The sequence below is a fragment of the Hemitrygon akajei genome, chromosome 27, assembly GCF_048418815.1.
Source record: "Hemitrygon akajei chromosome 27, sHemAka1.3, whole genome shotgun sequence".
NCBI lineage: Eukaryota > Metazoa > Chordata > Chondrichthyes > Myliobatiformes > Dasyatidae > Hemitrygon > Hemitrygon akajei.
This window is the reverse complement of record NC_133150.1, coordinates 21,486,975-21,559,063: the sequence shown is the minus strand read 5'-3', so window position 1 is coordinate 21,559,063 and position 72,089 is coordinate 21,486,975. Positions and strand designations below refer to the sequence as shown.

The 72,089-nt window shown below is 41.4% G+C and overlaps 1 long non-coding RNA gene across 1 annotated transcript; it reads right to left on the bottom strand.

Moving 5' to 3' along the window:
- Nucleotides 1-30,818: 30,818 nt before the first annotated feature.
- Nucleotides 30,819-63,286, bottom strand: LOC140717183 (uncharacterized). The gene is made up of 3 exons (XR_012096483.1): nucleotides 63,231-63,286; nucleotides 61,796-62,022; nucleotides 30,819-31,726 (listed from the first exon to the last, which is right to left on the bottom strand). It is a non-coding gene; the product is annotated as an uncharacterized lncRNA (long non-coding RNA).
- Nucleotides 63,287-72,089: the final 8,803 nt, after the last annotated feature.

Genomic DNA, 72,089 nt, shown 5'->3' with positions numbered 1-72,089 from the left:
TATTAAATACATTCCTCAGATTCATTCAGTTCTCACACATTTTTAATCATGTACTTCAGTGAATTTATTACGTTGTCTGACTTGTAAACACAGACGGAAATTATTGCTATAGTTTGGGAATATTTTAAAATGCATATTTTGATCTTTTTCATGTTAATGAAATAATATATTGCAGTTAATTTTGAAGTAAATAGGTTATGAATACCTTCATTAAATATTGTATGTCATATGCACAGTGCCTACAAAAGGTATTCATAGCCCTTGGAATTCTTCATGTTTTACTGATGAACAGAAAAAGACTTGCGTGTCAAACTGAAAACAGATCTCTGCAAAGTGATCTAAATTAATTACAAACACAAAACACAAGATAATTGATTACATCTGTATTCATCCCCTTCGAGTCAGATGCACCTTTTGCAGCAATTACAGCTTTGAGTCTGTGTGGATAGGTCTCTATCAGCTTTGCTATCTGGATACTGCAATTGTTCTCCATTCATCTTTACTAAACTGCTCAAGCTCTGTCAGATTGTATGGGGAGTGAAGAGCCCCTTTCAAGTCCAGCCAAAAATTCTCGATTGAATTGAGGTCTGGACTCTGAGTTGGCTACTCCAGGACTTTAACTTTGTTGTTCTTAAGCCATTCCTGTGTAGCTTTGGCTTTATGCTTGGGGTCATTGTCCTGCTGAAAAAGAAACCTTCTCTCAAGCCGCAGTTCTCTTGCAGACAGCATCAGGTTTTCCTTTAGGAACTCCCTGTATTTTGCTGCATTCATTTTACCCTCTACCTTCACAAGCCTCCCAGGGCCTGCTGCAGTGAAGCATCCCCACAGCACGATGCAGCCACCACCATGCTTCACGGTAGGGATGGTGTGTTTTTGATGATGTGTAGTTTTTGGTTTATGCTAAACATAGCATTTAGTCTGTTGGCCAAAAATCTCAATTTTGGTTTTACCAGACCAAAATTCAGAGTCACTCACATACCTCTGACAAACTAGCCGAGATTTCATGTGAGTTTTTTTTTCAACTGCGGCTTTCTCTTTGCCACTCTCCCATAAAGCTGCGACTGGTGAAGCAGCCAGGCAACAGTTCTATGCACAATCTCTCACATCTGAGCCACTGAAGCTTGTAACTCCTCCAGAGTTGTCATAGGTCTCTTGGTGGCCTCCCTCACTAGTTCACTTCTTGCACAGTCACTCAGGTTTTTGAGGATGGCCTGCTCTAGGCAGATATACAGCTGTGCCATATTCCTTTCATTTCTTGGTGATTGACTTCACTGTACTCCAAAAGATATTCAGTGACTTGGATATTTTCTTGAATCCATTTCCTAACTTGTGCTTTTCAATAACCTTTTTGCAGAGTTGCTTGCCATATTCTTTTGTCTTCATGGTGTAGTTTTTGCCAAGGTCCTGACTCATGAGCAGTTAGACCTTCCAGATACAAATGTTTTTTTTTACTACAATCAATTGAAACACCTTGATTGCACACAGGTCTCCAGAACAGATCTCCATTTAACTAATTATGTGACTTATAAAACCAATTGGCTGCGCCAGTGTTGATTTGGTGCGTCATATTAAAGGAAGGGGGGATAAATACTTATGCAATCAATTATTTTGTGTTTTATATTTTTAATTAATTTAGATCACTTTGTAGAGATCTGTTTTCACATGAAAGAGTCTCTTTCTGTTGATCAGTGTCAAAAAAAAAGCCAAATTAAATCCACCGTGATTTAATGTTGCAAAACAAAATATGAAAACTTCCAAGGTGGGTGAATACTTTTTTTAGGCATGTATGCACAATAATTGTCATTGCTTTTCTGTTTCAAAAGCATTTATGCAGTCAGTTACACATGAAAAAGCTCATTTATCCATTTTTGAGATGGTTAAATTCCTCATTATGTATAAGTAGAGAAAACAACAAACCTTAGGAAAGGCAGCTCAGACTTTACTGGTTGTCAATGTTCCCACTACTGAGAGAAGTGTGAATTCTACCAATAAACACCAAATCACTAAATTAGTTCGAAACCAGCTAATGCTATAGACAGAAGGAAACAAATAATGGAATAAAATCTATTTTTTTTCTTTTTAGTTTAATACATTTAGCCATCTTGACAAGAGTTAGCTACTGAACCATAGAAATGGTCCTCTGATGGTATGTATTGTACTGTAGCTTCCAGCCAAAGCCCACATGGTGTATGCGCCTTAGAGTTATAGGATTCTACAGCACAGAAACAGACCATTCGGACTATTCCATGCCAATCTGATCTTCTGCTTAGTCCCACCTGTCTAAAGCTGACCCATGTTCCTCCAAACACTTTCCATGCACGTCCCCCCCCCACCAGACTTCTCTTAAATATTACAAATGGACTCGCATTTACCACTTCCATTGGCAAATCATTCCATCCTTGCATCACCCGCTGGGTGAATAAGTTTCCCCTCAGATTCCCCTTAAACAAAGTTCCAACGATTCAACTTTTCTCTATAATTCAAGTCCCGACAATATCCTTGTAATTTTTTTTTCTGCTCTCTTTCAAGCTTATAGATATCTTTCATGTAGGTAAAACTGCACACAATACTCTAAACTCAGTCTATTGGATTACTTCAGCATTGCATCCCATCTCAAGTATTCAATGCCCTGATTTATGAGGTCAATATGTGCTAAAAGCTGTCTCTATGATCCTACCTACCTGTAATTCCAGATTCAAAGAACTATGCACAAAGTCCCTTTGTTCTACGCACATCTCAGAAACCTACCGTTCAATGAGTAATTCTTACATTGGTTTGGCCTCACAAAGTGCAACACCTCGCAACCGTCTGCATTGAGTTGTACCTGCCATTTTTCAGTCCATTTTCCCAGCTGGTCAAGGTCAACTGTCCACTATGCCCCCAATTTGATGCCATCCACAAATTTGCTGATGTAGTTTACCTCATTATCATCTTAGTCATTAGCATAGACGATAAACAAAAAAAAGGCCCAGCACCAATCCTTGCAGCACACTTCTAGCCACAATCCTCCAGTCAGAGAGTTAACCATTACTACCATTCTCTGTTTTTTCCTGCTAAGTCAATTTTGGCTACTTCATCCTGAATCTTAATTTAACCTTCTGAAACAGACTCTCATGTACGACTTTGTGAAAGGCCTTGCTAAAGTCCAAGCAGACAATGTCCACTGACTTTCCTTCAACATCTCGGTGATCAACATTTGGTTTCCTGATTTAACAGTTCTAGTCTGCCATCCCAAGGAAAGATCATTAACCTGAAATGTTCTTATTTGCCTGATCTGCTGAGAATCTGCAAATGTTCTACGTTATTCACTGATGTCAGTATCCTTTCATTCTTCTGCTTTTGTACCCCATTGTCTGAACCACTCTGAAGAAGTCCTGCAGTACTAGAAAGCGAGGGTCTCAATGAATTATGGATAAACAGATAGCCCTTAACATGTGCCATCATCATCAGAAGGATGAAATGAAGGAGAAAGGGAGAGGGGAAAAGGAGGCATCCATCTAGAACAAACACAAGGAAATCTGCAGATGCTGGAAATTCAAGCAACACACACACAAAATGCTGTTGGAACACAGCAGGCCAGGCAGCATCTATAGGGAGAAGCACTGTCGATGTATCGGGCCGAGACCCTTTATCCATCTAGAATACTGCTTCCTGGCAGCTGTACACAAAAAAAATTGAGTGAGATATCACTAACTTCAACCGCAATTCCCATTCAGGAACAGTCTCACACTCCATATCCTCCCTCTGATAGTGATGTTTGCGCCAATGCAAAGTTAAAAGAACACCACAAAATAAACACTCTGCAAGAAATTGGCCAATTAAAATTCAGAAGTGCATATTCATGAAAACTGCTTACTCTTGTTCTCACCTTCTATCTGCCTTTATCTGTTTAATGCCCGGTTCCACTGTTGAGTGAAGACCGAGTACCTTTAGTGAAGGGTGACCTCAAGCAGCTCTGGAAATGGAAGGCCAGTCTTCGGACTGTGTAATCTTGGCTTGAACAGCTGGCTGTGTGACAGGCAACAGCAAGGACATGGAAGGAGCGGTAACTGTGTGATTATGAATACAGCTATCCAAAGAGAGGACAGCAGGCTCCTGCTGCATGGAACTCAGCAACCTCAGCAATTTGTTAAAAGTCAGATTCTTAGACTGCTGTGGCACCCTGCCACATATTGTTGAGTAGTTGCTGTTGGTCTGCCGTGTGCAGCAATGTCTGAAGCTGATAGCACAATTGGTGGAATATACCATTCCAGCAACTACAACCTCATTGTCTTGAGTAATGACAATAAAGTTCTTTTCTATTCATTCGATGGCTTTGTGGGTTGGTGTTTTGTGTTCTATGTTTTTCGATCTTTTTTTGCCATTTGCATTACTTGCTGTTTTTGCACATTTTCGGGGGGGGGGGTTAATGTTTTTATTTGAACAGGTTCCATTGTTTTCTTTGTTTCGTGGCAGTCTGGGGGGGAAGACGAATCTCAGGATTGTGTACTGCGTTCATACTTTGATAATAAATGTACTGTGAATCATTAAATCTTTGAACATGTCACTAAAACTAGAAAGAGGCTATTGAATTTCTTGCAGCATAACATCCAAGTCTTTAGAGGAAGACTACTTATATCTAATCCATTTAATTCTCCTTCCATTGCTGAAAATGTTGCCAATTGGGCTTCTAGGCAACTCTAAGAGGGGATCTCCTCTCCTCTTTCTATCTCTACTAAAGCAGACCAATCACCATGTGTTATCATCATCTTTCATTGTGATTCACTCCCTGCATGAATCCCACCGCTCATTCCAACCACAATGTACGGTACAGCTCTCCAGTTACTTTTCATCAGCACTAGTTACTTCTGATGTTTTCTTATCAATGGCACGGACAATAAATGAATAAGCCTTTGCTCTTGATGCAGGCAACACTCAGCAGTTTGCTACTTGCATTTCTTTCAACAGGCCCATCACAACGTCCTTATCCATTTTCAGTGGCTGTCTAACTTAGCCTCTAAGAAATCAGTATAGCAATGATAAAACCATCATTGTGTTGCACTCAACAGAAGTTAATAGTTATCTTTTTAAATTGATAGTAGATTTTTAACCTTTCATTTCAGAATTGGTAAGTTAAAAGTTTTTGTCACATACTGTCAGAAATTACCAGAATCAGGTTTAATGTCATTGGTATATGTCATGAAATTTATTGTTTTGTGGCTGCAGTATATTGTAATACATAATAATAAAAACTATGAATTACAATAAATATATATGTACAGTACAGTACATACAACGTATATATAAAATAACTAAATAAGTAGGACAGAAAGAGAGAAAAACTAGTGAGATAATGTTCATTGGTTTCCTGTCCATTCTGAGATTTTATGGCTGAGAGGTAAAGCTGCTCCTGAAACTTTGAGAGTGCGTCTTCAGGCTCTAATACCTACTCCTTGATGGCAGTAGTAAGAAGAGGACATGTACTGCATGGTGGGGGTCCTTAATGATGCCACCTTTTAGGGGCATAACCTTTTAAATGTGTTTTTGAAGTTGGGGGAGGCTAGAGCCCGTGATGGAGCTGGTGGGAAGGACTGACCTTTCCTGTCGAAGGGTCTCCATAGATGCTGCCTGGCCTGTTGAGTTCCTCCAGCATTTTGTGTGTGTTGTTTACAACTTTCTGCAGTTTTTTTTCTGACCCTGTACAGTGGCCCCTCCATAACAGACTGCGATGTAACCAGTTAGAACGCCCTCCATTGTACATCTGTAGAAATATGCGAGTGTTCGGTGACATACCTTTGGAATTGTAGATAGCTTCGACTGCGGCAATTGACAAAGATTTTATTTCACTGGCACAATTAACAAAGATGAAGACTGAACAGTAAGAAAGATTGCATTTGTGATTATCCAAATCCATACAATTTTAAAAGGGTTCATGCAGTAGAATATATGATTGAATAATGTAAGGAAAGTTTTGCATAAACAGGTTTCTTGCTGCCCTATTTCATTAGGCCAGCCAGCAAATGTGAATTTAAAGCCATCATTTATCAGTTTTGTTTTGTTTTATGTTCATTATAAATGTAGCTGTTTTAGAATAATTTGAAATCTGCACCCCATTAAGCACTGTGGTGGTTTTCACGTGTCATACTGTCCTTCACATTTCAGTGCTCTGCTAAGAAGTCATTAATACATTCCCTCCATATGGTTTAATTGCTAATATTCCATTACAGCAGACTGTCACTGCTGAAGGAGAAACACAGCAGACTGTAAACTTCAGGGAAATTACATTACTGAATCTATTTCTTCAACATGAAGGTTGTGAAGATAGCAAATTATAATGAGTCAATTTATGTCAAACCATGTCAGTGTTGTAAAAGTCTAAAGACATGAAACTATTACAGGCTGTCTTCAGCCAGAATCATGCACTCAGAAAGTTACTTAAAGAAGAAAAACTCTGAAGCACTTCGGTTTAAATGAATGAATGTTAAAACACTGGCTTCATTTCATAGCAGTAAACATGTTAAAGAATATTATGAGAACATCTATAAAATCACAACTTCATTGAGATTTATTACAACAGTGAAGTATTTTTTCCAGGCTCTGTAATCTACTGTCTTTAATTTTGAATATTATACCAGTGTTCTAAAGGCTTTGTATGATTATTGTAATATATCATATTGAAAACTCTCTCTAAACAGGAAGTTACTACTTAGAAGTAATAGATACATAATCAGATTTACCGGTAGTTAATGTAAACTTAGGGAACTCTTTTTTATGTCTGAATCGTTCATTCGTTACGTGCCATGTTCTACCATAGAAAACATAGAAAATAGGTGCAGGAGTAGGCCATTTGGCCCTTCGAGCCTGCACCGTCATTCAGTATGATCATGGCTGATCATCCAACTCAGAACCTTGTACCTGCTTTCTCTCCCTACCCCCGATCCCTTTAGCCACAAGGGCCATATCTAACCTCCCCTTAAATATAGCCAGTGAACTGGCCTCAACTGTTTCCTGTGGCAGAGAATTCCACAGATTCACCACTCTCTGTGTGAAGAAGTTTTTCCTCATTTCGGTCCTAAAAGGCTTCGCCTTTATCCTTAAACTGTGACCCCTCGTTCTGGACTTCCCCAACATCGGAAACAATCTTCCTGCATCTAGCCTGTCCAATCCCTTTAGAATTTTATGCAATTCAATAAGATCCCCCCTCAATCTTCTAAATAGGCAATCTTCTACCACATAGGCAATCATGGTATTACCATGACCATGAGTGTTCCTGGCAAATTTTTCTGCAGTAGTGGTTTGCCATTGCCTTTACAAGATAGGCAATCCCAACTGTTAGCAATACTCTTCAGAGATTGTCTGCCTGGCATCAGTGGTCACACAACCAGAACTTGTGATATGCACCATCTGCACATATGACCGTCCACCACCTGTTCCCACGGCTTCACCTGACCCTGATCGAGAGAGGCTAAGCTGGTGCTACACCTTGTCCAAGGGTGACCTGCGGGCTAGTGGGGGGGAAGGAACCACCTGAAATGTCTGAATAATGAAAGCTGTTTTTTCCTTCACCGGTATTTGAAAAAGTACTGTCTAAACTGCAATGCATTTAAATCGCTCAGATTCCATAAATAATTCCATCTGGGCTATTAATCACAGACACAGGTGCAACCAGAAACAGATGACAGTCCCATATGAATGATCAAAGAGCAAAATAGTGAATAAGTGAAATTTAAATGGATGGAGATAATTAAAGTGCAAAGAGAAAATCTTCTTTGCTGGTGATTATGCAGTTAATACAAGCTCAGAAGCCGATATGCAGGAAAGTTTGGGCAAACATGTCAATGCCTCGTAATGTTAACCTCACATTAGCACAATTAAACAGAAGCCATGCATCACCCTTCTTCCCTTCCACCATCGGATTTCTGAACGACTCATAAACCCATGAACACTACCTCGCTATTCCTTTTCTTTTGCACTAAAGAGTTATTTTGTAGTTTACACTAACATTATGCTTTTGTATCGTGCAGGTGTTGCAAAGCAACAAATTTCAGTCAGTGATAATAAATGTGCTTCTGATTCTGAACCTGCGTCAAACATATCATGCACAGAACTCTACATTGGTGTGAATGATCAGAGGCTTTCAGAGATGGACAAGTTCACGTACCTTGCTCCAGATCAGCCAACACTGATAATGGTCAATAACAGGATGCTTTTGGGAGACTGAGAAATAAAGTGTGGGAACAAAGAGGAATCTAGCTAATGACCAAGTTAAAGATGTATCGTACCGTTGCCATACCCAATGGACAGTAGACATGCCAGACAGTTTAACCACTGGCTGCACAGAATATTTTGCATCAGCCAGGAAGTCAAGATTTCAAATGCACAGATTACATCCCTAACAAATTTGCCCAGCATTTATACATTGTTGAAACGTCATAGATCAGGTGGGCAGCTCATATCAGAAGAATAGCAGAATACCAAAACAGCTACTTTATGGAGAGATGACTAACAGCAAAAAAAAAACAGATGGTAGAAAAAGAAAGAGATTCAAAGATCCTCTTAGAATATCCCTGAAGAGTTTCAACAATGATGTACTCCCCTAGGTAAAACAAGCATTGGATCATCCTGTTTGCAAACCCACATGAATTAGTGGGAAGCTTTTAAAATCCAACAGAAGGCATTGAAAAAATCATGAGAGAAAAGACAAAACATGAAGGTAGCTAGCCACAAATGTTAGAGAGTATACCAAATGTTTTTTTTCTGATATGTTGTATAAACAGTAAAAGAGAGGGGAGCATAGATATAATAATGCTAGAAAATGACACTGGGAGAGGTAGTGATGGGGGACAAAGAAATGGCAGATAAACTTAATAAGCATTTAGGTCAGCCTTCACTGTGGAAGACACTAGCAGTATGCCAGAAATTTGAGAGCATCAGGGGGCAGATGTGACTGTAGTTGTGATTACTGAGGAGAAGGTGCTTGGGAAGCTGAAAGGTCTGAAGGTAGGTAAGTCACCTGAACCAGATGGACTACACACCAGGGTTATGAAAAAGGTAGCTGAAGAGATTGTGGAGGCATTAGTAATGATCTTTCAAGAATCATTAGATTCTGGCAGGACTGGTTCTGGAGGACTGGAAAATTGCAAGTATCACTTCACTCTTTAGGAAGACAGGAAGGCAGAAGAAAGGAAATTATAGGCCAGTTCGCCTGACCTCTGTGGTTAGGAAGAGTCCATTATTAAAGATGAGGTTTTGGAGCACTTAGAGGCACATGATAGAATATTCCTTAAAAAGAAATCTTGCCTGACAAATCTGCTGGAATTCTTTGAGGTAATAACAGGCAGGATAGACTAAAATGTCTCAGTGGATATTGTTAACTCGAATTTTCCAAATAGCCTTTGACAAGATGTTGCACATGAGGGGCTGTTTAACAAAACAAGAGCCCATGATATTACACGAAATATGTTAGCATAGATAGAAGACTGGCTGATTGGTTCATAGGCAGTAGACAGTGACTGGGAATAAAGGAGGCCTTTGATAGTTATCGCTGGTGACAAATGCTGTTTCGCCGGGGTCATTCATGTTGTATGTCAATTACTTAGATGAAGGAATTGATGGTATTGTGGCCAAGTTTACAGATGATACAAAGATACATGGAAGGGTAGGTAGTGTCTAGGAAACAGAGAGTCTGCAGAAGGACTTCAACAGATTAGGAGAATAGACAAAGGTATGACATCTGTTATGTAGCGTCGGGAAGTGAATGGTCATGCACTTTGGTAGAAAGAATAAAGACATAGACTATTTTCTAAGCGGGGAGAAAATTCAAGAATCATACTTGCAAAGAGACTTGGGAATGCACGTGCAGGCCTCCCTTAAGGATAACTTGCAGGTCGAGTCAGTGGCGAGGAGGGCAAGTGCAATATTAGCATTCACTTCAGAAGGACTACAATATAAGAGCTAAAATGTCAGTCCGAGACTTTATAAGGCACTGGTCAGGGCTCACTTGGAGTATTGTGAGCAGTTTTGGGTCTCTTATCTAAGAAAAGATATGTTGGCATTGAAGAGGATCCAGAGGAGGTTCACAAGAATTATTTCAGAAATGAGGAGTGTTTGATGGCCGTGGGCCTGTGCTTGCTGGAGTTTAGAAGAATGAGGGGGAATCTCATTGAAACCTATCGAATAATTGAAAGGTCTAAATAGAACGAACATAGAGAGATTGTTTCCTACCGAGGGTACAGCCTCTTAATAGAGGAACATCCATTTAGAATAGAGATAGGAGGAATTTATTTAGCCAGAGGGTGGTGAATTCTTGGAATTCATTACCACAGACTGCTATTGGAGGCCAAGTGAGTATGTTTAAAGCAGAGGTTGCTAGGTTACAGGAAGAAGGCAGGAGAATGGGGTTCAGAGAGATAATAAATCAGCCATGTTGGAATGGCGGAGCAAACTCAATGGGCCAAGTGGCCTAATTCTGCTCCTATGTCTTATGGTCTTATTGACTTTTCAAATGCAATACTCACTCATAGGGGAAACTAGAACATTGGAAGCAAAGAGGAAAAGAGCATCTCTAATGTCAATAATTGCAAATGTTGGAAATCTGAAAGAAAAGTTCAAGCATGCTGGAAACACTCAGAGGCTCGGGCAGCATCCGTGGAGAGGAAAACAACTAAGACTTCTGGTCTGGTATCCTTTGTCAGAAACAATTCCTGGATCGGAAATGAGAACTGTTTCTCTTACTGCAGAAGCTGCCTGACCTGCTGAGTGCTTCAAGCAAATTCTGGCTTGTCCATCTCTCTAAGCACAGTGAAGAACACTGTTAATGTCTCAGGCAGAAGGTATTATAGCATTGACCATCAATAAATCCTCCTCATGATTGATAATCAACCAAGCGCTGAGAGAATGGAAACACATTTTGTTGATAGAAATGTCCGGATTATTAATGAATGCCCTTGAGGGCACACAAGAGAATTAATAACTGCTTGCACTGATGGATAGCTAGCAGTGCTAGGACATGCCAATACCCATCAATGAAACTGAAGAGGGCCTGGGAGCAGAGATCCTCAGTGACCTCTCTAATGCACCAGTGAGCAGAAATTTAAGAGGAAAGTTACGGCCAGGAAACTGATAGTCACTGTCACTTTGATCTCTACTGCAAGAGCAGTGCAGGCCTGAGAGCCTGTCTAAATGAGTTCTTGCGGAATATCACATGGAGTACCTATGCCTGAAAGTACATTGCTTGATACTGAGCTCAGAATAGGATGATGTGATGTTTCCGAGTACTGTGTGAGTCGTATCTTCACTCCCAGGGTCCCTTTCTTTAATCACTCCTTTTCTTAAAGTTCTAGTATGGAAATGCTATTTCATTGTCCTGCAGCTGAACGCAAAGTAAAAACGTACTAGTATTCGTGCCATACCCTGCAGACGTCGGAAGTTGTCTGAGCATCTGCAGTCTTTTCTGACGCTACCTGGTCAGGTCCTCTGAGGTCAGTATAATTGTCTGATATTGAGAAGAAACTTAGAAAATTATCTCAATAGAGCTTCTAGGACTTCTTGTGATGGGCTCCAACCTCATAGTCTTCTACTGCTGTAGCCCACACATTACAAGTTTCAATGTGTTATGCACTCCAAGATGCTTCTCTGAACACCACTGTCAACTACGTCACCTTCCTGTCAGCTTGAACCAGTCTGTGCATTCTCCTCTGACCTCTCTCATTAACAAGGCACTTTTACCCACAAGACTGATGCTCACTAGATGTGTTTTTTTAATTGTTGTTTCACACTGTTCTCTATAAACGCTAGAGACCGATATGTTAGAAAGTCCCAGAAGATTAGCACTTTCTGAGATATTCAAACCATTCGGTCTGGCACAAACGATCACTCCACAGTCACTTCTTCTGCATTCAATGTCTGGTCTGAGAACAACAGAACATCTTGACCATGGCTGCATATTTTTGTGCATTTACTTGCTGCCACATGACTGGCTATTTGCATTAACAAGCAGGTGCACAGGTGTACCTAATAAAGTGACTACCGAGTATGTATTCTAAGGAACTCTTTCATGGGTTAGTTCACATTTGAATAGATGTAAACAAGAGAAAACATTGAAATAGATACTATATATAGAAGTTGGTAATGTTATTCTACAAAGTATTTTCAAAGTTCATGCTAAATATAAGTAATCATTGTAACCATGAATAAGATGTGGTTTGGGTGAAAATTCTCCAGCTTCCACCTCATTACTGTTCACTGGAAGACGAAGTCTAAGTTAGAAAGTGTCATTAGAACAGAAGCTGGTTTTACAATTGCAAGTTTCTGGCCTAGATACTAACTTTGTCATTATCTGCAAATCCCCAGGGACGAACAAACTCCAACTACATCTCCCAGGAGGCCAGAATTATTCAGTGAGCAAAAATAATATGGTCAATTCTGTTAAAGTGATGAATATGTAATTGGAATGCATTTCAGTGAAGCACATATCAACAAAGTAGTTCTAAATAAACCCTTTTAAACTCTACTGGTTTTTACACAAACCAATGTAACGTGTTGCACCTCAGTAGGACAGCGCACAGTTAAGGGCAAGACCCTTGCAGCAATGATGAGCAGAGAGATCATGGGGTCCAAGTTCATAGCTGCATGAAAGTGGCTACACAAGTTGATAGGGTGGTTAAGAAGGCATATCGTATTTATTAGCCTCAATGCCTTTATCAGTCAAGGCATTGAGTTCAAAAGTTAGGAAATTATGTTGCAGCCTTATAGAACTCTATTTAGGCTGCATCTGGAGTATTGCACATACAGTTCTGGTCACTCCATTATATGAAGGATGTTGAGGCTCCGGACTGGATGCAGAGACGGTTTACCGGGGTGTGCTGGATTAGAGGGCACGTGCTACAACGAGAGGTTCGACAAACCCGGGTCGAATTCCCTGGAGCGATAGAGGCTATCTGATGGAGGTTTAGTAGATTGTGAGTAGACAGATGGTATCTTTTTTCCCAGGCTTGAAACGTCTAATACCAGAGGGCAAGCATTTGAGGTAAGAGTGGGTATTTTTAACGGAGATGTGAGGGACAAGTTTTTACACAGAGTGCTGGGTGCCTGGAATATACATATATATACATATATACATATATAGTGGCAGATACATATTAAGGACTTTTAAGAGACAGGCACATGAATGTGAGGAAAGTGGAAGGATATGGACATTGTGTAAGCAGAAGAGATTAATTTAGTTGGTCATTGATTACTAATTTAATTAGTTTGACAAAGCATTGTTGACTGAAGGGGTCATGCTATACAGATTTATGTTCTATAAGGATCTGGAAAGTCTATTAAACAAATAAACATATAAAGAAGAATTCAAACCAGTACTTCAAGTGTTAGCTAAATATCAAAAGAAAACACAATACATTTCATCTATAAGAAAATACTCTGAAAATTACAAGGGGGAGATTCCTTAAAATATATTTATTTATTTATTCAGTTACAGCACAAAGTGGATCATTCCAGCCCTTTGTGCCACACTACCCAGCAGTCGTCCGGTTTAATCCTATCCTAATTACAGGGCAATTTACAATGACCAATGAATCTACCAATCAGGATGTCTTTGGACTGTGGGAGGAAACCAGTGTACCCGGAGAAAACCCATGCGGTCAGGGGGAAAATGTACAAACACTTTCCATGCAGTGGTGGGAAATAAACCTGAGTCGCCTGTAAGAGCACCTAAGTGTGGAGAGGTATTCCTTTTTCTCCCAGTGCTAAGCTAGAAATTGCTTTCCAAATCTCGATAACGTGTGCGTCTATTTCCAAATTATCAAATGACAGTTTAAGGTAACAAAGGAAAAAGAAACAATAAAATAAAAGCTGGAAAGTGGAAACAACTAACAAGAGTCTAAATTACAGTATTGAATGTGCTGGACATTTTATATCAGTAATTAGTTATTTTAAGAAATGTAAGTCTATATTGGTCAGAACTTTATGTTCAGCAGTAAAATGTTGGCACTCATATCTGACCTTGAAGAAAGTTGCCATCAATCTTCCAACACTCTCTGTGGCAGTGATTTCCACGTATAGTGGAATCAGCTGCACTTCATTTGAAAATATTTTTGCAATGGATTGTGCAGTGATAAAAGCTGAAGCTCTTGTCGACCCGGTGATTTTAAAAAGAGTTCCATCGGCGAGACATGCACAGGAGTAAAGAGTCACTCGGAACAGATTTTAGACATTAGTATACGTGCATGCACTGAAATTTGTAGCTACTCTCACTTTCACACTAATGATGCAGACACCGGCAGACTCACAATCATCAGGACTGAAAAACAAAACTGGACTATCATCTACAGATTCACTTTCAATTGCTAGGAAATTACAACCGCAAAGCTAATGTCACATTCCGATTAGCTATTTCTTGGAACAACATTGCAAGATGTAATTCCAGAATATAAATCTGCAGGAAAATTTTGTGAAGTAAATTGTGTTCCAGTTTTTGATAGGGTTTATTTGACTGAAATTAAATAATATACCAGATGAAACTGAATGACAAAATGTTTCTTCTTTGTACAAATTGGTTACGCAGACTGAAATACTAAATTCCAATTCAGGAAATTTTCCTGTTTTTTTTTTAAAACACGGAACAAAGAACAACATTAACCATGCCAGCTTTGTCATCAAATGTGGACAAAGTTGTTTTAATGGGAACAAAGTACAGGAAATGCTAGTTTAGGTATAATATATTATTATAAAGCTTGAAGCTGGCGTAAATTCAATGGGCCAAATTGCAGCTTTCTATCTTAGAAGGAAATATGAAAAGACACCTCATCATACAGTTATGGTCATACACTTTGGTAGAAGAAACAAAGCATAGAATATTTTCTAAATGGTGATAAAATTCAAAAATCTATGTGCAAATGAACTTGGGAGTCATGCAGGATTCCCTCAAGGTTAATTTGCAGGTTGAATCACCAGTGAGGAAGGCAAACGCGGTGTTTGCCTTTATTTTGAGAAGGCTAGAATATAAAAGCAAGGATGTAATATTGAGGCTTTATAAGACATTGGTGAGGCCTCACTTGGAGTATTGTGAGCAGTTTTGGGCTCCTTTTCAACAAACGGATGTATTGACATTGGAAAGGTTTCAAAGGAGGTTCATGTGGTGAACTATCTGGACATGCCCCTCAGCTGACTGCTCCTGCGGCTCCTCCTGCAGACCCCTGGATAAAGGCGATTGGAGGCACTGCTCCTCCCTCAGTCTCCAGGATGTCGTGGTCTCGTTTGCTGCTAATAAAAGCCTATCGTTCACCTCCCGTCTCCAAGAGTTATTGATGGTGCATCAATTTTATTAGCAGCAATTTTAAAACATGGAGAGCATTTTACGACCAAACAGATTGGATCTCGACCCCCAAACCCAGGGAGCCGGCGACGCCTTCGAACTCTGGCTAGCATGCTTCGAATCGTACCTGGAGGAGATTCATGTGACCGACCCTGCCACAAAGCGCAGGGTTCTCCTCTCCAGAGTCAGTGCAAGGGTCTACACCATGATCAGAGACCAAATGGACTACTAGGGTGCGATGGATGCCCTCAAAAGACAATACCGGCGGCCAGTGAACACCGTCTACACAAGACATCGCTTAGCGACATGGTGGCAGTGGGCCAGAGAGTCGAGCGCTGAGTTTGTCTGGGCGCTACAGACACTCGTGTGGGCCTGCGACTGCAGGGGGCTGACGGCGGAGCAGCATGCGGAGCTCCTGTTACGAGACGCCTTCATTACGGGGATCAGGTCAGTGTACGTGCGCCAGCAGCTGCTGGAAAATGCTGATCTTACCTTACATTCGGCGATCGAGCTGGCCGACACTCTGGGGGCTGCACTGCACAACGCTGACGCTTTCCAGGCGTGCAATCTCCCGCCGGCCCTGTGGATGCTGCAGACACAACAACCCACCGGCGAATCGACCTCGGCTGCTGCCAGTCATGAGTCTGTGAAGTCCCCGCAATTCGCCGGCGAGTCGACCATGGCTGCTGCCAGTTGCAAGTCTGCGCAGTGTTACTTCTGCGGACTCGAAAAGCCCTGCTCCAGCTATGGAAAGAAGGGCCACTTCGCCAAGGCCTGTAAGTCCAAACCACGAGCGGGGTCGAGCAGCGCCGCGTGCAAGGCATGGGGGTCACCATCTTGGTCGCCACCATCTTGCCTGCCCGCCTTGTGCGAGGCATGGGGGCGGCCATCTTGGTCGCCGCCATCTTGCCTGCCCGCTGCATGCGAGGCATGGGGGCGGCCATCTTTGTCGGCACCAACTCGCCCCGCCTCCTATCCACGGGTGCTTACCAGGCACCAAGACAGCAATTCAACTCTGGCCTCCGTGACCCTCGACCAAAGCACTCCACACCAGCTCGCAAGGCCAATGATGGACATCCTGGTGGAGGGGCACAGGACTAGCTGCCTGTTTGACACGGGCAGCACTGAGAGTTTTATTCACCTGGACACAGTGCAACGCTGCGGACTCGTGACACAGCCGGTAAGCCTGAAGGTCACCATGGCTTCTGGATCGCATTCCACAGACAGCCGGGGGGGTTGTGTAGCGACATTGGTGGTGCAGGGCACAGAATATCAGGACTTTGCGTTACTGGTCATGCCTCAACTGTGTGCCCCTGTGCTATTGGGGCTCGACTTCCAGAGCCACCTGAAAAGTGTGACAATGGAGTATGACGGGCCCTTCCCACCAATCACTGTCAGAAATCCTCAGTTTTGTGGGGTTTCGTCATATACCCCGCTACTGACCACACACACACACACTGACCCGCACATCCCACCCAGCACCATGCCGACAGCTGCGCTACTGACACCACTTGCAGCCTCTCCACCCTCAAGATCCCTCCCCCACCGCTATTCGCCAACCTGACCCCCGACTGTAAACCAGTGGCAACTAAAAGCAGGAGGTACAGCGTGGGGGACAGGGCCTTCATTAAGTCGGAGGTGCAGCGGCTGCTCAGGGAGGGGATCATTGAGCCAAGCACAAGTCCTTGGAGGCCCCAGGTGGTCATTGTTCAGACCGGGCAGAAAAATAGGATGGTTGTGGACTATAGCAAGACCATCAATAGGTTCACACAGCTTGACGCGTATCCCCTACCCCGCATCGCGGATATGGTCAATCAGATAGCTCAGTACGACGTGTACTCGACCATAGACCTGAAATCTGCTTACCATCAGCTCCCCATCCGCACCGAGGACCGCCCCTACACCGCCTTCGAGGCGGGCGGCAGAATCTATCACTTCCTGCATGTCCCCTTTGGTGTCACAAATGGTGTCTCTGTCTTTCAGAGGGAAATGGACCGCATGGTGGACCAGTGCCAACTGAAAGCCACGTTCCCATATTTGGATAACATCACCATCTGCAGTCACGACTGGCAGGATCACGACACCAACCTCCAACGATTTTTCCAAGCGGCCAAAGCTCTTAACCTTACCTATAACAGGGACAAGTGTGTGTTCGGAACCACCCGACTTGCTCTTCTTGGGTATGTCGTGGAGAACGGGGTCATTGGCCCTGACCCCGACCGTATGCGCCCCCTGTTGGAACTCCCTCTTCCCACCACCCTCAGAGTCCTCAAAAGGTGCCTGGGCTTCTTTTCCTATTACGCCCAATGGGTCCCTCACTACGCGGACAAGGCCCGCCCCCTGGTCAAGTGCACCGCATTTCCCCTCTCAGCTGAGGCCCGCGCAGCCTTCAGCCGCATTAAAGGGGACATTGCCAAAGCAACGATGCATGCGGTGGACGAGACCATTTCCTTCCAAGCAGAGAGTGACACCTCCGACTTCGTGCGGGCTGCTACCCTCAATCAGGCAGGAAGGCCAGTAGCATTCTTCTCTCGTACCCTTCAAGGCCCTGAAATTCGGCACTCCGTGGTGGAGAAAGAAGCCCAGGCTATAGTGGAAGCTATTAGGCACTGGAGGCACTATCTCGCCAGCAAAAGGTTCACCTTGCTGACTGACCAGCGCTCAGTTGCATTCATGTTCAGCAAACAACAGCGGGGCAAAATCAAAAATGATAAAATTTTGAGGTGGAGAATAGAACTCTCCACCTACAACTATGATATCCTGTACCGGCCTGGAAGGCTCAATGAGCCCCCTGATGCCCTATCCTGGGGAGCATGTGCCAGCACGCAGCTCGTCCGGCTATACCATGCAGACCTTTGCCACCTGGGGGTCATCCGATTTTACAATTTTGTGAAGGCCAGGAACCTGCCTTACTCCCTTGAGGACATCAGGACGATGACCAGGGACTGCCAAGTCTGCACTGAGTGCAAACCACACTTCTACCGTTCTGAAAAGGCGCAACTTATCAAGGCCACCCGCCCCTTTGAGCTACTGAATGTCGACTTTAAGGGCCCCCTTCCCTCCACTGACCGCAATGTCTACTTTCTCAACGTCATCGACGAGTACTCGCGGTTCCCCTTTGCCGTCCCCTGCCCCGATACCACTGCCACATCTGTCATAAAAGCCCTGCGCCAGCTCTTCACTCTGTTCGGATATCCCTGCTATATCCACAGTGATAGAGGGTCCTCATTTATGAGTGACGAGCTGCGCCAGTACCTGCTGGCTAGGGGCATTGCTACTAGTAGGACCACGAGCTATAATCCCCGGGGAAATGGACAGGTGAAGAGGGAGAATGCCACAGTGTGGAAGGCCACACTCTTAGCCCTTAGGTCAAAGGGATTGCCGGTCTCTCGCTGGCAGGAGGTCCTCCCCGAGGCACTCCACTCCATCCGCTCTCTGTTATGTACGTCCACCAATGCCACCCCTCATGAGCAACTCTTTTCTTTTCCCAGGAAGTCTGTCACTGGGACCACCCTAGCGGCTTGGCTGACGTCCCCAGGGCCAGTGCTGCTCCGGAAACATGCAAGGAGCAATAAATACTCCCCGATGATCGAGAGGGTTCACCTACTTCATGCAAACCCCCAGTATGCCTACGTGGTCTTACCTGATGGGCGGGAGGACACGGTCTCTGTCCGTGACCTGGCGCCCGCAGGAGCACCAGACCCCTACCCCGAACACTCCATGGTGACTATGAACCCCGTACCCACCAAGGTCCATACTCACGAGACACCGCGTACACCAAGCCCTACACAGACTCTTCACGACACTCCCATACCGGGCACCACGCACACGCATGAGAGATTACTGACGCCTAACGGGCTGACACCTCAAGTCAGGCCGAAACCAGCACAACCACCGGCACCTGTGCAATCACAGCCGGTGCTACGTAGATCGCAGCGACAGACTCGACCGCCTGATAGGCTTAACCTGTAAATATACTTGTAAGAAACTTCACCCCATGGGGACTCTCTTTTAAAACAAAGGGGGGGGGGGTGAATGTGGTGAACTACATATACCTGTCTGGACACGCCCCTCTGCTGACTGTTCCTGTGGCTCCTCCCACAGACCCCTGTATAAAGGCGATTGGAGGCACTGCTCCTCCCTCAGTCTCCAGGATGTCGTGGTCTCATTTGCTGCTAATAAAAGCCTATCGTTCACCTCCTGTCTCCGAGAGTTATTGATGGTGCATCAGTTCACAAAAATGTTTACGAGATTGAAAGGCTTATCTTATGGCTCTGGGCCCTTACTCACTGGAATTCAGAAGAAAGAGAGAGGGATCTCATTAAAACCTCTCAAATGTTGAAGGACCTCGATAGAGTGGATGTAGAGAGGATGTTTCTAAGCCCCGTGGGCGTAGCTTCAGAATAGAGGAACATCCATTTAGAATGGAGATGAGGAGGAATTTCTTCAGCCACAGCGTGGTAAATCTGTGGAATTCATTGCCACAGACAGCTTTGAAGACCAAGCCATTGGGTATATTGAAGGCAGAGGTTGATAGATTCTTGATTAGTCGGGACATGAAGGGATACAGGGAGCAGGCAGGAGAATGGCACTAAGAGGGAAATGAATGAAATGGCAGAGCAGACTCGATGGGCCAAATGGCCTAATTCTCCTCCTATATCTTACTGTCTTATGGACTTATGTAAGTGTGCTGCACAAACAAGGGATACTGTATGTGAAAAGATTACCTGCACCCAGGCTTCTCAGAGAATAAGAGATTTGCAACATAGAAAGAGGCCTTTCAGTCTATTGTGGCTATGCCATGTTGACTAGAAGAAGTCCGTCCAGAAGAATCAAGAAGAAGTCCATGCAAAACAAGTTTAAAGATTAAATAAAGCCAACCATTGATGTAAGGTTCCATATCAACCCAGAACAGGATGTAAAATTCAGGAGAGAATCAGACAAACAGAATGGAGAAAGACAGAAGTGGTGACAGAGAGAACACTTGGGACATTAAACTGATATCATGCCCATGAGTTAGTCAGCTGGCAAAGTTGTCAATGCACTATGAATATTCAACACCATTAATGCTAGAATAATTCATTAAAACATATTAACAATATGTAACGCTTCGGGCTATTGGCTTGTGTTTGTCTAGGGGAAAATCCATCCACCCGCCAAACCGAGTCTCCTGTTTACATAGATGTTGTGTAATGCACACTGGTACAAACTCGCACATACAATATCAGACAACACACAATGTACGTTTTACAGATTACACTTTATAAATCTTACTGGTGATTAATAGCGATACAATATAAAAAGAAAGAAAAGGGCTCCAAAACTTATCAGAGTTCAATCAGTTCATGCACAACCGTTGGAGCTCAATTATCGAAACCTTCTGTCTGCCATTCGATCTTCTCCGACCTCCTCGACCCACCGCCTGGGACCGACCTCAGTAGTCGACCAGAGCGTGTCCAGCACGTCCTTCCTCTTTGGTTCTCCTCCTGAAAAACCCGCGCACTCACTCCAGGTTCCCACACGTACAGGGAGAACAACATCGCTTCCATTGGTTAGTTCCTCCGTTATCCATAATTATAACCCAAACATATCAACTAAACAGAGCATTACCTCATCAGTTACTTACAAAGAAGCCATTTCATTATAACGCTACAGAGAAGCCATTTTATATATGCAGTTAACAGTTAACATTACAGTGAATAATCTGAGAACCCTGCAATGTCAAAATGGAACAAAGCTAAAATACATTAAAACACACAAAACACTGAAATAAATTAATGAACTTAAATATTCTGAAATTCCAACAACTTGTTGGCCGTGAAGTCAAGAGGAAAAAACTCAAGAGTATTGCATCGTAGAAATCACGGTAAGGCAAGGATAGCCTGGGGCAGTTGTAATCAAACAGGGCCTTTGAAGTGAGACTGCTGGAGGCACCTCTGCTGACTACAGATGAGATAATGTGTTCTCAAGCCAAATAAGTGAGGCCTCTTTAGTGAGACTTTTCCAGAATGGTTTTCCTAAAACATAGCTTCCCTTCACACAATAGGAGGTGCCAGAGACAGACGGGATAACACTAGGATGTGAAACACAGCCAACAATGAATGCTTTTACTAATTCTAAAATATCATCGCTGTCTGCTTGAAGTTTTGATTGACTTTAGTATCTCTTGTGAATGCCATTTGATCTTGTGAGTAAGGAATCAAAGCATATACAATTCATATTAATCTATATCCAATTATACAGATTAAACCAAATCTGTATAAAAATAGCAATTTTTTATTCAGGCTTTGGAACCGTGTGGGTGATATATGAGCCACGCACAAGTAAAATAAAAAGAATGCTTGAGCCTTAAGAATGTGTGTGTGTTTTGCACCCAGTTATTTTAATGATTTGATTTTATTTTATTATTGGCAATGACAGTTACTTGGACAGTACCTACACTGGAGCCTGTGAATGTAGTGAAGGGATGCTAGTGAATGGCTGGCTCCTAGCATGTACAGAAATCCCAAAACTGAAAAGAATTACAGAGAAAGAGCAGCATACACACAAGGAACAACTCTCATTTCCCTACTAACTACAGTGGATACAGAGAAGACTAATTGGGATGGAATATCTCAATTTTGATGAGCCACGTGGTGACTTGGAGCAGAGTGGCGGGGGGGGGAGCTTGATACACAAAATTATAAGCAAAATGGAGAGTGCTCCCAAAGCAGAGGTGTCTTTAACCAGAAGCAATAGGTTCATGGTGAGGAGTAAGAGGAACAGAGTGGAATCTCAGGAGGAATTCTCCAGGAGGTTGCTTGCAATCAGTAACACACTCCTGAAAAGATCATGGAGGAAGCGTGCTTGCACAATATTTAAGGAGAATGCAGTATGGATGAACACTTGAACTGCAAGGGCAGGCAAAGTGCTGATAAATAGGATTGGTATGAATAGGTCTTTGATGATCAGCTTGGGCAGACTAAGCTAAAGAATTGTTTTTCAGGCTCTTCCCAGTCTCCATCCAGCTAATAGGAGTCACCTGCCACTCAGTTCCAACTCATCACCTGCAGCCTATTTAAAACCAGCTCTTATCCACAATCCTTGTTCAGACAGTGTCTCGTGGGTGGTGTGAGGGTTTCTGGTCATCTACAGTATTTTTCCTTTTTGCTTATCTTTACAGAAATGTTTCTAAAGACCCAGTTAGAAATTGGGTGAGCTCTGGGATATTTATCTCCTGGTTTAATGTTGAGGTGGGGAAAAGGCTGACAGATAGGTTGTCTGTCTATACAACCAAATTATCATTATCATTTATCAAACTGTTATCATTAGTTTGCAATGGGTTGAACATGTTAAGCCAAACAGAGTAGTAATCTGCTTAGATTCTGCCTCAGTATTGCAGAGTTTGGAATCAAAGCATTAAAGAAGACCTGAACTGTGTATTATAATCTATATGTTCTGGAGAGTGTGGGAATAGTAGTACAGTTTTTTTTGGGTACCCGCACATGTGAGTGTATTGGGAAATGAAAGGGCAGATGCTAAAACAGGTACTTACTAAGTTAGAAGTAGATATTATAGCCAATATGGGAAAGTATGAAGCCAAATCTTGTATTCGTTGGCTGGGATTAGAAAATGGCAGATTTGTGGGATAGGAGTGAGACAGGGAGGTGGTATTACAATTTTTTTTCCATCAGTTCAGGGGAGGCACCTTTTGGGAAGGAATAGGAGGGAAGATGTGAGGTTGGCGAGACAGAGGCTAGGGCACATGGGTTTGCACTCTACTTTGGCACTTGTTGGTAAACATGGGAATGGGAGGTGTGACTTTTGTAAGGTACCAGAGACAGCGGAACATGGTGTGCCACAGATATTTGTTGGAAAGTAGGAAACTGTTTAGGCAATTATTGGATAGATCTGCGGTGTCCAGGCTACAGGATATTCTGGCACCTGAAGCAGAGGTGATTAAGTCATGGAGGGTGAACTTTTTAATTAAAACCAGTTGGAGAGGTAGGGTTTGATCCCTGCCATCTTTCCTGTCCTACTCCATTACAGCAGGTGGCAGTAATGCATCTCCCTGATAGGTGCGAGTCCCCATTAGCACAAAAAAAGACAGTCTTTGTTTACCTATCGATCCAGCCACTCTCAACCAATTGCTCCTAGTCTTCACTGACCTTGTGTTCAGCATGTTTCCTCTTGTTTGGTGGCCCCAACATGACTAGTTATTTTGCAGTTTTTTATTCAAGCTATTGCTCACTGCTAAATCGTCTCTACTTCTTCGCTTTTGGGTCAAGCTTCCTCTGCATTTCCTGAAAGACTCAATAATGCTCTTGCCTTTTTACTGGCCTGGAGTAGCAAAGCACTTTTGAGGCCAGGCTGTTTCTGATGTCCTGTAAGGTGGAGATGATCTAGCCAAGGACAGGGTCTTAGCATGTGTCACCACAAGGAATTTCCTAGTTTGGGTCTCCTGTATTATGACTCTGTAAAGGCAGAAAAATACTTTTTGATATTTATTCGTCTTATTTTATTTTTTAATTCCTGTTCATTCCCCATTCATTACTGTTCTCTCTTAATGTAGTCAGTTCTGTGCACTCTTTCTTGTTTTATGTATAGTTAATCTATTTCATTTTCTACTTCTAACCTAAATCTATTCTCTCACTAGTTTAAAATCTTCATCTCTCAATTCATGCTTTCAATAACACTGGCCTCATTCAATTGGAGTCGTTTCCACTAGGACTGTTCGTTACTGTCCCAAGTCTGATTGTGGTGTCCCACATAAAAGATCTTATCATTCTTAAACTAACCTGAAGTCGTGTACTAAACTCTCGTAATCCGCCTGCCTTTATGTCAAGTTTCACACAGCCTCGATAATAATGCAGTCAATTGCCCTTGTAGGCTCAATTCTTGACTTGTTAACTCTAAATACTTTTCTGAGCTATTTTGTTTAATTTAACTCAGTTGACAAAAATTGAAACTAACGCCTCATTTTCTAAATGTCTCCTTCCATTTGAAGATATTTCTCATTCAAAGCAGAATAATTATTTTTTCAGAAAGCTCTGGAGAAGCAAGATGAGGGCTTGCCGAGTCAAAGCTGTAGGAAAACAGTCCCCATACTACTATGTTACCCCACATGGGAGAAAGGACAATTTTAGATCCAAGGTATAAAATTCTGACAAAAGTTATAGATGTAGTTATGCTTTAGAGTTAAACTATCCTCAGTATTATTTATTTATTAATTACTTGCACAGTTTGGTTTATTTTGGATGTTAGTTGTTTGTCAGTCTTTGTGTGTAGTTTTTCATCGATTCTATTGTATATCTGTCCTAATATGAATGCCTGAAAGATAATGAATCTCAAGGTAATATATGGTGATACATATGCACTCTGATAATAAATTTACTTTGCACTTTAGTTCGAACATTAATTTAATTAATCTCTCCTTTTCCAAACTTTTATCTAAGTACCACATGGTCATCATTAAAATGTTTTACAAATAAAATCATACATATCCTGTGTGTTTATGAAAAGCTAAACTAAGTTCCCAAGATTGCAGCTGTCAAATTCAGACTTTAGGACGAAAATTAATTGCATGAAATGACTCATCGGATTTCTTTTATTGAAAGTTGTAACGAAAATACAACTGCTTGAAATCTGGAAACATTTATCAAGTTGGGCAGCATATGTGGAAAGAGAATCAGTCAACATTTCAGGTCCAGGAACTTGACCAGATCTGAGAAAGCGAGAAAGTCAAAATAGTTTACAATAGGAGAAGGCGGTGGGAGATGTGTCGAATAAAGAAAATATCTTAACTAGATAAAACAAAATAGGGCATTAAAAGAGCAATCAGAAGCATATTATGATGAAAACATGAATGTGTTTCTAATTGCTTCACAAGTAGACATTCTATTGCAATTAACCCTCTTATGTAGTTCGAAGGGATTGAGGATGATATGCTTTTACTCTAGTTTTGTGGCTTCTGAAGTGGCTACTAAGAACAATATATGAGCCAAAGACTCAAGTTGGACTGAGATTGTTGACAATTGGTTTTTGAGGTAGTGCATTTCTTCTACTGCTTTAACAGTAGCGTAGCGGTTAGCATAACTCTTTACTGTACCAGCGACTTGGGTTCAATTCCCACTGCACTCTGTAAGGAGTTTGAACGTTCTCCCTGTAAATGTGTGGGATTCCTCCTGATATTCTAGCTTCCTCCCACAGTCCAAAGATGAGGGGGTCAGTAGGTTAATTGGTCATTGTAAATTGTCCGATGATTAAATCGGGAGTTGCAGGGTGGTACGGCTCAAAAGGCCAGAAGGACCTATTCTGTGCTGTATCTCATAAAATAAGTTATACAGAGCAGCACAATCGACAAAATGTCTTAATAATGCTTCTGTTTCTTATTTTCTTACTCACAGCTTGCATAAAGGAAGATTGTTAAAAGAGCTGGACATGAATCACCAAGACTGCAGGAGTTCCTCAAGGCAATATCCCAGGCCCTATCATCCCCGGCTGTTTCATTAATGATCTTCGTTCTATCATAAGATCATAGATGAAGATGTTCACTGTTGCGTGTGTAATGTTTAATTCCATTTGTAATGTCTCAGAAAATGAAATAACCCACACCTACGTGAGCAACGTTCAAGCTCAGGCTGATAAGTGACAATAAAATTCCTGCCACTATAGTGCAGACAATGTGCTTCATCACAAGAAAGGGTTTAACCACCTGCATTGGACATTACCAGTGCTAAGTACTCAGGTATCAGCATTCACTAGAAACTCACCTGGACTAACAACCTACTCTGCCTACAAATGCCGTCAGAGGCTTGGTATTCCATGGAAATTAACTCATTTTATCATTGCTCTAAGCCTTTCTATGAAGTGCAAGGTGCAAGTCAAGAATGCAAGAGAATCCTCTACATGTTCCTGGATGAATGCAGTTCCAACTGTTCACAAAATTGGATGCCATCTTGGGCCCGTCAGCACACCCAGCGCTCTCAACGCTTACTCCCTCTGTCACTGGTGAATAGCCGGCTGGTGTACGTGCCATCTACAAAGATGTGCCGCAGTTTCACTGACAGCGTTTCTGAACCTGCAGCCTCCACCAGCACAGAGGAGAACGGCAACAGGTGTATAACACACTACAACTTCTCATTCGCTATCCCATTCTGGCTTCTGTTGTACAGAATATACATAAAATTCCTGAACTCCCTGGATCATCATCAGATTCACTGGGGCCATTAGGGATGAACTGCAAAAGACGGCCATGACCTTAATGATACCCAAGGTAATGAAAAGTACCTTCCCCTGTCTGTCCCCTCTCTGTTTTAAGTGATCATATGCCAGGGCTTCTTATCAATCAGTACAAAGATTCAAGATCCAAGTACATTTATTATCAAAGAATGCATAAATTATACAACCTTGAGATTTGCTTGCTCACAGGGAGCCACAGAGCAAAGAACATGAAAGAACCCTACTAAAGAAAAAAAAGAACAAAAATAAAAGACCAACACTTGATGCATAAGAGAAGGAAAAGAATACAAATCATGCAAACAATTGAAGCAGATACAGCATTCAAACCAAAAATGAGTCCTCAGATCTGATCTCCAGAGCAGCCCAGAATAGGCCCAAGGCCTCACTTATTAGTTCCTCATAATACCTCTTTTTCAGGAATTCCTTGAGAAAGTCCTTGAAACACAGACTGCCGTTTTGGAAGTCTCTTGTGGTGATAGAGCATGAAGTAGAGTATTCATTTGTTGAGTCTGATGCAGATACACAAATACTGTGACCTGCTCAACAGTTAACCTGTCTGTTCTACATAACCAGACCCTCAATGCTGAGAGTACTGGCTGGGAAAGAGGGTGACATTGATCCTCTTTTCTGACCAATTGAAAAATTGGTAATAATGAATGACACTGTGATACTTCTTCAGTGTATTGAGTTGCCTATTGCATTAAGTCCACAAGAAAATTGAATCTCGTGCAATGTAGTGCACGCCAGAATTAAAAAGATTTTCTCGAAGTCTTGGCACTTTTTCCTAATGCACACAAATGTCTAATCACTTCACTCAGAGAATAAAGATTGAAAGTTACCTTTGTTTGTCACATGTTTGTCACATGAAACAGGCAGTGAATTGGGTCATTTGCATCAAATCAAATCAGCGAGGATTGCCAAGTATTGCCATGCTTCCAGCACCAACATAGCATTCCCAGAACTTACAAACCCTAGCCTTACATTTCAGGGATGTGGGAGGAAGTTGAACCCCAATCTTCCAGCTGAGCTGACACTGTAAAACAATGTGTTAACCATTATGCAGATTCTTACAGCTTACACTTTTGGATCCAGGATGAAGCTGGATCTCACAAACCTTGGACCAGGCTTTATCCGTCACCACCTTATGCCATGGTAAGTTTTTTTGTGGCTGTATGTCTCCTAATGCATCGTGGGCATCGCTACCCCAGCTGTCCACAAGTAGTAGTTGTTCCTTTTCCATGCCTTGTGCTGCATCGGGCAGCAACCTTGCCATTTCTTTAGCACGTCATCTGTTTTTCACAAGGCCAAGTTGCTCGCTCAGTGATCAACCCAGTAGGAGCCAGCTGGATTCAACACTGGGACCACTCGCCTCAAAGACCCATTCGGAAGCCGTGGCTGGCTGGCAGGAGGCACAAACAGCAGCAATATTTCAGCTTGTGAAATCGAAGGATTACCCACATATTGCCTTGGTACTGTGCTGCAAATTTCATCTGTTGAAAGGTCATCGATGTTAAACGCGAACTTTGTTTCTCGCCCCACGGGTACTGCCTGACCTGCTAAGTACCATCAACATTTTCTGTTTTTGATTGAGATTTAAGGTGCTGCTTTCATATGTGATTTGCTCTCCTTAATACTGACAGCCTGTTTTCTGTGAGCTAGAAATATTGGATGATTAAACTGTTAATTCCATTTTTTGCATATTAAGAAGTATTTTCTATCTTTCCATTAAAATGAGAAGAATAAATAACTGTTGCTCTCTGTAGCTATGCTTCTAGAAGTCAAACAAGTTTAAGTCATTATTCTTTGTTTTAAGTCAAATTAGAATTAAAAATAAGGATCAGGAAGGTGAAACAAATATTAGCAGAAATTGATGGGAAGGAATTGTCAATAAAATAAACCGATCAATACATTGACATCAAATGTTAGCGGCTTTGAGATTTTGTTACAATTAATAATTCCTAATCATATCAATCATGGGGCTGAAAGTCTGAGGAGGAACAGTAATAAAAATATACATATCTACAAACACTCTAGAGTAGCATTTCCAAAAAGAATTTGTGCAGCCATTTGTGCAAAGAACTGTAAAATTGTGAGTGTTGAAAGATTCTTACTGATTAAGTACATGTTAAGCATATTGATAAGGCGCATATAATTGATAATTTTTCACATTAATCAGTCATAAATCAAGATAATTACAATGCAACTCAGTGATAATTCAGTTCTTATTCCATATTAGTTCATCTGCATCTGTGCATTTGCTCGTTACGTTCTTTTGTTCCCCTATTCCTCTCACATAAAACAATTAGCTTGTTAGTCAGTCTCTACTGCTTGCCAGAACACATCTCCCATTCCATTAATGGACTATTACCTGGTGGAATACAGCATCTGAATAATTATATTGGTGAGACTTGTTTGCCTTCCCAGTGTAGTGAATTTAAATAGGCAAGTGCCAGTGTGGATTCAGCCCTCATTAATCAAACCAGGAGTAAGGAATATTTCACTTTGTTTCTGTAGACTTTATAGTTTAAAGGCTTCATAAAGCACAATGTATGCTGTTCCTCATTCATTTTAATTAAATGTGATTTATAGATTCATTATGGATCCTATTTACAATACAATATTTATTTCAAATTCAGCTCAGACAACAGTTGGTATACAGAGTGTATATGGAGCAGAATCTCAATGTGTAGGTTTCAAATTGCAAATGTGATACTGAGTCAAAATTCAATTATAACAGGGTTTGCAAGAAAATGTTTATAAACAAGATTTACTAATTTGGATGGAATGAAAGAAATGCAAATTAAAATTCAAGATGAAATTAAAATATGGCGAGGAATGTGTTATAAAGCCAAGTCACATAATAAGGAATCAAACCTGCTATATATAGACCTCAAAGTTTTTGAATCTTTAAATAATTAATTCATATTTTATGTTCATTCAATGCTAGTAAGTCAACAATTTTGGCATTACCTCAGGAAATCTATAAACGTTACTCTCTAAACATACTCGATTCTACAGAGTATTCACTATTTTCCTTGCCACACCATATCAGTTTATATGTCCTGGATTTGTCTCACTATTCATGCATATAACAAAAGCTCTCCTGAAACAATGATCATCATCGTTTCAGGACAGCTCAGCCTACTTACAGATGTGCTACCACATAGAAATAAAGATTAATTAACGTGTACAGCATAAAGTATCTTAAACTCTACTCCTGATTCTTCAATTTTCATTCTGATTTCCTCCAATTCCCTTCCGCGAATATCCTCAGTTGCAACTGCCCTCCTGCCTGCCACTTTTGATTCTACCTCTTCAATTCTACGTTTTTTTTCCTGCCACTTCACATGAATTGCTGCCTGTAGCAAAACAAGGCTCTCTAAGCCTTCCGGTGGTGAGCTAACTTCCCCTTTTCCCTCAGTGACGGAGCCAGAGACAACGAACAGGCAAACACTCCTCCGTCTTCAATCTAAAATATATTTTTATGAGAATATAAAGAACTTTAATCTACAAGGCCACAGTCTGGCAGCTGAAAGTGGATGCCAACTTAATTTTTGGACAACAAATGTCAATGAGCTAATGGGCTTCTCCTATTTAATTAATTCTTTTGGTTTTTCAAGGGAGTTGAACTTTTAGGTAATTACTTGGGAATTGTGATAATGTTTTCCATAGAATACCATTTTCAGCATTCTGATGTCATTTTTAAAAATATGTTGCTATAGCACTGTAGTATTGTACTGGCAATGGGCTTACTGTCTGCAAAGCCCTAAACTCAAAAAGGAGATCTTAAACCCTACACGATATAGGTATTTAGGAGTACCCTTTCTATAGGGAGGCTATACTGTATCCAGCTACTCTTCAAAGACTAGATTACTTCCCTGTCTAGTCTGCAGCAAGGTCGAGCTACCCATAGCCAGTATTTGAGTGGTGGGTGTTAGAGAGTGTTCTGGAGTTATATGAATATGGCAAATATTCATTCAAACAAGAACCAGGCTTCAATTCTTATTGTAAATGGAAATAAGTTCAGGAAGCTTGCAAATAGGTTTCAGTTTTTCTTTTGTAAGTTGCAAGCAGTTAATTGAAGTTAAAAGTTACCTCACTACAGGAAGGACATGAAAACCATAGAAAGGGTGCAGAGGAGATTTATAAGGATGTTGCCTGGATTGGGGAGCATGCCTTATGAAAGCAGGTTGAGTGAACTCAGCCTTGTCTCCTTGGAGTGATGGAGGAGGAGAGGTGACCTGATAGAGGTGTATAAGATGATGAGAGGTATTGATCATGTGGATAGTCAGAGGCTTTTTTCCCAGGGCTAAAATGGTTGCCACAAGAGGACACAGGTTTAAGGTGCTGGGGAGAAGGTACAGAGGAGATGTCAGGGGTAAGTTTTTTACACAGAGAGCGGTGAGTACGTGGAGTGGGCTGCCGGCAACGGTGGTGGAGGCGGATATGATAGGGTCTTTTAAGAGACTTTTGGATGGGTACATGGAGCTTAGAAAAATAGAGGGCTATGGGTAAGCCTAGTAATTTCTAAGGTAGGGACATGTTCGGCACAACTCTGTGAGCCGAAGGGCCTGTATTGTGCTGTAGGTTTTCCATGTTTCTATGTTTCTAAGCACAGACTGCTCCACAGACTGAGAGATTGCACGTGCAAGAGCCAAATGCTAGTTTGTGTTACATGGCTTGTAAGCAACATGGTCACATAATTTGCACTGTTGTGACTTGAGTTCAAACTGGCAGACCATTAAACGTTGTTACTTAGCTTATCAAACATGGTCACGGTATAGGCAATCAAAGGTTTTTGTGTACTCAGAGATAGCCTGACAACATTAATTTTGTCTGGCTGTCTGTTGTCAAAGGTTTTGGGATATTTATGATAATGTTTTCCCCCAAAATTGTTAGGACCTTCAGAGGTGCCTTATCAATTACAATGTGCTTCCAGTATGTATCTCCAAGGAAGCATTTGTCACCCAGAGTATTGAAGTAAACAATGTCATTGTAACTATTGAAATTGAATTGAATCACTTACAGTTACCTTTGATTTTATAAAACTGTGATGTACCTTTGGGTTTGTGAGTCTCTACTGAGATTGTCTCCAGAAGAATGTCTGCTTGTTGTGCGAATCAATCACACGCTTCAGTGTCTCTCCGATGACTTTGATCGCAGTTTAACAAAACTGGGCCCCTCTCCCTACCACGGCGAAGGTAGATCCAGCTAACAAAGAGTATAAACACAGTTAATTTTATTTTTAATGATACAGTTCAATTTAGACAATAGTTCTTAACGCTCACAAAGAATTTCTGATTTGTGAAAGATTTATGAATTACGAAGGATTTCCAAACATAGGTACAATTGTTACAAACTAAAAGAACAGACCAACAATTTGCAGGTGAATGTGTCGTCCATTGCAGAAACCTAAGATTGAGGAATGGATTCTCGTTCTTCTTTCTGTCACCCATCTTTCTGCCATTCCCCATATCATTCCTAACAATTGCCAGAGCTTTCAAATAGATTTACTGTTTTGATACTAGTTGACGTTATCTGCAGGTGATGTTTTTCAGATACCTTTGCTGAGACAAAGTAATTCATACAGATGGTCTGGAAGCATCTGGGGACAGAGATCACAGGCACCAAAAATTAATGCTGTGAGGGCTGAGTGTGAGCACACAGATATCACAATTATTAATTGATCAGTTATACCTCTGACCAGATTTGATGTGCTCAGTGACAAAATCAGTCTGTTCTGCAAGCTTCCTTGAACTCAGTCACAATGGTGTAAGTAGGTACAGAGGAGACGACAGAGGTAGGTTTTTTACAGTGGTGAATGCGTGGAATGGGCTGCCGGCAACGGCGGTGGTGGAGGCGGAAACGATAGGGTCTTCTAAGAGACTCCTGGATAGGTACATTGTGCTTAGAAAAATAGAGGGCTATGGGTAACCCTAATTAATTTCTAAGGTAAGGACATATTCCGCACAGCTTTGTGGGCCAAAGGGCCTGTATTGTGCTGTAGGTTTTCTATGTTTCTATGTTTCTAATTAGCCAGCGTTGCCCAGCTTGATATTGGCCAATTAACATAATCCTATTGTCTTTGGTTGATTAAATATGGGCCTACAAGACCTCATTGTGCACTTGTTTAGAACAGGAAGCTGAGCAGGGAAAATTGGCTAAAAGTTTAACTTTGTCACAAGCAGCTCTAACCCTTTGGGAAAGTCATGCTGTGTGATGGAATGCTGAGATTAACAATAAGCCCCCTGGGCCATAGGAAGTGAATATCCATCACAGTATAATCTTTGTAATTGAGACTATGGTCACACCACATATACTTAGCTGAAGTTTCGGTAGATAATGCTTCCCTTTTAGATAAAAACTTTGGAAAGTACAGAAGTTTTTTTTTAAAAATGCTCTAAAAGAAACTTTTTGAGGGCAGTCATATAATGTTGATTGCATACTAAAAAGTTTTGTGATAGTGTGAAAGATCAATAAAGTATTGATGGGACCCTTCATCCTTCCAATCATTATATTAATAATAATCAGCTACAGTCAAAATCATTGCATAGGCAATAACAAGATATGGCTATACAATTCCCCAGCCAATCTCCTCTTTAATTGTACAATATATCCAAAATATTAGAAAGAAAGGAGAAAACACAATTCATGCCCCAGAATTACATACACATAATCATGTCTGAAAGTATCTTCTTGAATGATAGCCACCTGAACCATTTTTTATCAAAACCCTTCCTTTCAAACACTCCCTCCAGCCAGAGTGCAGTGAGCCTCCAAAGCCCAATTCAATTCCACATAATCCACCAGATAAAACAAAACAATTTGTTCCGCATTGTCATCAATTTTTCTTTGCTTAAATTTTATTTTCACTAACCAGCTCTCGTGTTAACAAGAACTCAAATGTTTATAAGCACTGCCATAGATATTCGACAATCTAATGTTGTGTAGAAATCCTGAAGCTGTTGTAACTCAGTACTCCTCTACAGGAAATGCAGTTCCAAACTTTCATAATCAATCAAGGGAAGTTGATTGAATGGATATAAACTAGTTTTTTTCAGTAAAATGCTCTGTAAATGTTTCATGAGTTGCCATAAATAATTATGTTTACCTGTGGGACATGGGCGTTGTTGCCATTGCCAGTATTTGCTCATTGCTAATTTCCCCTGAATGGATGCTGTAATGGATTGGTATGCAAAGGGCATCGTTTAGGTGTATGGAGGTATTGACCATTAATGCAAACAAGAACCAGTCTTCATGAACTATTCAAAATTAAAATCACAAAAAGTAATCAGTTTTGAAATTAAACGGAAGCAGCATAATGAAACAACACAGCCAGCAGAGCACAGACCACTGGCTCACACCAGCAAGGACTATTAATAGATATGGTTACAATATCTGTTCATCAGTATACAAGGTTTCTCATTATGTTACAATTACATGACCTTGAGAAATCTTGTATACTGTGGCCAAACATACAGAAAATGGATCATTGTTAATTGACCTGTAATAAACCAGATTTTGGACATCCCCAGTTAATAATTAGAGCTTTTTGGAAGCAAGAGAGTCAACTCATTAATTCTGAACTTTCACAGTGTTGTCCTTAGAAGTTTATGACCATCAGCTAGTTACGTTTTCCCAACAGATGAGCTTGAATATTCAGAAGTGTCATGTCGTTTGAAGTGTGTTTCCATCATAATTCAATGGAACCATTTGTCAAAACCCAAAACTATGAACTAAGTTATGTAAATGTAATGATGTTAAGACCCTTCATTGGTCGAGGTTAACCATAGATACTGTATCCTTGCTGTCTACTTCATACGCAAGCCATTACGACAGCCAAGGCAGTAGAACATGGAGAGCAAGATTCTGGCACCAGCAGCATTACAGGAATGGCCAGTCGGTGTTGAACTCAACATAGGACTGCCTTAGGGGCTCCAGCTCTGGATTTTCCCTCAGGTTTTACTCCAAGGCAGTGGAGGTTTGAGGTCAGAGTTTTCCTTCTCCTAAAGGAGCTGCCAACCATGGCTGATAAGCCTAATCTGCCCAAAGTGACTGTTCTATGGGGCTAATGACCTGTCTTTCCCCGCTTCTCCTGTCTGTAGAAATGCTTCTGCCAGACTTAGAAGCTAAGCCACACATGAAGCCCAGGGGCTGGACTTGGTTGTCAGAGACTAATGGAGACGCGCACCATTGGGATCAATTAATAGGTGGTGGTGGCTCATCCTCACTACCTCCCCCAGCTATCACTTGCTAAAATAGTTGTTCATTAAGATGTAAAACCTCAGTGAACTTTAAGGTCAGAAAGATTCCACCAAGGGATTCTCTCAGGGGATTCTCCCTCAGGTCTCCTCCTGAATGTTTAACCAATGTTTAACCAATCTATTAGAGTTTTTCGAGGAAGTTACCAGGAAAGTGGATGAAGGGAAGGCAGTGGATGTTGTATACATGGACTCCAGTAAGGCCTTTGACAAGGTCCCGCATGGGAGGTTAGTTAGGAAGATTCATTCGCTAGGTATACATGGTGAGGTAGTAAATTGAATTAGACATTGGCTCAATGGAAGAAGCCAGAGAGTGGTAGTGGAGGATTGCTACTCTGAGTGGAGGCCTGTGACTAGTGGTGTGCCACAGGGATCAGTGCTGGGTCTATTGTTATTTGTCATCTATATCAATGATCTGGATGATAATGTGGCAAATTGGATCAGCAAATTTGCTGATGATACAAAGATTGGAGGTGTAGTGGGCAGTGAGGAAGGTTTTCAAAGCTTGCAGAGGGATTTGAACCAGTTGGAGGAATGGGCGGAAAAATGGCAGATGGAGTTTAATGCGGACAAGTGTGAGGTATTGCACTTCAGAAGGTCAAACCAAGGTAGAACATACAAGATAAATGGCAGGACACTGAGGAGTGCAGTAGAACAGAGGGATCTGGGAGTACAGATACATAATTCCCTAAAATTGGTGTCACAAGTACAAACGTAGATAGGGTCGAAAAGAGACCTTTGGTACATTGGTCTTTATAAATCAAAGTATTAAGTATAAGAGTTGGAATGTAATGGTGAGGCTGTATAAGACATTGGTGAGACCGAATTTGGAGTTTTGTGTGCAGTTTTGGTCACCGGAAGGATATTAATAAGGTTGAAAGAGTGCAGAGAAGGTTTACAAGGATGTTGCCGGGACTTGAGAAACTAAGTTACAGAGAAAGGTTGAATAGGTTAGGACTTTATTCCCTGGAGCGTAGGAGAATGAGGGGTGATTTGATGGGTATAGAGTGAATGCAAACAGGCTTTTTCCACTGAGGCTAGGGGAGAAAAAAACCAGAGGTCATGGGTTAAGGGTGAAGGGGGAAAATGTTTAAAGGGAACATTGGGGGGGCTTCTTCACGCAGAGAGTGGTGGGAGTGTGGAATGAGCTGCCAGATGAAGTGGTGAATGCGGGCTCACTTTTAACATTTAAGAAAAACTTGGACAGGTACACGGATGAGAGGGGTTTGGAGGGATATGGTCCAGGTGCAGGTCAGTGGGACTAGGCAGAAAAATGGCTTGGCACAGCCAAGAAGCCAAAAGGCCTGTTTCTGTGCTGTAATGTTCTATGGTTCTGTGGAATGTTTGCTTATGTTAGATAAGGAGCATTTGTATCTACAGTTGCAGATCCCATGTGACTCTTTCAAAGTCACAACAACAGGCAGTGAGCTTTCTTCTCGAACCAATACGTTGTTCTGGTGAAGATTCTGCAGCCAGTTAGGGGTCTCCACAAAGAAGCAGCATGAGTATGCCAATCATCTCCTCACAGTGGCCCACACTCCATACCATTATGGATGACCCATGCTGGTCTCAACTCAAATCCTGCGCCAGTTCAGCACAACACTCAATTTGTCAATTTTTCAATTACTTTATCTTCTACTTAAATATCTCCACCTGGCCTCCATCACCCCTGGGGGGCAGAGAACTCTTGAGATTCGCCCTCTGTGCACTTCAACTTAATTTACTGGACCTTTATTTTACAGCTGTATCTCCTTGCTAGTGTCTCTCCAAAATCCTATTCTGTCAAGCCCTATTCATTTTTATAGTCGAATAAGGTCACCTTTCATTTTTCTGAACTCCAAAGAATTCAAACGTCAACTGTCTAACTCTGTTGATAGGACAACCCCCCCCCCCCCACCCCCACCCAGGAATTAGCCTAGAGAATTTGCCTTTGGAGTGCCTCCAAGATGACTACAGTACTATGCGAAAGTCTTAGGCATATATGTATAGCTATGGTGCCTAAGACCTTTGCACAATACTGTAGTAATTTTACGTATTGCACAGTACTGCAGCTGCAAGAAAAAAGCCCAAATTTCATGATATATGTGAGTGATGATAAACCTGATTCAGATATGTAATGAGAGTGGGAAGAGAGGAATCATGGTTTGGAAAAGGACAAGGAGTGGGAAGCACCAAGGAGACAGTCTGTAATGAACAATAAACCGATTGTTTGGAATCAAATGACCTTAGCTAGTGTTTCAGGGCTGGGTGAGTCTGCACCATGCCACCCTGCCCTGGCTCTCCTTTTCTGCCACATGGCCCACACCTTTACCACGGTGCTCCATCCTCGCCATTCCCAACATCCTTTGCTCCCGCCAAATTTACAAGCTCCATGTTGACAAATATAGAACAGTGCTAAAGTCTTAGGCGCCCTAGCTCTAAATATATAATATATAAGACTTATGTACAGTATTGCACATCCTTTCATAGGCAAATGGCCAAAACTGTGCACATGATTCCAGTTGACATTTCACTAACACCCTATACAAATGTAATCAGACTCCCTTTTTTTAAACTCCAACCCCTTTGCAATAAAGGCCAACATACCAATTGTCTTCTTACCTCCTCATTCGACATGCCTGCAAACTTTTTGTCATTCATGTATGAGAACGCCTGGTTCCCTCTGAATTTCACTCATCGGCAGGCTCTCTCTGTTTTGATAATAAACCACCTTTTGAAATCAAGCTTTAGTTCCAACAACGATGAAGAAATAATAATAAATTTCTAAGGCAGGATGGCAGGGGATTTGGGGAAGAACTTGCAGCTGGTGACATTCACATAAAGGAACAGATGGAGTTTAATTTAACATTGCATCTGCAAGACAACTATTTTTTTGAACAGAGTACTAAGCCTGTACTGAATCACTTGCTTTGCAATTACCCTGCTTTATTTAACTAAGCGAGGTCTGCAACTTCCACTCACCTTAGAACTGATAATGTTGCACACATACCTAATCTGCATCCTGAAATGTAATCTAGCTGTGCGAGACTATTTTATCACAGAGCTTTCCCTGATGCATGGGTATATGGGAACACTACCTCAGTGTGGAATCCTACGAAGGAAAGGAACTTCAAAAAAATATCAGGAAAGGCACTATTTATGTAATTGTCACAATATGTTTAGAATGAATGGAACTTAGAGTCACTTGTGGAATTTACAAATCATCTGGTCAAATTTTCCTAATTCTAAATTCCAGCTGTGAGATTACAATAGTTATACTGGAAAAGAATGCAGAATTATAATATTTTGTTTTGGTCTCCTTGATATTTGTGATATATTGGTTCAACAGACAGCAGTTAATGTGATTTGATTTCCATTGATGCAGAAGAACAAGAATTACTTGCTGTGGTAATGATTATGTATGATAATTAAGCACCCAACTTGTGCCAACAGTTCTACAAAATGTTTGTAACATGTAGCTTTACATTTTTTTTTAGCTAAGAATAGATAATTTCTTCTTAGATAAAAATTCCAGCATCTGTGCATTTAACTGACAAACTGAAGCAAGAGAGATGAGATGTAATGAGATAAAAGAGATGAAAATATAGTATTCTTTGAGCAACTGTCATAAAAGATGAAGAATATTTGATGGAGCAAGGATGTAAATAAACTGTGCTCTATTAAGCTATTGATACACATAGGCACTTTTCTGACTTCCCTTAAAATACATCATTAAGAAAATTCAAGAAGAGATACCGAACAGACATGGCAGATCTGAAGGCTGTTTCTACTGGCTCTCTCTTAGCAAGTACTCCAGCTCATCAGTAGAAACTTCAAACCAAACACAAGTTCCTTTCCCTGTGCTTTCTGCTTTCCTCAATGAACACTCCCTATGCAACTCCCTTGTCCATTTGGCCCTCCCCATTGATCTCCCTCCTGGCACTTACCCTTGCAAGTGTAACAAGTACTACGCCTGCCCATACACCTCCTCCCTCCCTACCATTCAGGGCCCCAAACAGGCCTTCCAGATGAAGTGACACTGGGGTCTGCTGGGGTCATGTACTGCATCTGGTGCTCCTGGTGTAACTTCCCGTGTATCGGTGAGACCCAACATAGATTGGGAGACCGCTTCGCCAAGTACCTGCGCTCCATCCGTCAGTAAAAGCGGGATCGCCCAGTGGCCACCCATTTAAATTCCACTTCCCATTCCTGTTCCAATATATCAATCCATGGCCTCCTCTACTGTTGAGATGAGGCCACACTTGGGCTGGAAGAACAACACATTATATTCTATCTGGATAGCCTCCAACCTGATGGCATATATATCGATTTCTCAACCTTCTAGTAATGCCCCACACACACTATTCCCCAATCCCATTTTCCTCGCTCATCTTATCTCCTGACCTGCCCTTTACCTCTCTCTGATGCTTCTCCCCCTTTTCTTTCTTCCATATCAGATTCCCCCTTTCTTTCAATCAGATTCCCCCTTCTCCAGCCCTGTATCTCTTCCATTAATCAACTTCCCAGCTCTTTACTTCACCCCTTCCCCTCCCTGTTTCACCTATCACTTTGTGTTTCTTCCTCCCCACGCCCCACCTTCTAACTCTGGCACCTCAGCTTTTTTTCTCCAGTCCTGCTGAAGGGTCTCAGCTCAAAACATAGACTGTACTCTTTTCCACAGATGCTGCCTGGCCTGCTGAGTTCCTCCAGCCTTTTGTATGTGGTGCTTGGCTCTGCAGATTTTGCCTTGTTTGTGTTGAGAAACCCATCCTCTGGCTTTTTCAACATCACTTTATTTTACAGCAGAAATGAATAATACACAATTTTGTGCAATCCAATTAGATCCATTGAATGTAAGATGAAGAATGGGCGATCATTTGAACTAGATGCCAAAAAGAGGACTTTGTTGTTAACCACAGGATGAAAATGTTGCTGGCAAAACCAGCTCTTATATACATACATGAGGTAGCATGGAGCTGCCTTATTGCTACCTATCTGTTGAAAGTACTAAACAACAGTAAGGTTGAGATGGATATTCACTTGCAGTGGCCCTAGAAGTTTATTGCCAACCTCAGCTTTCTAGCACAGAAGCATGACCTTTCCAAAGGGTCAGAGTTGCTTGAGGCAAAGTTAAACTTCTAATAAATATTCCTTGCTTGACTTCTTGTTGTAAGCAAAAAATAGTTGTCAGTACTTCACGTAAATTGCAAGCAGTAATCAGTTTGAAGCTAAAATCGCAGCTTGGCAAACAGAATTTTTTTTTTCACGGAGCACAGGCTCCTGACCCATAGCAGGGGCTGGCAGTTCAAGAGATATGGTTTGCAAAGTGAATTGATCATGAGTCATGTTTGCATTGGTCAAATGCAAGACAATGGAGTTATGCACTTAGCAAATCAAACATGGCCTTCTATCCTCTCCTATTAGAATCCCCCTTCTCCAGCCCTGTATTTCTTTCAACAACCAACTTCCCAGCTCTTTACTTCACCACTCGCCCATCCCAATTTCACCAATCACCCTTGTTTCTTCACTCCTCACCCCACCTCCTAACTCTGACTCCTCATCTTTTTCTCCTCTAGTCTTGCTCAAACATCTCAGCCTGAAAAGTCAACCATACTTTTTTCCATCGATGCTGCCTGGCCTGCTGAGTTCCTCCAGAATTTTGAATGTGTTGCTTTGGATTTCCAGCATCTGAAAATTTTCTCTTGTTTGTGATGATCACAGACATAACTAATCTATTTTCTGTGAGTAGGGCTTCACAGCATTAATTTTGGGTGTTCGGGATCTCTGTCCTCTGACCATCTGTGTGAATTACTTCATCACAGCAAAGGTACCCGGAAAACATCAGATACAAATAATGGCAACTTATAGCAAAACAGTATAAACATTAGAAAACATGGATGAATCAGACAGTGCTGAACAACTCTATGACAATCAAACCATATTTGAAATATATTGAAGAGAATATTAAGGACGTGCTTCTCATGTCTTTCTAAGTTGCAGAGAATATAAGAATATTATATATAAGAATATTAATATAAGAATATTATAAGAATATGAGAGTATAAGAATATTAGCTAGGTGTATCTCTTCCAGTTGCTTTGCTGCTATGAACGTTTCCTTCAAGTGCTATTTTAGCAACAAGTCATCATTTCAAAGGATAGTAGCAGGGGATAAGTAGCATGAGATCCTCTTTAGTGTTCTGCCTAATGCCACCAGACTTCACAGGATCTGGGAGTTAATGTGCTACTTCTTTCCAACTATACCATCATATCTAGCCTCACAGTCATGCCAGCAGGCAAGACATATCAGAAATTGTGATGCAGTTTGAGACTTTAGCTGAAAGAACTGTTCCACTGAAAACAACTAATGTTAAACTTTAAGGGGATTATTGGAATGGGCAACTTAAATCTAACACAGTGAAGTGCAAAATAATTTTATTTGGAAAAATGGGATTGTCAATATTACCAAAAGGCTAATAAGGCATACAGAGACTTTTGAAGATGCCAAAGCTCTTGTAAAGCTGATTATCAAAGCATACTGAATGCTGGGATTTATAAAGGGGGATCAACAACACACACACACACACAAGAGAGTTAAAGAGAACTTCTATAATCCATGATTTGTCCAGAAAGATCTTCAGTCTGATTCTGGATGCCACATTTTAAAATGGCCTTAAAGAGAGCACAGAAAAAAATCTGTGAAGATTTAACGGAATGCTTCCAGAAATTAAAGAGAAGTTGGATTTGTTCTTTTTCAGAAAATGAAGTATTTCTGATTGACTGGTCATGAAATCAACAAAAAATAGCAAAGGAGACATGATAAAAATGTTTCTCGTGAAGTGTGCAGATCTGATTTGCTAAAAATGGAGATAGCTTTCAAAAAGGAGTGGTAAAGGTTGTAGAAGGATAAAAATGGAGAACTTCAGAGCAAAAGCAAGGAAATAGGACTGTTTAAAGCACTCTTGGAAAAAAAATGTTCAATTGGACAGTTTCTGACCTACACAATCCCACAACACTATTGTTCAATAATTCATATCAAGCTGGTGTTAGACAAATTGATGGGAGAGCTATTCCAATTTTATTATTTCCAGTTATTACTAGAAGGGCTTTGTTCTGTCAAAGTTTTCCCTTTGGCTTTATTTTTACTCCATTTTGAAGCAACCTTATCTTCATCTCATTTGCAGAGTTTGTCTATGAACCGAGATTCTAAAGGCCCAAGAATGGCATTTTGCGATGATACGCTGTCACAACAAATTACCTCTTATTTGTTCCAGATTATATTTTATTTTTGTTGTTACTAAGGTAAATGAAACACATATTTTCCAGTGGTATTCTCTGGGAATAATAGAACTATTTTTGAAACAAAGTCAGAATTATCCAAAAAGGACCCATTTGACTATCTCTCGGGAGGTTATTAGACGAGAGAGAGAGAGAGAGAGAGAGAGAGAGAGAGAGAGAGAGAGAGAGAGAGACAAAGCATTGGAGAAATCTGAAAATTTTGAGAGCTTCATAGATCAAGGATCAATGCACGACAACAAATATAGTGATAATGAATTAACAGGATTGAATGCAATTAAAGATAGGGCCACAGAGCTTAGATGTACGTATATTAATTCAACATTAAAGATGTTTGAAGCACACATGAGTCAAGCATTAGTATTCTTACTAGTGTATTGAATATACTATATACAATATTTTTTAAATGTGAAGGATTTTATAAAGTGTTCAACTTTGACCAGACATTATTTTTTTCACAAACTTGTACCGAACAGATTTGATATTGGTGGTATTCTATATTTGGGCAATATATACAGCCTAAGATGTAGGATATGGTACATAAAAAAGAATGATTATGGTCACATGGCAAGAGATGCTGTGTGTAGGCACATACACTCAGTGGTCACTTCATTTAGCACAATCATATGGCAGCAACTCAATGCATAAAAGCATATAGACATGGTGAAGAGGTTCAGTTGTTGTTCAAGCCTAACATCAGAATGGGGAAGAAAGGCAATCTAAGTGACGTTGAGCATGGAATGATCATTGGTGCAAAATGGGATGGTTTGAGTACCTCAGAAATTACTGATATCCTGGGATTTTCAGGCACAACAGTCTCTCGAGTTCACAGAGAATTCTGCAGAAAAAAAACTGAAAAAACATCCAGTGAGTGGTGATTCTATGTGCAAAAACACCTTGTTAATGAAAGAGGTTAGAGGAGAATGGCTAGACTGGTCTGGTTGAAGCTGACAGGAAGGAGAGAGTAATTCAAATAAACACGCGTAACAACAGTGGTGTGCAAAGCACATCTCTGAATGCACAACACGTCGGACCTTGAGGTGGATGGGCTACAGCAGCAGAATACCATGAACATTCAGTCAGTGGCCACTTTATTATGTATAGGAGGTACCTAATAAATTGCATACAGTCTGTAAAGGAATAATTCCCAATGAACGAATGATATAGTGAACCCTCTGTTAATTTACATTTTTAAAAGCAATAGGAGGATCATCTTCAAAAAGTTTTTTTTTAATCTGTCATGTTCAAAACTTTACATTTAGATGCAATTTCAAAAAAGACAGCTGATTGAGGTCCCATTTCAATATACAGTCAATCATTATATTGTTTACACAACTATGGCACAACATTTGAGTCATTAAAATTCACATCATTTTCTGCATCTTAATCTAGGAACCGATTTTTAGATAGACTTCTGGAAAGGAAGGATCTGTCTTTGAAACTAATTTCTTGACTTGTATCTAACAGAAACACATTAAAATGTGGGACATACTGCTAATCAGGCACTGAATTTTAATGAAAAAGCCTATTATACTATACATTGCAAAAGATAAAGTATGGGGCTTCTTTCTCTGTGAGACTGTGTTGCAGTTATAACAAATCAGCTTTCCCTTTCCACTTTTGACTGTTTCGTTCTCTTTATTCTCCTGAATATGTTTTCTCTTCTTTCTTTCCTCTCCCACTCTTTCTTTATATTCAAAAAGGTACAGCCTACATTTTGGGCAGAAGTTCTGAATAGCACTTTTCTCCGCTCATCCCTTCCACACTCATCACTTATGCATTCCTCCCCCATTAGTGTGTAACATGACAGGTAATCAATACGGATCAATGCTGTCATTTAGGAATGGAGATGCCATTAAGGTGCAGGATGTTGGCTTGGAGCGTAATTGCTTCAGGTCAGTTAGATCATGTAACCTTGGAATTTTTAACAGAATGTCATGGAGAGTGTGACAAGAAGGTTACAGATGCGTGTTAGAGGTAAAGGTTGACATTGCAACAACTGTGCACTCACAAGGGGGGTTTGCATGGCAGATTCTTGAGGTGAACTTATGCAAGGATTGCAATATAGCATTGGTAATTGCCTTGTAATTTAGTCACAATTAGTTAAAGGAAATGTTATCCCACTGATTTATCCTTTTTTATAACAGTTTCTCAGAAGATCCAACAAGAGAATCATAACCTTGCCGTAGTTTGGAGGTTTGCATGCCTCAGTATTGGCTGGAGTCAGGGCTTTATGTTTTGGTTTTTGGTGGGGCTACCCACGTCAAATAGGTCAAAGGGTAGAGGCCTGACTAAGAGTGGTCCACCGGTCCTCCAGGTTTGGGAGTTCAGCTCAGGGCTAACAACCCTGACTGGTCAAATAAAACTGTTACAGAAACAGCAATGAACAATCCTTCTACATCTGAGTGCGACGGTATTCCTGAGTCTCCAACTAGGATTTGTATGAATGACAGTGGTGAAAACCAAGAGGAAACTATTGACATGATGAAGAAAACTGTGAAGACTGCCAGAGATGGAGGACCTTCATTGCTGTCTCAAATGCCAGAGGTGTAACCAGCAGTAAGTAAGCTGACAGAAGATGGCGTGCCACCTCTGGATAGATTAAATATGGTTAAGTATCACAGTTCAAAGCTCTAAGTAAGTTTATTATCGAAGTACATATATGCCACCGTATACTACTTGGAGATAAACTTTGTTCCAGAAGTTCACAGTAGAACAATAAAACACAATAGAGTCAATGAAAACCTACACACAAAGACAGAAAATCAACTAATGTACAAAAGAAGACAAAAACTGCAGATACTAAATAAATAAATAATACTGAGAACATGAGTTGTAGAGTCCTTGAAAGTGAATGCATAGGTTGTGAAATCAGTTTGGTGTTGCGCTAAGTGAAGTTATCCATGCTCATTAACTTCAGTATCAACATGGCCATTTTAGCAACTCATTAACATAATGTTAATGTATGTAATCTGCATAAACATATAATCATTGATTAACTGCAGCAATGCTTGTAGTGAGCAATAAAAATAGGGCAGTATGCTGAAGAGCTTTACAAGCATTTGTTGATTCAGGAAGGGGTTGGACGTTTGAGGAAAAAATATTCAAATTGCTGAATATTAAATTGAGAAGACTAGCCAAATTTCATCACTGGTATCGTGGTCCTGTATCTTCCTATGCATGGAGAAAAGTGTGCTATACACACTACAGCAACTCAGTAGCATTGTGACAAAACATCACAAATCACATGTTTGCTAGCTGAGGAATTATTTCACATGAGAATACATAGGGTGGTAACACTGGATTGCTGCGTGATGGTGAGGATAGGGGCAGGATACAACCTCCGACATGATGACATGAACAGGAACTACAGAGACAGAAAAAGAAGAGACTACATGTTGGTAGAGCATGAGATGAAGAAGATGGTTGTTTAAATATACAGGAGGTCATATATCAGCTAGAAATTTGGGTGGAAAGGTTGCAGATGGAAGGTTATCCAGACAAATGCAAGGTAATAGAACCTGAAGTGCAAGTCTACAGGTTCCTGGAAGCAGAAACAGAGGTTGATTGTAAAAATCGCATTTGGTATGGTTGCCTTCAAAGGCTAAAGCATAGATTTACAAGGATTCACAACATGTATCAGGTTTACTATCACTAACATACGTGACATGAAATTTGTTGTTTTGAGGCAGCAGTGCTGTGCAAAGACAAAAGCAACTATATCAAAAATAATTAAAAAGTGCAAAAAAATTATGAAATAAATAAATAGTGCAAAAAAAAAGAAAAACGGGGAGGTGTACATGGATCATAGACTGTTTAGAAATCTAATGGCAGAGGGTAAGAATCTGCTCCTAAATCATTGATCGTGGGTCTACAGGCTCCTGTACCTCATCTGCAAGGATACTAATGAGAAGAGGGTATGTCCTGGATGGTGAGGGCCCTTGGTGATGGACACTGCTTTCCTGAGGCACCACCTCTTGAAGATGTCCTTGATAGTAGGGGAGAGTTGTGCCTGTGATGGAACTAGGTGAATCTGCATCTACAATCCCCTGCAGGCTCCTGCAATCCTATGCATTGGTGCCTTCATACCAGGCTGTAATGTAACCAGCCAGAATGCTCTGCCCTGTTCATCTCTAAGCATTTGAAAGATTCTTCAGTGACATACCAAATCTTCTCAAACTCCTAATGAAATCGAACCATTGGGGTATCCGCTTCATGACGACATCAATGCATCACAATGTCATATTGCAGTTTAATAAAATATTGGTTAAGCTGCATTTTAATTAACATGCTGGGTTCTTGTTGCCACACAACAGAAGGTAGCATTAAAGAGGGTGCTGAAGAGAATCACCTGGATATTGTCTGTGTTAGAGAGCTGCAGTTATATGGAGAGATAACATAATCTAGGTTTGTTAAAGTTTAAGTTTAATTGGCACTCAACCATAAATGAATATCTATGAAAACAGCTAAACGAAACAGCATTATTCGGGGCCAAGGTACAAAACATAGTACCAATAGTCACACACAGCACAGGGCACATATAGCACGTAGAAGATTGCAAGCACTTATAAGATATCAGTAAAATAGTCACACAAAATAAATATAGTCCAGGACTCTGAATCCATGGATGTTGCATCAGTCTAGATGAACACAATACAACCCGTCTCCTGCTGAGCAAACCCTGGGAAGCTGATGAGTGACCTTGTCGGGGCTTACAAAATGTTGAGGGGCGTAGATAGGATAGTTGTTCTTTTATTCTCAGGGTATTGAAGTCTAGAGCTAAAGGACACAGGTTTAACATGAGAGGGGAGAGATTTAAATAGGAACTAAAGGGTATGCTTTTCACACAGAGAATGGGGAATATTTGAAATGAGCTGCCAAATGAGTTGGAGGAGGCAGATACTATTTTTATATTTAAAAGGCATTTGAACAAGTTTTTGTATCAAAAAGAAGTAGAGGGATATGGGCCTAACACGGGTACATGGGGTAAGTGTAGATAGACATCACAGTTGCTATGCATGAGATGGGCCATTAGAGCCCCCTTTCTTTGTAGTACTTTTTTTATGGCTCTATCATAAAACTGGCCTTGCTTGTTTGTTTGCCTCAACCCTAGTAATTATTTTTTTTGTGTTCCAAGTCAACAGAACAATGAGATTAATCCTGAAAGCTTTTAGAGCACTGATGATCTCTTATGATCAGAAGAACTCCATTTTGGTTTATGCTGTACCGACGCAACCTGAAAATCACCTATATTGCTTTGGCACATGCACAAGTTTATTTAGGCTTGAAACTCATGTGTTACAAGGGGGCTTTGGGAACAGACCCAAGTGCAGGACACAGATACAGAGTTAGTATAAACAGAACAGTGTTTATTGATAGTTACTAGGAAGGCCAGGGACAGAGGACAAAACGTCAACATGGATGTAAACGTTGGATGACAAACCGGTAAGACCTGGACTTGACCTGGACTAGAACTTGGACTTGACCTGGACTCAGACTCGGACTTGGAACTTGGGTCTTTACTCAGACTCGGAACTTGGATCTCGTCTTGGACTCGGAACTTGACACGGAGCCTGGAACTGGAATACGGCTTGGAGCCTGAATCTGGACACGATTTGGAGCCTGGACTTGGACATGATTTGGAGCCTGGATTTGGACTAGGACCACGAGGAGACAGATTACCCAAGTCAGAGTAGCGGAAAATGGCTGGACCTACTCAGCTGGAAAGACTTGGACAATGAAGAGACAGAATACCCAACTCAGCATAGCGGCAAATGGCTGCACCTACTCAGCTGGAAGGACTCGGACAGTGAAGAGACAGAACCACGCAATGACAGTCCAGTCGTATCTAGGCTCTGCAACACTCAGCTGGATGGTAAGCTCAGGACTCGATCCCGGAACTTGACTCAGGCTCAAAACTTGACTTGACTCGGGTTCAGAAGATGGTCCCTTATTCCCAGCGGCTCGGAACATCCATACCGCACAGGCTACAGTGAGCAATTCTCAGCCGGACATGAGAACAACAGGATTCGCATCCAGACTCGGAGTTGCAGCAAAACATCCGGCAACCCAGCTGGATACGAAAACGACTGAATTCACTAAGCAGCCACCGGCACTGAAGCAACTTAGAGTCTACGATTCTCGACAGCTCCGGTTATGGTACAGACTTCTCGGCAGCCCAGAGCGTGAATCGCTGGACTGACTTCCGGTGACTAGCTTCTGGTGACGGACCGTGACATCATGACTTGAACCTATTGCTTCTGTTCAGCTTTCGTTCATCTCTGGACCCTGCTCCACTTCAGCTGACTCCCACTCAAAAATCCAAAGCAACACACACAAAATGCTGGAGGAACTCAGCAGGCCAGGCAACATCTATGGAAAAAAATAAACAATCGACGTTATGGGCCTTTCATCAGGACATCATTTCTTTTCTTCCTCTGGTATCACTGGTTCTGCCCTCTTTTATTCTCTCTGTGCATTATGAACTATCCTCGCTATATTCACAGCTGTTCTTGCAACTTAGCCTTTCCATGTACTGGAGCTCTTAACTCCCACTGTGTTGATCACAGGTTCACTGACAGTGTCCTTGTATTTCTCTCCACGTACTGTACAGTACATTCTGGCATTCTGACCTACAATATACTCTCATCCATTTCATATGGAACCTTGGAACTTAAGAAATAGTTGTTGGCCATTCAGCCCATGACTTGATTTACTAATAGATAAGACATTTTAACTCAGCACCAATTTCCTGTATCAATCACAAGTACCCCAATTCCTACTTTATTGAAAAACTAAGTAATCTTTGCCTTGAATATATTCACAGCCTGCTTGGGTAGAAAATACAAAATAAATTACTTTTTGGCAACCAAACTTCATTTCATCTCATTTCCTTATTTTGAGACTGTGACAGCTGGTTCCAGACTTACAGCCAGGCTTAAATTCATTGCCTCTTTATGCTGATGCCCTATTATAATACCTTCTTCGAAATCAAATCTTTAATACCAGACCTGACAGTGATTTGTGTTTGATTCTCCTTCTGTGATAGCGCTCAGGATATTTTTCCAGGGAATAATATTATTGTGTACTATTGATTGGAACGCCGGGTTATAGTATGGATCCATTTCTGTAACCCATTTGTAACCTGGACAGCTTGTTAGGCCAAAATGTGGCCACGGACTGAGTTCCTGGGCAGCAGAAGGTGCCTGCAGCCCGATAGTAGTTGGCAAATCAAATCTTGGGGTCTAACATATTCTTATATGTGTTGTAAAAAAGCTAGGTGTTCATAACTTGAGGAGACCCTTTGTGGTTATCAGTTAAATAAACATTGAAATAAAACTAGAGGAAAATAACTTTAACAAAGATGAAAGTCTTGTTCTAAGTAAGAACTGGAATTTGACTGTAAACAAGATGGGCAGCAGAAACCATACTGGATGAGTACTAATCAATCAAGAGGGATGGACAATGGGGGGTATAGATACCACCGGACTTGACATGCCCAGGCATCATCCCTGATGAAGATGACAGAGTTTGTCATCAAAAACTTGGTTAAAGTCAATGCCTGTGCCCAGTAGGAAGCCTGAGAAGAGTTTATAAGTAAACAAACTCCATTTATGTCGAAGCTTTATGAACAGAGCAAGGACTTCTCAGTCTATCTGGGGTTGTATTACAATTCTAATCACAAAACTGCCTGGGTTGTAACCAAGTACACTTGATTTGTTTGACAAACTTATACAATGATGGAGTCATACAATATGAACCAGGTCATTCAGTCCATGAAGATCATGTCAATGCAATGCTTCCAACTACATAAAATTTTAATTAAACCCCAATTTTCTCCACGTACACTCATCATCTTTCCGCAGATTCCAATGCTCACCGACCTGAATTTTTCTGGAGCAATATATGGTGGCTAATTAACCCTCCAACATGGAAGTCTTTAGGATGGGGAAGGAAAACAGTGCACCCAAAAGAGTACAACCCAGCCACAGGGAGAACCCACAAACTCCATGTACTTTACACTCAAGGCCATTAGTGAATCTAAGTCACTGGAGTTGCAGGAGAGAATTATCTTCCTAATTCAAATAAATGGTAATTTATGGATACAACTCACTGGAAAAAATTTAGAATCAGAGTCATTGAACACCAGGACATAGGAGCAGACCCTTTGGCCCATCCAGTCTGTGCTGAACCATTAATCTGCCTACTTCCACCAATCTGCACACAGATCATAGCCCTCCATACCCCTCCCATCCATGTATCTATCCAAAGTTCTCTCAAATATTGAAATTAACCCTGCATTCACTCACTTGTGGTGGCAGGTTGTTCCACATTCTCATCAGCCTCTGAAGAAGTTCACCCTCATGTGCCCCTTAAACATTTCACCTTTCACTCTTAACCCATGACCTCCGGTTGTAGCCTTACCCAACCTCAGTGGAAAAATCCTGCTTGCATTTATCCTATCTACTCTTGGCATAATTTCGTATCCCTGTAACAAATCTCCTCTCAAACTTCTATAGCCTAGAGAATAAAATCCTAATCTATTCAGCCATTCCCTATACTATAACTCAGCTCCTTAAGTCCTAGCAAAATCCTTGTAAATTCTCTCTGCACTTTTTCAATCTTGTTTACATTTTCTCTCGAGTTAAGTGACCAAACCTGGTCACAATACTCCAAATTAGGCCGCATCAATATCTCATACACTTTCAATGTAATATCCCAACTCCTATATTCAGTACATTGTTTTATAAATGATAATGTGTCAAAAGATTTTGTGACAACCCTTTACTAGCTGTAATGCCATTTTCGAGGAATTATGGATCTGTATTCCCAGATCCCTCTGTTCTACCTCACTCCTCAGTGCCCTACCGCTCAGCATGTAAAACCTACCCTGGTTGGTCCTCACAAAGAGCAACACCTCACACTTGCTGCATTAAATTCCATCTGCCATTTCTCAGTCCATTTTTCCAACTGGTCCAGATCCTACCACAAGCTTTGATGGTCCTTCTCACTGTCCATTACATCCCCAATCTTGGTGTCATTCACAAGACTGCCAATCCAGTTCACTACATTATCATATAGATTGTTGATAGAGATGACAAACAACAATGGCAGCATGGATCCCTGCTGTACCTCACTAGTCACAGGCCTTCTATAAGAGAGGCAATCATCTACTTGTCACCTGCCCTGTCTCATTCCCTAATAGGACATCTAGTATCACACTCTCTCTAGTTGAGAGTTCTACGTACTGATTAAGAAAACTTCCTTGAAAACATTTGACAAACCCTTTCCCACCCAGTCCTTTTATAGTATGGGACGCCCAGTCAATATTGGAAAGTTAAAATCACCTACTATCACAACCTTAAATTTCTTGCAACAGTCTGAGATCTCTCTACAAAATTGTTCTTCTACTTCCCATTTGGTGGTATATAATATAATCAGAATCAGAATCAGACTTTAATCGCCAAGTACCTATGCACATACAAGGAATTTACTTCCGGCAGATGTTGTCTCTCTGCTCATAACAATAATAATGATAAATATAAATGAAAATATAGATTATACATACAGGTAGTGCAATCCAAGTAATAGTTAGCCGACAGTTAAACCTCAGTTAACTGTTCAGCAAAGTGACCGCAGTAGGGAAAAAACTTCTCCAGTGCCTATTAGTCTTAGTCTGGAGGGATCTGAAGCGCCTACCAGACGGAAGCAGATCAAACAGTCCGTGCGCAGGATGGGAGGAGTCCTTTATGATGTTCCCCGCCCTCTTCTTCAACCTGGAAGAGTACAGGTCCACAATAGAGGGCAGGGAGGTTCCAATGATGCACTCGGCAGTCCTCACTGTGCGCTGTAGTCTGGTTCTATCCTGCTTGGTGGCGGCTCCAAACCACACAATGATGGAGGTGCACAGGACAGACTCAATGACTGCAGTGTAGAACTGCAGCAGACATTCCAGAGGCAGACCGTATTTCCTCAAGAGCCGCAGGAAATACATCCGCTGCTGGGCCTTCTTCAGGATGGAGCTGATGTTCTGCTCCCACTTCAGATCCTGAGAGATGGTGGTTCCCAGGAACCTGAAGTTCTCCACGGTGGACACAGGGCTGCTGAGGACTGTGAGGGGAGAGATAGCGGAGGGATGTCTCCAAGTTAATCCCGTTAATGTGGTCATACCTTTCTTATTCCTCACTTCTACCAATGAGGTCTCATTAGACAAGCTCTCCAGGCTGTCCTAAATGAGCAGTGCATGGCATTTTCCCTTACTAGTAATGCCACCACTTCCACTTTAACCCCTCCCACTCTATCATATCTAAAACAATGGAACCCCAGAACACTGAGCTGTCAGTTTTGTCCCCCTGCAATCAAGTCTCACGAATGGCTACAATGTCACACTTTGAGGTGCTGATCCATGTCCTAAGCTCATCCACCCTCCCTACAATGTTCCCTACACTGAAATATATGCAGCTCAGATGAGTAGTCCCACCACGCCCAACGTTCTGATTCCCGACCTTGTATGTAGGTTAAAAACATCTTCCTCCACAATCACTGCCGCTCTGTTTCCCAATCCTCTGCAACTTTAGTTTAAATCACATCCGTCCCCTCCCCCACATCCACTCAACACTGGCAAACCTTCCTGCTAGGATATTAGTCGCCTTCCACTTCAGGTACATACTGTCCCTTCTGTACAGGTCCTACCTTCCCTGGAAGAGAGGCCAAAGATTGAAAAATCTGAAGCCCCCCCCTTCCTGCACCAACTCCCTAGCTACATGATAAGCTGTATGATCTTCCTAGTTCAGGCCTCACTAGCTCGTGGCATGGTTAGCAAGCCTGAGATCAGCCTGAGACCTGGAGGTCCTGCCCTTTAACTCCCTGAACTCAATTTGCAGGGCCCCATCACCCATCCTACCTATGTGATTTGTACTTATGTGGAACACAGCTTCTGGCTGATCACCTTCCCACATAAGAATGCTGTGGACTCGATCTGAAATGCCCCTAATCCTAGCACCCAGGAGGCAACAAACCATCTGGCAATCTTGTTCTCATCCACAGAACTCCTTTCTGTTCCCCTAACCAATGAATCCCCTATCACTACAGTTAACCTCTTCTCCCCACTTCCTTTCTGAGCCACAATGCCAAAATGGGTGCCAGAGATCTGACTGCTCTGACTTTGCTCTGCTAGGTCACCCTCCCTAACAGTATCCAAAGCAGTATGCCTGCTGTTGAAGGGAATGGCCACAGCAGTATTCTGCTCTGGCTGCCGATGTCCTTTCCCACTCCTGATAGTGGCCATGCGTCCAGCGTCTTAGGTGTAACTACCTCCCTGTATGTCCTGTCTATCAACCGCTCAGCCTCCCGAATGATCTGGGGCTCATTCAGTTCCAGCTTCAGCTCCTTAACACACCTTATTAGAAGTTGTAACTGGAGGCTCTTCCTGTAGGATTAGTCATCAGGGACACAATGGAGGTCTCCCTGCCTTCCCACATCCCACAAGAGGAGCAATCCAGTATCCTATCCGGCATCTCCACCGCTCTAAGTGTGCAGTAAGAAAGAAATAAAGAATAAATAATGAAAGAAAATCTTCGTACACCCTTTGCCTCTCCTCACCAAAGCCTCGATGAGCCAAAGCTTCAACTCCCCACTCTAACACTGGCCCACTCATACAATGGCCACTCCTAATTTCTTTTTATTGGACCTTGCCAAGTGCCTAATTATGCACAATCCAATGTCTCCTTGGCAACTGTGGTGCACAAAATATGCTGACTGCCCCCGCTCGTTTCTTTTAAACTCTTTCTCCCTGTACGCAATCCATTTACTCCTTGGTCCTATGACATTTCCCCTTACTAGTAATGCCACCACTTCCACTTTAACCCCTCCCACTCTATCACATCTAAAACAATGGAACCCCAGAACACTGAGCTGTCAGTTTTGCCCCCCTGCAATCAAGTCTCACGAATGGCTATAATGTCATACTTTAATGTCATACTACTATGTCCTTTTGAAAGCATCTATTAAAGAAACAAAACTGGCTGCCGCCCAACTAATAGCTACTGGATGTCAAGTGTGTGCCAATTTTTAAATGTTCATCTGGTTATTTTATGTAACCACTGGGTTGAAGTATTTTGAATCAATGAACCATCAACAATGCTAAAGACATTTAAATATAATTCTGAAATTCCATGACATCAGGAGGATTTCATCTCTTGTTAATGTGGATTAATGCCATTTTTAACTATCTAGTATTCACTTGGCCAGGAACCATCTACCAATAAACTGTTCAACATTTCGGCGCAACTCATGTCCCTTCTTTGTAAGAGTTAGAAATTTTGTTCTCTTGCAATCTTCTTTACCAGAACTCACGGACAAACACATTCTAAAAATTCCTTCATCTAGGACTAAACTGTCCACTTGCCGTAAATATGGATGAAATACTTTTGTTTTACATCCTTCCCTGCATTTCTTAATTTAACTTACATTAACTGTAGACCTGCCAACAAAAGAAGAATTTTGGCCCAGTTTTATTGTGCATCTGAGACATGGTGACTATACCTCTCTAGAGTAAAGTGTTAAAGTCTTAGGCACACATATATAGCTCAGGTGCTGAAGGCCTTTGCAGAGTACTGTACTTGTCAATGTGGAGTAGAGAGCAAGATTGTAAATCTGGTGGGAGCAAAAGATGCTGGGAGTGGTGAGGATGGAGCGCTGCAGCAGGGGTGTGGGTCAGATGGCAGAGAAGGACTGCCAGGGACCCGGCACTGAGACATCAGGCAAGATAATTGAATTCCAAACAATTGGTTTATTGATCATTACATAACGTCTCTCTGGTGCTTCCTGCTCTCTCCTCTCTCCTTTTCCCAACCGTGACTCCCCCTCCTTGCCCCCTTCCGCAGTAGAGACCCATATTAGAATCCAGTTTATCATCACTCACATAAGTCATAAAATTTGTTTCTTTTGTGACAGCAGTACAGTGCAATGCATAAAATTAGTACAGTACTGTGCAAAAGTCTTAGGCACCTGAGCTAAATATACAATAAAGGCAGTAAATGCAGACAAGACCTTGGCAATTTACTGTAGGGAGATATATTCACCATCTCTCAGATACACAAATAAACTTGGTCAAAAATTCTTCTTTTGTGCCTAAGACTTTTGAGTACTGTATATGAATACAAAATTGTCCAAGTTCAGCAGTTTATTTTTATTTAGAAATTTATCTTACAGTAATGAAACCATTGAAAAATACAGCCTGTATGTATTGAATTAATGAAGTTTCCAACATGTAAGCTGTGAGAGGTTACTTTCTTTATTGAACTATGATGCAGGACATAATCAGAATCCAAAATATAACCAGAAATATGACTGAGCAAATATGTGCTTCCTAGCAGAAAGGGGTTTCATTTTATTTCAACTTTGCAGCAAAGTTTCAATCATTCCCTTAAACCATAGAAGCACAGAAAAATGACAGGACCCATCTGTTCGTCAGGTGACAATCAACTAGTTATTCATCCAGTATGGCAGATGGACCACACACGGGTACAAAATAAATGAATACAGGGCAGGTTTCCTCCACACTTGTGGAACACTTCAGGAATTTTGACAACAATGCAAGAAAGGTGTCCCCATGCCTTAGCATGAGATTAGTATTGATTCAATTACACTCATAGGAAGCTATGTCTCGGTTTAGCTTAGTGGTTCACAAAATGGCCAGTATTCCCCCCCCCCCCCCTGTGTTCAGTGGGAATTTCTAAGGGGACAATAAAGATAAAGGGGGTATTGGGGGGTGGCACTCGTTAGCAAGGAGGCAGCTCAGTGACTACAGGCTTAATTTAAGAAATGGATTACTTACTATAAGCATTTGATGCTCTGTGCCTCATAATTGATTACAATAAAAAGCACATAACCACCTCATCTCTTGCTAACCCACCATTCTCTTAGACTTTACTCAAAGTGTGTTCTAGTTGTTGAAAAGCAACAAGACAATTCTGTATATGGAATATCATGAGAAATCTGGACAGAAGTAATTGTGCTCTTTCCAAGTCCAGCCCATCGCATTATTGCCATTCTGTACTGTAGTACAGTGTTTCTTAGTACGATTCCCATACTCTAATCACGCAGTGATGTAATTCCTATGAACTGGCATATGGCATTCAATGGGGTAAAGTTCAAAATTTGCCATTTTCAATGATTTTGACCAAATTTCTCAGGCAAAGGTTTTGCCCATGTCACAACCATGGATTCAGCAGCGCAGCAGATTCGGCATTTACGCTTGTGAATATGCACGTGTCAGCTAATCATTATTCCATTGTGATGGTATTTAACTACATTCATTCCACCATAGTATTTGACGAGATTTGGACCCATGACACAGCAATGCTTGGCTGCCTGTATTCCACCTTGACTGAGAAACTGGACTATCAAGTCAACAGACTCCGGAGACTAAGGTTATTCATTTTATTCTTAGTTGTTCTTTTCAGTCACAGTGTTGGCTTCATTTTCTATTTGAGTGTTTTGGTTAACAGCCCTGTTTGGCCTAGGGTTTATTGTTTTCTTTTTCCCTCTAACATTGTTTGCATCAAAGTCTATGAACTATCGAGTGTCTCGCACTCTGCACTTGGGTCATATACGAACCTGGTGACAGCCTGAGATATGATGATGTCATAACTTTCCCCTTTATTGATCATAGTGCTTGAGGTTGGACTCAAACAACAGGCAATTGATCGTGGTCATTCATCCACAACAAAAATAGCAGAAGCAAACCAAACAAAGGAGAAGTGTATAGTGTAGAGTATCTGAAATATGGATTTATACCAGCACCAAGCAACCAACGGTGTCCTTTTGTGTAAAGTTTCTCTTCAAATCATGCCATGAAACCATCTAAGCTCCTTTGACACTTGAAGAGAATACACTCTGATAACGCAAACTAGAACATGGCTTATTATCACTTTGTTAAAATTTTCAGAAATGTAAAACACTTCAAAATATGTTTGCCAGCATTTCACAAGAAAACAGATATGGCTCGCTTGCTTCATATGACTTTTCGTTGCTTATTCATAGAACTGGAAAGCCCTCTACAATTGGAGAAGAACTGTCTCGCCAGATGTATGTTTCCAGTAAGATGGCAGTGCCTTCAGTCACAGCAATTTCTACAGGGTCAACAAAAGGTGCTGCTGTCCTATTTAAATATATTTCTAATAATCACAAGATCCTGCTGCGCGTTAAGAACTTAAAGTACTGCAGATCCACACCACCGACGAGCTGCTCTCTGGCCAAGAAATCGAAGAAGCTGCTCAGTATGCTGCTGCCTGAGTTGATAGAGGCTTATAGTCTAATAGAGAGTGGCCATCTTGGTTGTTTTTCTTGTCATAGTAGGACCCTTTTGGACATTGTTAATGCAGTATGCTGCAAGTGCGATTCACTGATTTGTTGGCGGGGAGCAGGGGTGATGGTGGAGGAGCTGTGTGGCCTTGGTCGTAGCGGGAATAGGCCTCATGCCACGGTGTTGTCTGTTTACAGACGCCTGGAGAGAGGTATTGGAGGTGGCGCGCTCGGTCAGGGGTGGCGTGGCATAGCATCCGGGCTGGAGTCGGTGCCAACCACACCCTGCCCCCTAGTGTTCACTTGGCAGAAGACACGCTCTACTGTGGTTAACTGAAAATTTCAAGGGACTGAAGGGTCTGGACTATATATATGTGTATATTTTCTGTGGTTGTATTCTACTGATATTCTATATGTGCTTGTTATCTTGTATATGCGAGGACTAGGCCTCAAATTTTGTCTGTTTACAGCTGCCTAGAGAGAAACTTCAGAGCCATTGTGCTCCACCAGGGATGATGTGGTACGAGACCCTGGCTAGAGCCAGTGCTGCCCCCTGGAGTTCGCTTGGCAGAAAACAAGCTCTACTGTGGTCAACTGTAGATCAATGGCTCGAGTTTGGACTTCTATCATGTGACTGTGATACCAATATGTGCTTGCTATCTTGTACATGCTGTGTGTGCTTTGTGCTGCCAGTGCCTGTTGGTACCGTGTTTTTCACGTTGGCCTCAGAGTTACGCTGACTCATTTGGTTGTATTCATGAGTAATCATGTACGGTAGAAAGACAATTAAACTTGGATTGAATTGAAGAGAGCTTCTGAGTACGGTTTTGCAAATAATTAAAGCGAATCTGCTCAGCAACAACGCTGTTCAAAGACGAATAAATGAAATGTCTGAGAACGTGGAAGACACATATAAGTCAACAATGTCAGGCAACAAATCTTTGCCTCTTGATTATTTTCACGTAATAGATGAAAAAATGATTCAAGAGTTGTTATTTGCAAAGGGTTGAGAAATAGATATGAAGGGGCAGTCAATATTTTGGGTTGTTGAGCAATTTTTTTAAAGAGGAGGACATTCCGCTCACCACTAAGCTTGTTTGCGTAACAGATGAGGCACCATCAATTGCAGGATAAAACATCTTGTTGCTAAAAATCTAAGTGATCAGCTGCACAAATTATAGATCATTATCACAGCAGTAAATAAAATCAAATCCCATGCTTTCAATTCTTGACTATTTCAAGAGCTTTGAATTGAAAAATGAAGTAATGAATACTTGGACTCCTAACGTACACTCTAAAATTGTTGATGAAAATTGTTTTACTGTAATTAAATAAAGAAATAATTTTATTTTTTAGCTTTAAATAGATTTGTAGCTTGCTGTTGCACACAAAAGTCAAATGACTCTCAAAAGGAAACTGCCTGAGGTGCTTTTATGTGTTTTTTGAAACTGTGAAAAAATTATTTGAAACCTCGAATACTTCAATCAGTAATCAGCTCGAGTTGACATTGATTATTTGACAGAAATATTCACAAAGTTTAATTAAATCAGTCTTTATTTGCAAGGAAATGATGTGAATCTTATCAAAGTAAAACCAGTTGTCTCCACATTTCTGTCCAAATTAGCAATAGCCATCACAACCTTTTCCAACTTCCCAGCCTCTCCGAATTGGAAGAGAGAGAAAAGAATACCAGATGATGATGTTCAAGTATACTGTGTCCACCTGGGTGAGCTGCTTGAAGACTTCTTGGAGAGGATTCAGGATCTTCTCCTGATCCAAATTCCAGATTGGATAATAGATCAATTTCTGAATACTTGTGATGAGGAACAGGAAGGATGGAAGAAAAACTTTTCTCACACAAAATGACTTTGAGCTGAAGCCAAGGTTCAAAAACTTCATAAAGACTTTTGGTTCTGGAAAGAAATCTCTGAACACTGTCCTGCACTGTGAAAAAAGGTCAAGATGTTCTTTATTGCCTTGCCAACATCATAATGAAGCATGGTCAGTGCAATTGCCCAACCTCTTTCAAAGCAATGAAACAGACTGCAATTCCTGAATATGGGGATCTGAGACTCCTTCTGGCATGAGTCCTGTGGCTTGCCATAGAACATTTTGGTTTCAGGGTTTCTAGAGCACCTTTATTTACTAACTGTTATAACCATTATGCCCAGTTGCTTTTGGTTTATTCTTGTCCAGTTAATTGTGATCAGTGCGTGTTTCCAGATTCTATTTAAAGGGGGCCCTCGTTGTGCTCTGTTAGCAGTCCTACTGTTTGTTGGAGAAGGATTTGTCTCGCAGTGTCATTAGATCATACCTCTTATTCTCTGTTGGTATACCTATGTCTAACTTCTTGTTTGCATCTCTTCATGGGGAGGTTGCCATTTCCCCCGACCCTGGGCTGAGTCAGTGACAGTGACCACCATGACAGAAAGAGTCAGTCTTCCCTCTGTACCTCGGTCCAGTCCTGTCACCGCTTGCCGTGACAGAGGCTGCTGTCGCTGCACCTGGATTGAGTCGGAGACAGTGACCACCACGACAGAGAGAGTCTGCCATTCTTCGGCTCATGAATCCACCCCTGTGGTTACACACCAGGAAAGGAGGACTCCCCCTGTTCCCTTTGAATCCAGCAGAAGTACTACAGCAGCTTGGACATTGGTCAGCTGGAGGCGAGGATGCCTTCTCTACTCAGTCCATGTCCTGCAGGCTTCATTCTAAGTGGTTCCAGAAGGAGGCTTCACTCCAGGGGGTTCCAGAAGGTTTCATTCCAGAGGGGATTCTCAAAGGCTTCATTCAGAGGGTTCCTGAATGCTTCCTTCTGAGCTTCTCCAGTCTACGTTCAAGATCATTTCTGAGGTTCTCGGATTATCAAAACAAGGTCTCCCATGTTATGTTGTGTTTTCAGGTTATATGACATGTTTCCAAGTTGTACACAGTAAAAAGTTACCGAACTATACATATTACAAAGTTCCTGAACTGTACACAGACTGTTCCAGGTTTTCCCAGACCTGTCTCAAGTATCAGATCTGTTCCGGGTTTTCCCAGACCTGTCTCAAGTATCAGATCTGTTCCGGGTTTTCCAGCCCTGTCTCAAGTATCAGATCTGTTCCGGGTTTTCCCAGACCTGTCTCAAGTATCAGATCTGTTCCGGGTTTTCCCAGACCTGTCTCGAGAGCATCAGGTCTGTTCCAGGATTTTCCAGCCCTGTCTCGAGCGCATCAGGTCTGTTCCAGGATTTTCCAGCCCTGTCTTGAGAGCATCAGGTCTGTTCCAGGATTTTCCAGCCCTGTCTCAGGAGAATCAGATCTGTTCTGGGTTATTCCTGCCCTGTGTCTAGTCCCCCAGGGCTCTCTGGGCTGCAATGTGCTGGCCTTAGGGAGGGAGGTACTGTGATGAGCCCTGGGGACCTCAACTAATTGTTAGAGCCATCAAGCCCATGTACTTTTGGTTTAATCTTGTACAGTTAACTGTGATCGGCAAGTGTTTTCCAGGTTCCATGATTATTTGTGATCTGTCAGTGGAGTCCTACTGTTTGTTGAAGAGTGAGTGGTCTTGCGGCAACGTTCGGTCGTGCCTCTAATGTTCTGTTAGTACATAGAAGATAGAAATCTACAGCACATTACAGGCCCTTCAGCCCGCAATGTTGTGCTCACCATGTAACCTACTTCAGAAACTGCCTAGAATTTCCCTACCGCATAGCCCTCTATTGTTCTATGTTCAATGTACCTACTTCTAAGAGTCTCTTGAAAGACCCTATTGTGTCCGCCTTCACCACCGTTGCTGGCAGTATTCCCGTGTCTAACCTCTTATTTCCATCTCTTCATGGGGATTCTGCCATTCCTCCGAACCTGGGCTGAGTCGGTGACAGTGACCGGCATGACAGAAAGAGTCAGCCATTCCTCCACACTTGGGGTGGGTCAGTGCCAGTGAAAACTGTAACAGAAAGAGTCAGCCATTCCTCCACACTTGGGGTGGGTCAGTGCCAGTGAAAACTGTAACAGAAAGAGTCAGCCGTTCCTCCACACTTGGGGTGGGTCAGTGCCAGTGAAAACTGTAACAGAAAGAGTCAGCCATTCCTCCACACTTGGGGTGGGTCAGTGCCAGTGAAAACTGTAACAGAAAGAGTCAGCCATTCCTCCACACTTGGGGTGGGTCAGTGCCAGTGAAAACTGTAACAGAGAGGGTCTGCCGTTCCTCCACACTTGGGGTGGGTCAGTGCCAGTGAAAACTGTAACAGAAAGAGTCAGCCATTCCTCCACACTTGGGGTGGGTCAGTGCCAGTGAAAACTGTAACAGAAAGAGTCAGCCGTTCCTCCACACTTGGGGTGGGTCAGTGCCAGTGAAAACTGTAACAGAAAGAGTCAGCCGTTCCTCCACACTTGGGGTGGGTCAGTGCCAGTGAAAACTGTAACAGAGAGGGTCCGCCGTTCCAACACACTTACCATGACAAAGACTGTCGTCATCCACACCTGGGCAGAGACACTGTTAGCGCTTATTGCTCTTATTGCTGCCCACCGCACGAGTTGAGTTGGTGCCAGCGAGCACCGTGACAGACGTAGTCCGACATTCCTTCGCACTTGAGTCTAGTCCTGAGAGAGCGAACCGTGACACCTTCTGAGGGACATTCACCCAGAAGCTGATCTCACTGCACCAAAGCCCATCCATCTCACTGAAAAGTGAAAAATCAAGTAAGTAGTGGATAGTCGGACTGCTTAGGTACACTCTAAAACATCATTGATGAAAATTCTTTCTAATGTAATTAATTAAACAAATAATGTTTTATTTGTAGGATTTGAATACATTTTTACAATTATTTGCTACTGGTTTGAATTTGCTCTTCCTATTTGCTTTCACTGTGCATTGTAAATCAAAATGTTTTATAATTTTTAAAGCAATGGCTGGGAAGAGAGTAGGAGCACTGATAATGTGATCTTGGAGCCAACGGGATGGACACCCCCAAAACCCCCCCAGTTTGGGAACCACTGGTTTCGATTGATTCAAAATTTACTTATTTAGTCACCCAAGGTGAAAAAATCATTTCCATATCTCACTTGATCTGCCCTTACTCCCAGCCTGTACCTACCGACCCCTTTCTCTGTAATCACCTGTCATGTCAAAATCCATATTCCTCACTTCTCCATCAGTATGTAGCTCTCCCATCGGTCATGCCAATAATGACTATCCTTCATCCACTCTGAAACTGGTTCCTTTTGTCCCACTATTCTCTCCTCCTTTGAGATGTTTCCAGAAATTTGAACCTCCTCTTCTCCTTCTGTCTAATGAGCTGAGTATTGCCATCAATTTCACTTACATTTCTGCCATCTGTCAGCAGTTGGGTTTGGATTTAAAAAAATGAATTCACTTTTGATTTTAGCTGAATTTAAGAATAACCTTATCCCTGCAGATGTGGTGTAGGGGGCTTGAGTTTGGGAGAGGGGCTTGATGGGAGTCTGAAATAATACACGAAAAAATCCTGAGTAACATCTGCACAGCAGCAAATAACAAAAGAAAATGTGAACTATTACAGGGTTTCTTTCTTTCTCAACTGGAAGATTCACTTTGATTTATAGCCTTCATCCTTGCACTTACTGAAAACCCAAGACAATCACAGACTTGAAATAGGAATGAAGGTGGACACGGGCTAAGGAAGCTATGCAGCATATATTTTGATGGGTTTAAAAATAACTATCTTTGACAGGAGTAAATGTGACATCATTCTACTGTGTCATATACAATCAATCTAAATTTAATGATACTAACTGACCCTGTCTCGAATGTCATGAGGATAGCACTTAGAATTATTCACTTCCCATAAAACATTGTCAGTGAATCAAAACATTTTGCTCAGTCTTGGGGTTTGGGAGCTTATACACATACCCTTTATGATTCTAAATTCATGAACAGTTTTAAACACCAGGGTCTTTAAAGAACCTACAGAAGAAAGATGAGAAACAGTAGCACAATAAGTACAAGAGCATCAAAGAATTTCATCAAATTATGAATTGCTTCTGTAATGAAAAATTGTAACTATTAGGTCATGGATTTAATCTTTGCAGATTAAGATTCCTCAGTTAACATCAGACTGTTTTAAAGATTTATGGATAATTCCCAAGCTTCATGTAATGCTTATATTAGATATCCATTGAGGAACAGTGAGCTGAACCAGGACACATCGATCACATTTTATACATGTCATTTTAAGCTCTTTCAATTTGCTTTCATCCACACGACTTCAAGAATGTAAAACATATTCAGAACTAATTGAATATCTTTTAATTGAAAGATAATAATGTATATTTATGGAACTCATCTTTTCCCCACATAACATGTCAGTTTAAAAGGTGACATGCATCCAGTTCACCCACAATCACTTCAACCACGGACACTCCTCTGAAGATTTCAATTGTGCCCAGAACTTCCTTGCAGAGTGTGCAAAGGAAAGCCTGTGTCTGAATCTCTAAGCTGGTGATCCTTGGGCTGTGGCCAAAGAGGTCATTCATTTCAGCACGAAAATTCCTGGGTCTGCCAAGCAGTTATCCACTGGAATATTTAAGGAAGATCACAAGTTGAGTTATTATAAGTCAACGTTAATGCTTTTGTTCAATTTTCACTGAAGATCTGTTGTTGGAGTCATGTTTTCAGCCAGAGACCGAAGCTTATCGGCCAGTACCTTACCTAAACAAACAACTCACTGGAGAATAAAAACACTTCAATCTTATACAGAAAATGGTACTTTAAGAATCAAAATCAACAAATTAATATAAAGCATATTGTATTAAGAAAAATAATAGAAAGAGCAGGTGTTAAGTATATTTTACTAAATGTTACAAAATGGAAGTAAGCCTTTCAGCTCAATTAGCATCTACTGAAATAATCCAAACTTTCCTTACCCACACTGCTCAAGTACTTAGTGTATAATCCCATGTTGGTGATTATTTTTTGTTTTTATTATATTACTAAGTTATATCATTGTAAGCTTTGAATAAAAATATAAATTGAATTTCAATCATCCCTTTAGGTTATTTTCTTGAACCTGATACTGATGTTAAAACAAGCTGAAAATGTAGCCTTATAAGGACTCACAGCAAGTATGACTCACTTGTGATATAATTCCAATTTAATCAGAATATCTAATTTTTTGTTGATGTAAAACACTAAAAGTGAAGCTAGAATTATTTTGGCTCTGGTTTGTTGCTCAGGCAGAACATTTCAAATCTGGCAGTCATCTGACCCAGTTACTATAATTATTGTAAATTTGCAGATATTTTATTAAATTAAATGATGGTGCAATCGATTGCCATATAATGATCATATTTTCAATTATTTACTGAACAGTGGGCCAGCCAGACAAAATTAGCCAAGATGGCAAAGGTTGCTCTCAGACATAAATTTGCCCCCTCAATTGTATTTTGCTCTGTGAAAGCATAATTAGAATGTTTATAGGGATTCAGTGTATATTGTTGATTGCACACTCTATTAAACAAGGGAATATACTGTAGAAATGGGTGCAAGCTATTCAAAATATTGAAGCTCTCAATTCTATCTGAAGAATATTTGAAATTAAAAGCAATGGCTGTCAAGAGCATAAACAATAAGTGTGCCAGATATAAGGTGCTGTCAATGTAGTGGTGTAGCACAGGGCCTTCTCTGTTATCAATATGCAAATACAACAGTAACTTCAGATAAGGACAAATTCAAAAGTTTCAGAAGCTATGGAACAGCACCTGTACGGTTTAGATGTGACTGTGCACCAAACGTTCCACTATAAATTTAGAGCTTGGTTAATTTGTGCTTCTTACATTATGGCAATGACATCCAATTTAGAACTACTTCATTGGAATTCTTGAGGTGATGAAAAGCATTGATAGAAGTGGAAATAACATCTTTACAAAGATTGATTGAAAGATAGGGAGGGGAAGAAGCAAAGAAGCAAAACCAAATTCAAATGTTAAAATGTGTGCTGATACTTAGAAACTAGAAAGAGACTCTCACAATATCTTCTAATCACTGGTATATTGTACAGTTTAACTTGCCTCCTGTCAAGACTATTAAACCAGTATTAATTATTATGGAAGGGAGATGAAACTACTTAAGATATCAATTCTGCCTTAATTGAGCTAGATTTATTGGCCTTGAAAATCCATGGAGCAGATTCATTACTTTAATTTCAATGTAATGAGTATTATTCTTTAACAAAATAATTTATTTTGCACCATTTAGCTTTCAAAATTGAATTGCAAATGACTGTTTCTTTAATTTTTTGCCACACTGCACTATAATTTTGAGTCACACAAGTCATTGGATGAGCATTGTGAAATATCAAATATCTGACCTCGGAGCCAAGGCATCAGGAATAACATCAGCTTTTTTTTTTAACATCTTTGCTCTTCTTATTAATTTCATCCATTCATTCTGGCTCTCATTAGCCCACATTTTAAATAGTTGTTAAGAATAATTAATTCCAGCGGTTTAGCTGAAGAAAATCAGCAGGGATCATCTCTGATTGTTGGTGCCCTCCTTATCCCAAACCCAAAGCTATCTGCTTTGGGTCAATAATACTTTGAGCTTCACCAACTGTTGGGCCAAGGATAGGTCTTCAAAGACAGGTGTCAACGTCTGTCCTGGAACCAACATATTGATGCAATTACAAAGAGGGCATGCCAGTTACTGTATTTCATTAAGAGTCTGAGGAGTTTTGGTATGTCTCCAAAAACTCCAGCAGATTGCTACAGGCGTATCATAGACAGCATTCTGACTGGTTCCATCGCTGTTTGGTATGGAGGGGGCACTGCAGAGTTTCAGAAAAAGCAGCAGGAAGTTGTAAACTCAGCCAGATCCATCATGAGCACAAACCTCCCACCTTTGAAGACATCTTCAAAAGATGATGCCTCAATAAGGTGGCATCCACCATCAAGGGCCTCCATCACCCAGGGTATGCCTTTTCCAATTGCTACCGTCAGAAAGAAGTTACAGGAGCCAGAAGACACACACTCAACAGTTCAGGAACAGCGTCTTCCCCTCTGCCATCAGATTTCTGAATAGACAATGAACCTATGAAAACTAACTCACTATTTTTGCCCTCTTTTTATTATTACAATGTTTATTTTGTATTATAATTAATATCATATTTTATGTATTGCATTGTACTGGTGCCACAAAACAACAGCTTTCAGAACATGTGTCAGTGATATTACACCTGATTCTTTCCCTTCTTTATTGATTGCAACAGTACAATTGGTCACAAGAGTTTAACAAAACAGGGCACACAACAGTCGACAACTGGAACAGCAGTACAGCCTTGAATTTAAAAGCAGTCTGATTTTTCTCCCCAGAAGAATACTACTGATAGTAATTTCTGAAAAGCTTTGATAAGCCTTGTGTCCATTATCTAAATCTTCTGAGTTCTTTCATGAAGCCAGAAATTTCAAGATGTGCAGGGCATATTTTCCCACAACCAATAACCCTAAATTAAAATTGCTTTGTTCGGAAACCATGTATGGGTCTCATAAGGTTATGAAAAAAGATGGAAGTGATGTTCTGAATATTTCAGAAATATCCTAAAAAAATCTCTTTTTGCAAAACATTTAGAGCAAGGACCAACATTGGCCAGTTCAACACACTCCAGTATTCATCTCTCACAAACATCTGCTATTATTCCTCAGGTAACACTGTATCACGCTTTTTTTTATCCCTGGGTATTAAGCTCACCACAACCATTCTACATGACATAATTATAATTTTTAATGAGCTCTGTGGGTAGAGGAGTGTCTTCTGAATATTTTATTGTATTTATTACACGATCTCTCAAAGTTGAGGTTTCAACTATTGCTCTCACTTAGTAACCTCTTCTCCACACCAATCTTTGAAACCATTTCATAATCTTAAACACTTGAAATAATTCAGCACTCCAGCTTCATCTATCTTCCCAGAGATCCTTCTGGTATTTTTTAATTGCTTTCCAATCCCATAATAGTGACTGTATTTTCTTTCATTTATTTGTTCATGAAGCATCAATTTTGTTGGTAACACTGTTATTAATACTTCAAGGAGATGCATAGCAGGTATAGGCAAGAAGGAATACCATAAATGAGGCACTAGAGGAGTTTAAGAAATGTGAGAGAACACTTAAGAAATCGGAGGAGAGGGGTAAAAGAAGGCATGAGGATGCTCTAGTAGATAGGGTGAAGGAAAATCCCAAGAGTTTCTACAGGTAATTAAGCACAAAAGGATAGCAAGGAACAAAATTGGTCCTCTTGAAGATCAGCATGGTCATCAATGCATGGAGCCAAAAGAGAGGGGAAAGATCTTATATGTGTTTTTTTGCAGCCCAACTTAATCGAGAGATGGACGCAGAGTCCATAGAACTGAGGCAAAACAACAGTGATATCATGGATTATGGAGGAGGTGGTGTTTGTTAGGATGGACTGAGAAAGCCCTGGAAATCCAGAGACTGGCAGACTCTGGTGACGTGAAAGTCTTTTTCAGTGCCATCAAAGCAGTCTGCTTGAACAGATTTCCTCCAGTTGCATCTATTGACTACAGTGTCTTCAGTTTTTAGATGTAATGTTGAACTTCTTCAGGCTGACTGTCATGTTATCTTTGAAGTGTTTCCTTTGCCCACCAGGAAGTTACTTTGGATTATACCCCCTGAGCTCAAAGAATGAAGAACTTACTAACAGATCAGACGAAGATCAATGGTCAATGGGGGGAGCACTTTCAAGAACCCCTTAGCCACCACAGCACTGCTGAACCAAGGTTACTAACCAAATCTTCCTGTGACCTGTGAGAGGAGACATGGGGGAACCTCTCATTATGAAAGAAGTCTTTATGCAATCAGGAGCCTAAAAAGCAATAAAGATCCTTAAGCTCTGGGAAAAGGAAAAACTGGCCTCAGAGCACAGGGATTCTCCAATAGTGATCATATTCTAGAAGGGAGAAAGGCAGATGGTGGCAATTACTTAAGTGTCTCCCTCCTGTTAACAACAGGCAAAGAGTGCTAGCACATATCCTTGTTAAACAACTTCTTCCTCTATCTGAAGTACTCCCTGAATCACAGTATGGTTTCCACCCATCTAGAGGCACCACAGACATGATCTTCACAGCATGCCAATTACAGGAACAAAGGCAACCCTTGTACTCAGCTTTCATAGATTTGAAAAAGACATTTAATACAGTAGACTGCCAAACTATCTGGCATATACAATCCAGATATGGCTCTCCTGACAAATACTGAGGCTGCTTCATGTTGGCACATCAGCAACTGCGCTCAGCAATTGTGGCACTGGATCAGAACCCTTCACTGTCAAGGCAGGGGTCAAACAGGTCTGTATCATTGTGCCCTCCAAATTTTGCATTTTATTGCTGCCATTTTTCACCTCATTGGCCAAGACCTGCCACAAGGAATCTCAGCTGTGTATAGAATGGACAACCGGCTTTTCGACCTCAACCCATTGAAGGCCACCACGGTCAGCACCACCACCATCGTGGAGCTTCGGTACCTGGATGACAATGCCATCACAGCACAGTCTGAAGAAGACCTCCAGTGCATCCTGAATGTCTTTGCCAATGCATTTAGAGACCTGGGTCTTATTTTGAATATATATATATATATAAAATACAGGTCCTAAACCAGCCACTGCCCAATTTACCATTTATCCAGCCCTCTGTTAAAGTTGATGATATCACCCTTGAAAGAGTAGACCACTCTCCCTGCCTTGGCAGCATTCTCTTCTCAGAAGCAACATCATCTCAAAAGTCAGCTACCGCCAGAGTAGAACTAGTAGAGCCTAAACAAAATTAAGGAAAAGAGTCTTAGAAGACGGTGACCTACCTACAGGTCCAGACAAATCTTTTGGTCTATAGAGCAGTCATCCTTCCTTCATTACTGTATGGACATGAATCACGGACCACCTACAGTAGACACTCGTAAGCCCTGCAACAATACCACCAAAGAACCTTACAAAGGATTTTGGGTATCATTTGGAAGGACAGATGCACTAACACCAATGTACTGGAGGAGGCCAACGTGAACAGCATTTCTACCACGATAAAACAACACCAACTCCAATGGATAAGTCATATCATTCAGGTGCCTAACTCATGCCTCCCCAAACAGATCCATTACTCCCAGTTGAAAAAAGGTCAGCGAGTTCCTGGTGGGCAGAGGAAACACTTCAAAGATAACATGACAATCAGCCTGAAGAAGTTCAACATTACATCTAAAAACTGGGAAGACACTGTAGTCAATAGATGCAACTGGATGAAATCTGTTCAAAAGAGAGCTGATAGAAATGAGAGTCACCTCCTCTGTGCCACAGAGAACAAGCTGCAACCACAGAAGGAGAGAACGAACAACCAAGAAACTCAGCCACTTATCACAGCCACCACTTACTGCTGTCCACACTGCACCAGAATACATGGATCCTGTATGAACCTCTACCAGAGGACCCACCAACAGAGAACCACTGATGAGAACATCTTACTCAACTTGAGTGATCACAGTAATATGGTGGATAGAACCCCAAGGCCAGACAAGGTGTTCTTTTGGACCTTGTGTGAGGCTAGTGCAGAAATTGAGTCATAAAGTCATCGAGCATTACTGCACAGAAACAGGCCCGTCAGCTCACCTAGTCTATCCCATCAACCTGCACCAGAACCATAGCCCTCCACACTCCTCCCATCCATATACTTACCCAAACCTGTGTTGAAATTGAACCCGCATCCACCACTTCTGCTAGCAGCTCATTCCACACTCTCACTACCATCTAAGTGAAGAAGATTTCCCTTACATTCCCCTTAAACATTTCACCCTTCACACTAATCCATGACCTTTAGTTCTAATCTCACCCAACCTCAGTAGAAAAAGCATGTTTGCATTTACCCAATCTATAACCCTCATAATTTTGTATGCTGCTATCAAATCTACCTCCATTTCCCTATACCTTAGGGAATAAATTCCTAACCTATTCACCTTTCCCCAATAACCCAGGTCCTCAAGTCCCAGGAATATCCCTAGGCCCCAGGAGATGTATTTAAAATGTACTTTGTCACAAGTAAAGTGCTAGAGGTTTGGAGGATTGCTAATGTACGATTGTTTAGAAAGGTTCTAAGAAAGAGTTGTGAAATTCTAGGCTAGTGAGCCTGAACTTAGCAGTGTGTAAATTATTAGAAGGTATTCTAAAGGACTGGACATGTAAGTATTTAGATAGATTAGGGATGGTCAACATGGCTTTTGGCATGGTAGGTCATATCTAACAAATCCTATCGAGTTTTTGGGAGGTATCAGGAAAATTAATGAAGGAAAGGCAGCAGATGCTGCTTAAGTGGATTTTAGTGTGCCCTCTGAAGAGTTCTGTCATGGAAGGTTGGTCAAGAAGATTCAGTAGATTAGAATTCAGAATAAATTGGAATTGACATTGGCCTAGCAGGAGAAGGCATAGAGTGATCTCAGGCTGGAGCGCTGTGACCAGCGATGTGCTGCAGAGAACAGTACTGGGTCAGTTGTTGTTTGTCATCTATATCAACGATCTCAATGATAATGTGGTAAACAAATCTGCAGATGACAAGATTGGTAGCATAGTAGGTCGTGAGGAAGACTTTCAAAGTTTGCAGCGGGATCTAGACCTGATGGAAAAATGGGCTGAAAAATGGCAGATGGAATTCAATGCAGATATGTGTGAGTTATTGCACTTTCGAAGGACAAACCCGGGGAGGTCCTACACTGTGAATGGTAGGGCACTGAGGAGTGGGGTAGATCAGTGGGATCTGAGAATACAGATCCATAATTCCTTGAGATTGATGTCACAGGTAGATAGGATCATAAAGAGAGCTTTGGAGATATTGGCCTTCATAAATCAAGGTATTGAGTACAGGATTTGGGATGTTTTGTTGAAGTTGTATGAAGTATTGGTGAGACCTAAATTGGAGTGTTGTGCAGTTCTGGTCTTCTACCTACAGGACAGATATCAATAAGACTGAAAGAGTACAGAGAAAATTTGCAAGGATGTTCCTGGGACTTGAGGACCTAGGTTATTGGGGAAAGGTGAATAGGTTAGGAACTTATTCCCTAAGGTATAGGGAAATGAAGGTAGATTTGATAGCAGCATACAAAATTATGAGGGTTATAGATTGGGTAAATGCAAACATGCTTTTTCTACTGAGGTTGGGTGAGATTAGAACTAAAGGTCATGGATTAGTGTGAAGGGTGAAATGTTTAAGGGGAATGTAAGGGAAATCTTCTTCACTTAGATGGTAGTGAGAGTGTGGAATGAGCTGCTAGCAGAAGTGGTGGATGCGGGTTCAATTTCAACACAAGTTTGGGTAAGTGTATGGATGGGAGGAGTGTGGAGGGCTATGGTTCTGTTGCAGGTTGATGGGATAGACTAGGTGAGCTGAAGGGCCAGTTTCTGTGCAGTAATGCTCGATGACTTTATAACTCAATTTTTTTCCTGAATTGAGAAGCCAGTTAAGGGAGAAAAACATAAACCAGAAAGAAGAATACAGTAAAACTCTAAGTACACTGCAGATGCTGTGGTCAAATCAACACCTACAAACAAGCTGGAGGAACTCAGCAGGTCAGGCAGCATCCGTGGAAACGAGCAGTCAGCATGTCCATACACGGCCTCCTCTACTGCCATGATGAGGCCAAATTCAGGATGGAGGAGCAACACCTCATATACCATCTGAGTAGTCTCCAACCCCTTGGCATGAACATTGAATTCTCCAACTTCCGGTAAT